The sequence below is a fragment of the Littorina saxatilis genome, linkage group LG3 (genome assembly GCF_037325665.1).
Source record: "Littorina saxatilis isolate snail1 linkage group LG3, US_GU_Lsax_2.0, whole genome shotgun sequence".
In the NCBI taxonomy this organism is placed as follows: domain Eukaryota; kingdom Metazoa; phylum Mollusca; class Gastropoda; order Littorinimorpha; family Littorinidae; genus Littorina; species Littorina saxatilis.
This window is the reverse complement of record NC_090247.1, coordinates 60195593-60267681: the sequence shown is the minus strand read 5'-3', so window position 1 is coordinate 60267681 and position 72089 is coordinate 60195593. Positions and strand designations below refer to the sequence as shown.

At 42.5% G+C, this 72089-nt stretch overlaps 1 long non-coding RNA gene across 1 annotated transcript; it reads right to left on the bottom strand.

The window, feature by feature from the left end:
• Positions 1 to 33575: 33575 nt before the first annotated feature.
• On the bottom strand, positions 33576 to 53185 carry LOC138960993 (uncharacterized). Its single transcript, XR_011454112.1, has 3 exons — positions 52534 to 53185; positions 50632 to 50738; positions 33576 to 33832 (listed from the first exon to the last, which is right to left on the bottom strand). It is a non-coding gene; the product is annotated as an uncharacterized lncRNA (long non-coding RNA).
• Between the last annotated feature and the right edge of the window lie 18904 nt (positions 53186 to 72089).

The following is a 72089-nucleotide window of genomic DNA, read 5'->3' as shown; positions in this document are numbered from 1 at the left end:
TACTGTAGTTAAAAAACAAATAGAAAATTGAATCGCAAACCACGTGAGACACTGAATGTGGGCTACTCCTCAGTTCAATATCTTATACAATGAATGAGAGGCAAAGGGGAAAAAGTACAGTGTAATTTGTGTTACTTTGTCTTTATTTTTTATATGGCGTTTGTGAGTTGAGAATCTTTTTTACACTCATGGTGTTTTGTGTGTGTGTGTGTGTGTGTGGTTTAAAAAAAATAGTTTGAGTTCAGTTTTAAAGCTAGTCTCTTGTGCAACTTGTAAAGGTGCTGTTAGTTTCATTTGTTCATTGATTTCCGTTATTAGTTTTTGAATCCTAATTTGTTCGTATTTATGTTTCATTTGCGCATGTATGGGTCTTCTTCTGCTTTATCATAATACCTTAATTTTTCAGCTTAGAAAAATAGTATTCTAATGTAAAAGATCGAGGCTTCGCTCGAGATATCTATATACATTGCTCGTCCCCAAACCTCAGAACATCCCTACTAAAATGTCGTTTAAAGGCATAAGTACGCGCTCCCGTTTTTACAAAGTGTAGTTTGCCCATAATCGATGTCAAACGCACCATAAGACCATTATAATGACGATATGTCACCATGCGCGGACCATAATACATGCATTACAGCTTGTTCTAGCCTCTGAAAAAGTGAGGATGTCAACAAAGCCGCGGTGTTAGCTCCCTTGCATCAACGTTACATGTGTTGCCAAATCTATAGATAGGACGATCCAGATCAAAATGAAAATTAACTTATCTCAACATTGAAGGGGTCCTAGACCACAATATTTTGCAGGGAACTTAATTTAGCATGTCTCCAGCTGTTGGTAAAGCAATTAGCGTGTATAGTCATCGAGTACATATGGCTTTAAAATTGATGATTTCAGCGGTTTTTCTATACCTGACTATACACGGTTTATAACGCACATAATGACGAAAATTCAGCATGGAACATGTTGGAATATAGTTTTCTTGTCTAAACCTATTTCGATCTCAGAACCTACTCTGTCATTATTTTCGCGACCAAATGGTATTTGTTTTTCTTAACGAACAGCAGTCACTTTTCAATGAATGAGTCGCCTGTCCAATATTCCCTCCCTGCCGATGATGATTTCGAATTAATTTTGACTGCATAATTATGTGTAGCATGTTGATGATTCTGTCAGATAAGTGAGTTTATCAAATCAGTGCATCTCCTACACGTTCTGATTCTGTATGACACCACCAACTTTTTGAGGTTTTTTTCTTAAGTTTTTGTTTGTTTGTTTTATGTCGGGTAGTTGATGGACACAAAAGCCTTGACCGTACAGGGCATGCAGTTTTGGGCCCGTCCAGTTAACTTCACAACGACACAGTTTTAAAACTGTTAAGTGTTCATTGCCTCTTTGAATCTGTACAGTTTGTTTGGATTTTTTTTTAATAGTTTTTACCCGTGGTATTGGTGGTGTTTTTTTTTCTTCTAATATGCTGGAGATGTGTACTTGTGTTGCTCGTAAACGCAGGAACATTTTTGGCAGACGAAATTGCCAATCGGCCAATAAGCAAGACCTTGTAAAAAGGCAAATATAAATAAGGTTTGGTGAAAAAATAGATCTTTTTTGTTTTACCGACACACCGCAAATGCAACACGTTATACCTCAGACAAGATGACGCTGTTACGACGAAACAAAGCTTAGTGCAGATGTAGGTTTTGGGGTAAAAGCTCAAAGAAAGTACGCAGCCTTAGACAACAACAAACATGGCCAGTCCTTTGCCTTCGTGGTGCGACATTGTTGTAATCTGCGAGGCTCATTAACACAAAGCAGAGGAAGACAATTTTTGAGCGAAACAATGCTTTATTTAGACGTGTCTTTGGCTACAAGCTCGACTAAGACACGCATCCGAAGACAACGAAAACAAAAACAATGCCAACCGTATCTTCCTACGACATTGTCTCATAAACACAGAGATCACAGAGAAATGCAATTTTAATGTGAAACAGTGTTTTATTTAGAGGTTTCTTGGCGCTGCAAGCGCCAAAATAGTACGCTGCCGAACACAACGAAAACAAAAACATGGCCAGCCATAAATATCCTCGTATGACATTGCTGTAATCCGCTGGCCGAGTCTATAATGACTGCACGACCTCCGGTTCAGTGACGTCCCGCCAATCAAAATCAGCCGAGGCGAGGCCTTCAGCCAATCAGAAGCGCCGTCGATCGCCGTTCCAGACAGTACTGCATCTTGGCACGTCTGCAAGCGTGGAGAGAGAGAGAAAGAAAGAAGGAAGGGGGAAACAAAAGACAGACAGGTGGGGGTTCGTGGTACCCATTCCATCTACTAGCAAGACATCCTGGCGTCCACCCGTACCCGTGTTGAGTGACGTCACCCATCGCATCACAATCAACATCATAATCGCGACGTGATGGAACTAGGTATCAGTACAGTGCTTTTCCTTTTTCCTCCCTGCGCTTGTTGTTGTCGTCGTCGTTGTCAGTCTTGTAACGGCGGCAGTCACATACTATGATGCAGGCTTGTTGCAAAATGGCGGCTTGGGGTTATGCAACAGCCTACTAGGATGTTTGTTGTTGTGATGCGTTTGTGTTGGCTTAGCAAGCTTAGACCAAAAAGCTACACACACAGACGTAGACACATGCTCGCGGACGGCCACACAGACACACTGACGGCACTCACTCACGTATACACACACATACGCAAACACACACGCATACACAAAATCTTAGACCAAAAGGGCCGCACAAACACACACACACACACACACACATTATCTATATCTATATACGGCTTGTGTGTGTCACTTCGCGATGCACGGCCAAAGTTCTCGATGGATCTGCTTCAAATTTGGTGGGCATATTCAGGTAGACCCCGGACACAATCTGGTCCATGGAAATTTTCAACACGTGCTCTCAGCGCGCAGCGCTGAACCGATTTGGGTTTTTCTGGTTTTTCTGTACATCCATTCCCAGTAACTCTTCCTTATCTTCTCCAGTGGTTTGCGCGTTTATCTCCCTTCCTTCGTGTGGCGTCAATCGCGTACGGATTCGGTATTCGGTATTCGGTATTCGGCTCTACTTCTTCCCGGCGAAGCCGGATATTCATCTAGTATATATAAATATATATATATATAAACACACACACACACACACTGTCGTACCACAACAATATACAACCTTGATGTGGAGTTGTTGGCAGCATTGTGAGGACCTGGACATGGGCCAACTCTGGGGTCATCGTGCAGTTCAGGCCGGAGCTTTACCTGTGTTTACCTCATTCCCTAACTTATGGGGGTCAGGGAGAGTGGAACAGTACACTTGTACTCACTTTAGGTTTACAACGAAGTGTATTCTAACGGGTCGTCCATACTATAAATACACTACTGCTACTATACGCAGTTAACTTATAAGTTGTGTAAATCAGCTGCATGGTTGGTAGTAGTAGTCTGTAGTAGTAAGGTGTTCGGATTTGATGCTTTTATTCGTTGGCTCACTTTTACAACCTCATGTACTATAGGGTCCTCTATACTATTACTACACTCAGTTAGAAGTTGTATAAATCAGCTGGTTGGTAGTAGAAGTAGTATAGTAGTAAGTAGTTCCGATTTGATGCTTTCACTCGTTGGCTCACTTATACAACCTGGTGTACTAAAGGGCCGTCCATACCATTACCGTACTAATGGCATACTACGCAGTTAGAAGTTGTATACAGTAGATGGTTAGTAGTAGTATAGTAGTAAGCTATTCCGTTATGATGCTTTGACTCGTTGACTCACTTTATGGTCCTCTGTACTATATTATATACTGCTACTACGCAGTAAGAAGTAAATCAGCTGATTGATAACAGTAGTAGTAAGATGTTCTGATTTGCGTTGTATTGATCAGTTCTGCAAGCGTCCAGCGATTTGGGTTCATTGGGAAAGAATCGTTGCTGAATCATGTTTTCAATGATTGTGTGCTTTTTAAAAATTTAATTATTTATTCTCTTGAGACATTTAAATCGCAAATACCGGTAGTTGCATCAACTTTAGGGTTTGAGTTTAACCACAACTTTTTTTAAGTGACAGATGGTATACATGTGTTTGTCATTTTGTTTTATAATTATTGATTTCCTTCCGTCAAATAGTGTTAATACTGGTTTCCACATTCTGTTTTGGGTCTGGCGATTTGGTTTCGTTGGGAAACATTTTGTTAGATTTGTGCAATAAACACATCTATGATTTGTTTTCTACAGTCAAACTACTCCAATGCATTTGTACCAATACCAATATGGCCGGGCTTGTTTTCAGAATATCTTTGGCGTCTAGGGATTTGGTTTCGTTTTTTTTATATTTTAATATTTCAATGGATGATCGTTAATAATGTGTTCCCAGATTGCCAAATTTCCACTGTACACAGAAAGCACCCAGAAAGTTTATTTTTGGTATGTGCAAAGGTCATGGTCAGATCTCAGATGGTATAAGTTAAAGCAGATCATTTTTGTTTATGCATATAAAAAATATAAATAAAATAGTTGTATTAAATTTAAGTAAACATAAAAAAACAACACAAACAATGAATAAGAAAAAGGATCCGTCTCGAGCCATGTTTCAGTCCTTTGATAATAAACTGTGGCTCGCACAAAGAGTTCCAGCTACAGGACACAATCATGTAGTGTGTCCATGCCAATTCCCCCTGTGGCCAGCCCTCGTGGAGTGGACAGCTGGTCCGGTTGCTCCAGCCAGCTTGGAACCCCCCTCCCCCCCCCCCCCCCCACCACCACCATTTTTATCCACCCTTCCGTTTCGTTTTCTCCTTCTACACCACCCTCCTCTCGCCTTACCCATCTTTTACCCTCACCCCTGCCCCCCCACCCCCCCCCAAAAAAAAACCCCAAAAAAAAACAAAACAAAAAAACACACACACAAAACAAGCAACAACTTGAATACTCACATTTTCCACATCCCCTTCCCTTCCATTTGTTTTGGGGTACACCCCGCCCCTCCCGCCTTCCTGCAACCCCCCCCCCCCTCCACCTCCTATCCTGGGATTCTCTTGTTTTTGCATCCCCGAAATCCCCATACCGTTCCCCCCCCCCCCCCACAAACTACCCCGCAAAATCTGCTCCGCCCAGTTACATTTTTTTTCTGACCAGCTTGTAGCACAGTGGAACCCTCCCGTTTAAGACCTCCACAATTTGGAGAAAACCAAGTTTAAAAAAAAAGGTGGTAATGTCAAAATGGCGATACATTTACAGAGGTTATAAACATAATTCTCAAGAAACGCGATCTTAAATTGGATGGATGAAGTCTTAAATGTGGGTGTTTTTTTTTTTTGGGGGGGGGGGGGGGGGGTAAAAGGTGTGGGTTCCACTCAACTCTTGTTTGAAGCAGGCCAAGCGCACATCAAGAGATAGAGCTAGAGATAGTGAACACGTATGCTTTTGTAGTAACTATAGACAAGTGCACGTGTATGTGCAGCACGCGACCGTATGCAGCTGGTGTGCACTCGGCACGCGCCTGGCTCGCGCGCTGTCAGGCTCTATTGTTATCGGACACATTTGGGCTGTGTCCCGGGATGTGTCCGTGCTCATCATTCTTTCAGACTCTTCACCTTTCCTTTATTCTCCGTCGAGACAGGTTTTCTCTGTGTCCGGTGAAGCTGGGGGTTGGCTCCTCTGTGTGTGTGTGTCTCCCTCTCTCTGTCTCTGTCTCTGTCTGTCTCTGTCTCTCTGTGTCTCTCTATGTCTCTGTCTCTGTCTCTGTCTCTCTGTCTGTCTGTCTGTCTGTCTGTCTCTCTCTCTCTCTCTGTCTGTCTGTCTGTCTGTCTGTCTCTCTCTCTCTCTCTCTCTCTCTCTCTCTCTCTCTCTCTCTCTCTCTCTCTCTGTGTTGCTGCCTGCCTCTTTCTATTCTTGTGACCACCAGATGTTGAAATGGATTTGAAAAACTTAAATGTGTGTCAGTCGACTTCTTCCTGGTTCCAAATAACATCTTTATTTGTCTTTTGCCGTCTCTCTTAGTCTCTCTCTCCGTCACCCACCTCATTTCAACAGTCAGTCTTCACTCTTGGAAGTCAAATATTTTCTAATTCTATTTCTTTCTTCTCGAAACCATTTATCTTAATACAAAAACCAAAAAAAATCAAATCGTACTCCCGGGCTAGAGGAAAATTGTTACCATATATGTCTGTCTTTGAAGTTCACTCTCTGTTCCCCCCTTCCCCCATCTTTTATAATTGCATACCCCGTCAACTTTCTGGTCTGCTCAAAAACAAAGCCACTCTCACTTCCACCCCCCGTCCTCCTTCTCCTCCCATTACCCCTACCCCCGCTTCTTCCCCTACCCCATCTTCTCCGGTTCTTCAATTGCTGCCATGGTCAAGGTCCCGGCATGGGCCAGACAAGGGGTCAGTCACAGCTAATCAGCATAATGAGCCGAGTGTCCAGAAATAGCCGTCATCGGCCTCAAGACTGCATGCGTGGCCATCAGCTGGCCGGGATTATAGATGACCGCTGGCCACGGAACCGGTCAATATTCGGACGGACGCTGACTCAGTCAAGATCCCCCCAGGTTGTTCTTGGCCCAGCTTTTTTGTTGTTGAGGTTCTGAGGCTAACGTCTTCTGGTGTGTTTTTCCCACCATGTCTTCAAATCCCCCCTTTTACCCTCTCTGTTTTTCTTTGAGGTTCTGATGCTAACGTCTTCTGTGCTTGCCCCCCCCCCCCCCTCATGTCTTCAAAATCTCTCCCCTCCCCCCCTCCGCTTTCTTTCTTGAAGACTCTGGGGCTAGCGTCTTCTCTGTGTGTTTTTTTATATTTGTTTTTACCATGTCTTCAAACCCACCCCCCCCCCCCCTTCTGTTTTCTTTGAGGTTCTGAGACAAGCGTCTTCTCTGGGTTTTTGTTTTAGCCGTGTCTTCAAAATGGATAAAACTCATTGATTTTGACGCTGGTAACAACGCACCTGATGGGGAAAATCGTTCGCTTTGTTTTTTGTGTGTGTGTGTATGACTTCAAGGCTGAGAAAAACAATCTTCTCATTATGGGGGCGAGGACGCCCCCATTCTATACGGATAGTTTCGAGGTTGACCATGGGCAGCGCCATTTTGTTGTGAAATACGTCATCAGTTTGTGTACACAGGAAGTTGTGACATCCGTCACCCTATGGGAGGGGTGACGTCAAAATTGTTCATCTGTAGAAAGTTGTGAAATCCGTCACCCTATGGGAGGGGTGACGTCAAAATTGGTCATCACAGAGTTTGTGTAACACAGGAAGTTGTGAAATACGTCACCCTATGGGAGGGGTGACGTCAAAATTGTTCAACAAAAACATGATATGTCGCATTGTGCAGGGTCAACTGCAACAAACTCAAACCGAGCCATTCATACCTAGCTGTATTTGAGTGACTTATATACCCGACATTTTTATTTCTTATTTTTAGCACAGGTGTAGGAAAAATCATGAACCAAAATGTTATTTATTTTCTAATTTAACATTTTTTTTACAAATATGACCATGGTCTTTTAAACATACAGTGACATTAAACATTGTTATGTTAAAAAAAAGAAAAAAGAAAAAAAGCTTTTGTGCACAAATCAGAAAATACATTGTACATTTTACCTACAGGCCAAACCGTGAGTGTCTGTGGCAAAGCCCGACCCAGGAAATTGCACTGATTTTATATTTAGATCAGAGAGAAATTGTCAAGAACAGGCGCTTGCATTTGGATGTGTCCAATGATAGTAGGTTTGGTTGTGATCAATCAGAATAATGTAGGAATAAAAATGTATGACAGTTTAGTATGATGACATGTAATTCACATATGCTGAAATATGATATTATACATCATGTAATATTATTATGGCTGTTGCCATGACCATGAAACCCAACAAAGGTTTAATGTAATGTAATTCAAAATACCAAAACCGAGCACCTATTAATCTCGTCTTTGCGCGTGAAGATTGAGGCCGTCTGCCAGTAGCGGTTAGGTCATACAGTGGAACCCCTCTCTAGCGACCTTTAAAATGTTGACAAAAATCGGTCCTTGTGGAGGGGGGTCCTTACAGAGGGAGGGGGGCGGAGTCAGGGGGCCACAAAGAAAGTCAGATTTAAAAAAAAAAAGAAAACAGAGAAGTTTGAGTTGCTGACGACCGTTCTCTCTGAAAGCAAACTGCTTCGATTTCATGTTTGTCCTTGGTGTCCACCAGTTCTGGTGCATGTACTACCCTGGCCAAGTTTCCTCTCAAGACATCAAAGAGACCGCCCCAGTATACTCTACAGCCTCTGGGCGAACCACCTCTCATAGCTAAAACTGGGTCAATGACCCCTGGGAAGAAGGTCAGTGTCTATAAAAATTTTACTCCTAGGCCTGCGGCCAGGGGGGGGGGGGGGGAGTATACCGGTACCATTTGAGAATCAGACCAAATGAGAATTGAACCATTTGAGAACATCCTTTTTTTTCAATCACTACATCGAAGGCCTGCGGCCCGGGGTTCACATGGGTTGGTTTGTTTGTTTGTTTCAAACCCACACCCATATACACACATTTCCCATTTAAACCATTTGTCGGCCCCCTGTCGATATTTATCGACTAAGTTCCTTGTTCATGTCTGAGTCGGGATTTGGAAATCCTCAGTTCTTATTCTCTCAGTCCAGTTTTCATTCTCTTTAGTAAAAGATGTGAGGCTCAGATTTTCTCTGCAGTTTTTGTTTCCCCTCTTTGTATTCATCTCATCATTATCTGCCACTTTCTCTTTCTTTTTCTGAACCTTTATTTCATCATCATGTGTAAAGGTCCGTAGGTTTACGTGTTTATTTCTCATTCTTTTTGCCTTTAAAATCTTCTCATGTAAATCTTCGGACTGTACGCTGAAATGAGACTTTTTGGAGCTCCGAAGATGCATTTTCTGAGCAATTTCTACTTGTTATTCCAAGAATGTATGTCTTGGATATTCTGAGCCATATACAAATAATTCTCAGACGTGTCTGCATGACATGTGTAATGTCTATGGACCAAACACACACACAAATAATCAAATGAATAAACAAAGAATCCTTTGTTTGCTTGTTTGCTTGTTTGTTTGTTTATTAGTTTATTGTTTTGAAACCAGATTAAACTTTACTGCGCTTTTGAGAATGTTTCGTTCATATGATTTTTGGAGCAATCTAGAAGTAAATGTGACGTGTTTTATTTTTCCACGTGTTGCTAATGTGCACGAGGTGCAAGCTGACTCATTTTTTTTTATAGTGTTTTTCTTCTTCTTCAGGTTATAGAGCTAAAAGAAAATCTTCTCATATCTTTGTGTGTTTTGTGACCATTTACAATTTGTTTGCTTGAGTCTCACGTGGCCGTTTCTTCATTTATGTAGAAGAATGAATTTAGAAAATGCAGGATTCTTTTGTTGGCATGGCCTCTATCTACTGTGACTCTGTAGGGCATTGAGGGATCCGAGTTTTTCTTGTTTTAATATTTTTTTTACATTTATGAATTCAACAGTTTAGAAGAATAATTGCACTGTTACGTTAATTATCAATTTAAAAACATATTGCGTGTTCCTTCACTCGAAAAATCGGCAATTATCCATTGGAAAACAATCGCGTATTCGTTCATCCGAAAAATCACGGAATGCCTGCAGTCAAAAAAATCAGAGCATAATTATTACCTGGCATTTGTAAAAAAAATTGTTTTATCCGAATGCCGTCTCTGTGGAGTCTACCCGGAAATGAATCTTTCTTTTGGCTTTTGGCATTTGATTTCAAGTGCATTTTATGTGAGGACGAACTGGAAAACAAAAAAACAAAACAAAAAAACCTCCAGAATAGAAGTCACTATTAATATTACAGAAGCTGAAGAAGATGAAATGTTAAAGAAATCAAGTTAATGCAGAAGACGAATATCAAAGCCATTTGTCACGGCGTTGTTTTCTGCACCAAATTGTACGATTAACTGACGCGTGACAAAAACAGCTGGACTACGGGGAAAATGTTTGAAGAGAGACGTTTATTAAAAAAAGGTCTTTGGAAACTAAGTTGAATCCATCAGGGAATGGCGCAACCAACTATGGAAGGGCATATCGCATACGAACAAAGAGGGACGTTTATAAAGAAAAAAACTGTCTTGGAAACTCAGTTGAATTCAGCAGGGAATAGGCTGAAAGTGGGTTACTACAGTCAAACGCACGTGCTCGCGCATCACCTTGTCTGTTACCTAGCAACGACCAATCTGGCTGCAGCCATAATCCTCTCATGCACTGTCATGGCTCAGTCTGCTGGTGTCAATGTCTGAACGCCAGTGCTGCGCTATTATCCTCATAGGTTTCACCGGACAGACTTCGATTTGTGTCTGTCTGTCGCGTTTGATCTAAAGGGCAGAATATACCTGCGCAGTTTCAGCGGCACAGACGACGCACTGCATATTTTTGATGCTGCGATAGGGATTATGACGAGTACTTGGCCTGTTTTCCTTTCACGCAACGTGCGTCGTCTGTCCTGCTGAAGTTATGGGCAGAATGTATACCTGCGCAGTTTCAGCGGCAGAGACGACGCACGGCATATTATTTATGCCGCAATAGGGATTATGACGAGTACTTGGCCCGTTATCCTTTCATGCAACGTGTAGCGGGTTGGGATAATCTGCAGTATTTTTTGGGTAAAGAAAACAGTCAGAATCTGTTGGTCATTACCACGAAATGTGAAACATCTTCCACGTTTGGACGTTAAATCTTCGTTTCTGTTGTCAAGGTACAATTTAAACCTATAGATTTTTCGTTAAAACTCTCCCTATATAGGGTCTTCGGCTTACTCATTCAGTGACTGACTCAAACAACCGTTGTTTCTTGGAAATGTCTTTTTCATGCGTAAACATTTTGTGCAATTCCTTACTGCTTAGAGAAGATTACACATAGTTTAAAATTAAAAGATAACAATCTTCTTCTTCTCGATCGCTAGATGACAATGAAAAGAAAAGCACAAGTAAAAAGAAAAAAACACACACCCGCTTCCAGAGGTGAAACAAGCCTATAACTTGTCAAACTTAGTTTTGAAATAGTTGGCACAGATGTATAGGATTTTTCTATGGCTGTTCGGTTTTTATTATTTTTTTATTTTTTTAATTTTATTATTTTTTACCTGAGGCATGCGTTGTCTTTATTGTGTCATGGGACGTTATGAAAAAACGACTTGTTAGCAACATTAATCTGCATTTATCTAAATCAGTGGGGTCGCGAGTCCGTTTCAGTCGATACAAAAACATAGTTCAAAGAAATGAGCATGGAAAAACTCATTTGCGATTGCATTCTTGCTTGGTCTCTTTGATCTCAAGATTTATTCTGAGGGAAAAATCAAAAAGCATTTTATATAAAAACAAATACAAAAAGCTTTATAAACTGTGCTTTTTCTTCAAGAGAACCCAAAATCTTACATTTTACGCAACGACTGCCCTTGAGCCCCAAGGGAGAGGATGCTAATTTCACATTCAATTTTAAAACGAAGGGCGATAATTCAATGTCGAAAACTTTCACAACCCGCCACCTCGCTTTGGTCATTACACCCCATCCGTTTGATTCCTGCCAGTAGATGGCAGACGGCAGACAAATGTATTGGTGCGCGCGCACGCATGCAAGCACACACACACACGCACACACAGAAACACACACACACACACGTGCGCACGCGTAGCGGCGGGGACTTGGGTTTTCCCAAACGTTAATCTGAATTGATTAAGACGGTAACGGCTTTTTGTATTCGTCACCGTTTGATCCGACTTAACTGGATATCCTCCCCTTTTATTATTTCTTGCCTTTTGAAGCTAAATGTGCACTCCGTCTGTCTATCAAGTAATCATCATTGTCGAGGTGCATAGAAGAGAAATTACGCCGCCTATATGAAGTGAGAGACAGAAAACTCACACGCACACACACACACACACACACACACACACACACACACACACACACACACACATTCCATTTTTATGTATGCCCCACTTTTGCTTTCGTGATTTGTAACCCGAGGGAGATTATTTTCCTTGGTGTAGGCGAGGGGGGTGGACAAGTAGGGGGGGGGGGGGGGAATGGTGACTAAGAGGGGCTAACGATCGAGCACGGGTGTATGGGTATGTGAGTATGTGTTTGCGCGCGCGCATGTGCATGATTAATGATCTTCTCAAGCGTGTCCACAATTAGGCGCTGAACTATTAATATTACGCAAAATTACGTAATGCCCACACATGCCATGAAAAGCGTTGTCTGTGTGCGCATATCGCTGTCATCATTATCTCAACTCGCTGTCAGCATGTGCTTGTTATAGCTGTTATCGGATATCGTTTACTGAATGATGCAAGACGCCCTGCAAGAGAAACTACATTACACCCACACAAAGGCCCGAATTACGTCGTAATAATATTCTCCGCAGCTCAGCTGGCAGCGTTGGAATTCCCAGCTGTGACTCACGTGCCCACTGACAGACGAACGGACAGCGGTGAGTAATTTCTCGCCGAGTCAGAAGCGATGGAACTTCACACAATGCACCGGCATCTTTGTCTGAAACTAGGTCAGGTTGGTCATTCCAGAGCAGTCTGACACGAGACCGTGAGAGAGAGAGAGAGAGAGAGAGAGAGAGAGAGAGAGAGAGAGAGAGAGAGAGAGAGAGAGAGAGAGAGCGTGTGTTTTGGGGGAGTGTTGATGTCAGTATTTGGAGAAACATTTTTGAAGAATACCTAGTGTTACTTAGTATTTTAGTTGTGGCGTTGAAAACAATGGAATTACGGGACATTTACTAGTAGTATGCCTACACCCATTGTTGAACGTTCGCACCAAATAAAAAGTTTGGAATAGAAACCTGATGATATTTTTATTATAGAGTTTTAACACCAAGGTTAATTCGAAGACTCTTTCCAATGGTGTTGATCTATGATATTTGATATTGTATGGTTTTTGTTTAATGCGAATATCCCCCCCAACGGTGTTGCAATTGGCATCCACTACGCTTTTCTTTACTGAATGTATTTTACATGGCGGATTAAAATCATTTTGAGATTCTTTTAGAATGCAAAACAAAAAACAAACAATGGCTTTTTTTTACGGAAAAATAGTGAAAAATTGTGCCCAGAGGTTAGTGTCTAAATCTCTGAAAATATGTAACCATTGTTACAATGTTAGTTTTTTTATCTTCACAAACGTATCCGCGAGTCTTACTTTTCAACCCTCTCGCTTTTTGGCCCTTTATTTGCTTGTTTCTGAGGCTTATTATCATTAATATAACGTTTCTCATTGTTTAAAGTTTGTGTGTGTGTGTGTGTGTGTGTGTGTGTGTGTGTGTGTGTGTGTGTTTAAATAAAGACCTATCGCACAATTTGTAAATCCTTGATCAGCGGTAAACCTAAAGTATCTAGTAAAACTTTGAGTTTCTGTAACAGTTTGTAATGCTTAAATGCTTTAAAAAAAAGAAAGAAAAGAATATAACTCTGCAGGCCACCTTAAAATAACTTTCGCAGATCCGTACAACTAATAAGTCTGGTCAGTCGCAACTTTGCTCTTTGAGAGAGAGAGAGAGAGAGAGAGAGAGAGAGAGAGAGAGAGAGAGAGAGAGAGAGAGAGAGAGAGAGAGAGAGAGAGAGAGAGAGAGAGAGAGAGAGAGAGAGAGAGAGAGAGAGAGAGAGAGAGAGCGAGCGTCAGAGAGAGAGAGAGAGAGAGAGAGAGCGCGTCAGTATCATCAACACTACAAACTACACACACGGTGGTGTTGCGCGAAAAAAAGTAGGGCGGTCGGCTATGGGCGGGGCTTAAAGTACTCCAGCGAAGCCCCGCCCTCTTAGCTCCGCCCCCTCAGTCTGACGTTGCACCGCGTCACTCACAACTTGTGTGGCGGCCTCCCTGCTAGCTGGCCGCCCCACACCGCGACATCGTGTGTGCTCCTCCGCCGCACTACACACACACAGGCCCAAGGTCCTTCCGCGCAGCGTTTGCGCGCGAAATGCTCCGCGCAACTTCCGTTCACAAACAACACGCAGAGCACACAGGTTTTGCATCTGCTGATTTCTCTCTCTCTCTCCTGTCCTTGTAGTTTTGTTTCGTTGCGATCGTGTTTGAGTTGTGTGTTTTTTATGTGTGACAGTTCTGAGTTTCTTGGTCAAAGTCAGTGTGTATGGAGTCCTCATAGCCTATTTCCGGTGTACACGAAATCTGTCGCCGCTGGTATTTCATTCAGTCGAACGCATGCCTTGGCGGGAGGAGATAATATGCGGGAACAGCCTCACAGCATGTTTACAACACCTTTTGCTCATTTCTGTTCCACTTGCTGTAGTCTTCACCATGTCTTGAGCAGAAACTATCGGATTTAAGTTCAGGTGTTTTGTTTGTTTTAATTATAACGAAGTGCTCAAGGCCTGTTTTTGTGAGAAATCAATCCTTTTGGTTAAAGTATGCGATGTCTTTTTGCACCCAGCGCCCTCAAAAAGTTGTTGAAATCGGCTGCGACAGGTTGATCCCTAAATCCTTCCGCTTTCATACAAAAAAAGAGCGTGTGTATTGTTTGACTCTGTGCGCGTTGTGTGCACACGCGTGTTGAGGGCACAGATTCTGGGCGAGGTGTGCTTGACACACTTTTCTCTCTCTCTCTCTCTCTCTCTCTCTCTCTCTCTCTCTCTCTCTCTCTCTCTCAAGTCCCTCTCTGGGCGAGGGCTGGTTGAAAAGAAGCTCGTTTATATTGCTTATGCCACAACCCTCGTAAAATAAAATTTGATTTGATTTGATTTGATTTGATCTCTCTCTCTCTCTCTCTCTCTCTCTCTCTCTCTCTCTCTCTCTCTCTCTCGTCTCTCTCTCTCTCTCTCTGATTCCACCTTCAAAGACGCTCCACCTCTCTAACGGTTTCCATCTTTGTCTTACCTCCTTCTTTATTACTTGTAGCTATTGGAGAACCGTCGACGACAGGCAGTCAGTCGGTGGTAAGAGTCAAGACTGGGCCAGTTGATGAATAAGATAGCCGATTGAATACAAGTGGTAGCCGCGGAGAGGGGGCCCGGGTAGCTCAGGTGGTAGATCACTGGACTTGTGATCGAAAGGTCGCCTGTTCGAATCCGGGACGGGACGAACACGGGTCAACTTTATGTGCAGACCCAGAGACAGTATCCATCTCTCACCCCCCCGTGTCACCACAATGGCACGTTACAGATCTTGGTCATTCTACCATAAGTGCAGATGGCTGATACCACCTAAACACGCATACATCAAAAGCCGTGAGAGCGTAAAAACTCGAATCGTATAAACCAATTCATGTCCAATAATGGCATTTAAGACCTGGCGGACAATAAGCCCCTTAAAATGTACTTACTTTTAAGTGATCTTTTAAGTGACTTGTGATCGAAAGGTCGCTGGTTTGAATCCGGGCCGGGACGGACACGGGTCAACTTTATGTGCAGACCCACAGACGGCATCCATCTCCCACCCCGTGTCACCACAGTGTCACACTAAAGACCTAGGTCATTCTGCCATAAGTGCAGATGGCTGATACCACCTAAACACGCATACACTTGTGTATCTCATCTAATGGCTTTGCCGTGAGGGCGTAAAACTTGAATTTCTCAAGTCTGATATATACACTTGAGCTTGACAACGATTTCGGCACGTATATAATATGTTTAGAAACGTAGCAAGCGGCGCAGGTGGTCAAAGTAGCATGGGTGAAGGAAACACCAAGGAATTGAAAATAACATAAAATAAGAAGTTTCTAACGGTTTTTAATGTTTAGCTCCAAGGTAAAATTCGAGGCTTGAAATGGTACTAGATGAGAAAGACGAATAACTGGGTGTGTGGACTATCGAAATGGCAAGGCGAAACAGAGAGACTTGTTGGTTGAATGTATTTCGCAAATGACACTGTCACTTTGCTGAATCAATTCAGCCCCTCCCCCTCCCCCCGAAAAAATCCATTCTGCACAGAACACAGCCAGTCTTTTAATTTTTGTTTTTATATATTTATTTAATATGTAAAAAGATGCTCTTGTTGCACGTGAAAGGCGGACATGATCGCCTGCAACAAAAGTATTGTAAACACCTCCAAGCAACCAGGATCTATCGTCTCTTGATATGTTTTGTTTTGGTTACTTTAACAGAAGGTCAAAAAAGCTAGATGTTATTCTTCTTCCTTCTTCTTCTTCAGTCATGGGCTGAAACTCCGACACACACTCGTGTCAAATTTAATGTTCACGGCTGCCAAGAGATCTATTCGAACCCGTGACCACCTTCTTAACGAATTGGCTGTCGGGCGCTCTACCGATTGAGCTAACCTGAGACGAGTTGCCCAGAGCGGTTCGCCACGGGTCGCCCGCTGTGCGAGTAACAGAAAGCCGTTTCTTAGGCGGGCAGTGCAGGAAAGCGCTCGCGAAGCACTCGGCGAGCGGCTTTGGTATTATTATGCTCGCCCACCGCGCGCTGCGTAATCCAAGATGGCGGCGGTGTTTACACTGCGATGCCGTGTAGCGTGTTGCGATCTTCTCGGCGTGGTTTTCGACGTAACCGAGGGATCCACCGCTTTTCAAGGTTCAGGGACTACCCCAGCTAAATTTCCCATTATAACCACGTTCTCTGTGACGATTTCACTGACCGAATCGTCTACTAGTTTAAGAAGTACAACTTTTTTTTATATCTCGTCAGCAATCGTGCTTTCTTCGTCGCCTTCGTGAAGCGATTTGCCTCGTTGTGAGCCCGTTGCATAGACCAATCCAGAGCGACTTCTCTGAGCGGGCTATTGTGATTCTGAGCAATGCATGGCTGGCTCACTGCTAGATGTCAGCCCTGCAAGTCCAACACATGGTTTACTCGCCTTTGGCTAGTGATTCTGAAAATGTACTAGCCAGAGAGCAAAACTTTACTAGCCAAACCAACACTGAATTTGTTTCAGCAACTTTACTCGTATTTGGCGAGTAGTACTCGCCACTGAGTTACATGTTTCTACTCGCCATGGCGAGTAAAATACTCGCCACTTTCAGGCCTGGTCATGTTCTACACAGGAAGGAAGTTTTTTTTAAGAATGCAACATCTCGGACTTGTTATTTCTTGTTCTATATATAATATGCGTTGGGTGTTACAATCCCACCATTCGACCATCCTGCGATTAGCCAGATAGATGTTTGGCAACACGACTACTGTTGGGTATGGTTTGTGTATTCTCAAAAAAGTCAGACCGATTCTGCTTCCCCTACCGTTTACCTTGGCACATGTATAGTATTTCAAGGCGGAAATGCCAACCTATAGAGAACAAGACGGGTGTTAAAAAGTGCCTCCTTCACATATCTTCTACTGCTTCTGCTACGATTGCGTCTTCTTATTGTGTGCCCCAGCCCAGATTCGCCCAGGCATTTACATATGATTCATGTATGTGTGTAGAGAACTTTGTAAATGTTGAAATAGTTTACTTCGATAAAGCTATTTGGTTTGGCATTGTGTGCAGAATTATTTTGTTGGGGTATGTTTTCTGAGGCGCTTTGAGCTACCATCATAAGATAAAAGCATCCTCCCAGGAGGATACCATCGACAAAGTCTTTTCAGCCTCGCGGCTTTCTGTGCAGAATAGGATTTTGTAATGAATTAGTTTTATAACTGACACATCTGCCAATAGATTTCCAATTATTTAATTCGATCAGCGGAGAACAACATCTTTGATATCAAGGGAATTAAAATGAGTTGACCGCATTCCGCTGGTCGCCCACAAGTGAAGTTTATACACAACAGTCAAGATACAGTGAATACAGTCAGCGTTCGCTGGCTCCTCGATGGCTCACTGGGTGCTGGCTGACGACCCTGACCCACAACTGGCCCTTCACTTCCCTTCTAGGTCGACTCCTGCCCTCGTGCAAACCTCCCCACAGTTACTGGCCCTTCGGCTGCTTCATACCAAGGCGTGAAGTTGAACCTTAAACAAACTATGTTCGGCAAATACTGAACTTGAAAGTCCAGAAGTTTCCGTGAAAAGGGTTAGGGTTAGGTTAACCCTAACAAACTGATAGTTTTGAATGACATTGTGCTCCAGTTTGTGATCTGTGGATGTTCGGTTTACGGATGACTTGTGTGTTCAAGTTCACGTCTGTCGTTGAAAGCTTCAGCTTTTTGCACTCTGACGGCGCTTCTCCCGAGTCGTTTTCCCTTATTTCTGGGTTAGTTTCCATTGCTCAAGTGGCGCGAGAATATACAGGGTGACACAAAAAAAACAGATCTATCCCACCAAAAGTTTAATATTTTCTGAAATAATCAGCCGATTCTTTTATTTTTTCAGGTGAGCCAAGCTGAAATGATGTTCTAACAGCCCACCAAGTTTGAGCTTCAAGATGTCATGGACAACGGAGCATAAGACATTTATAGTCGAGGCCTATTTTCGGTCGAATTCTATCCAGACTGGTCAGCCGCAGATGTGACCCAGAGTGGTCCCCCTATTCACCGGACTTGAACCCCCCAGATTTTTATCTGTGGGGGTACCTCAAGGACAGGGTATATGGCAACAACCCCCAGACCATCCCTGATCTTAAGGCAGCAATAACAGCAGCTGTAAGAGCGATCCCACATCTGCGGCTGACCAGTCTGGATAGAATTCGACCGAAAATAGGCCTCGACTATAAATGTCTTATGCTCCGTTGTCCATGACATCTTGAAGCTCAAACTTGGTGGGCTGTTAGAACATCATTTCAGCTTGGCTCACCTGAAAAAATAAAAGAATCGGCTGATTATTTCAGAAAATATTAAACTTTTGGTGGGCTCTGTTTTTTTTGTGTCACCCTGTAGCATTTTCTATATTTCGAACGGAAAAGTGGCAATGCGTGACATGGTCTCTTCAGATATTTGAAAGTTGGTCTTTTAACCTGTTACTTCAGTACACTTGTCGCTGCAGTTTTCCCAGTTTTGTCTCTTTTATGCAAACACAAGAACACGCTGAGTTTGTTTGGCCCAGGCATGCGAATCTTTCTCCTTAGGGAAAAAGTCCTCCTTTCAGTTGATGCTGCGTTTCTTATTGTTCATTTTGTATTTCAATTATAATTTTGACCATAGACAAATGTTGATTTTCAAGCTGTAAGCAATTTTTTTTATTTAAATTTTAATCGTTTCTACTTTCAACTAATGGTTGAGGGTAATCAGGCAAAGCTGCTCCTCTGTCTTATTTGAGGCTTGAAAATTACTTCCTTTTGTGGTGTGACCATTTCCTCATTCTCTTTGAGTTGTGTTAAGCCAGTCTCATGGTGCCGGATACAATAATAATGATGCTCGTTATTATGGGGGCGAGGACGCCCCCATTCTATACGGATAGTTTCGAGGTTGACCATGGGCAGCGCCATTTTGTTGTGAAATACGTCATCAGTTTGTGTACACAGGAAGTTGTGACATCCGTCACCCTATGGGAGGGGTGACGTCAAAATTGTTCATCTGTAGAAAGTTGTGAAATCCGTCACCCTATGGGAGGGGTGACGTCAAAATTGGTCATCACAGAGTTTGTGTAACACAGGAAGTTGTGAAATACGTCACCCTATGGGAGGGGTGACGTCAAAATTGTTCAACAAAAACATGATATGTCGCTTTGTGCAGGGTCAACTGCAACAAACTCAAACCGAGCCATTCATACCTAGCTGTATTTGAGTGACTTATATACCCGACATTTTTATTTCTTATTTTTAGCACAGGTGTAGGAAAAATCATGAACCAAAATGTTATTTATTTTCTAATTTAACATTTTTTTTTACAAATATGACCATGGTCTTTTAAACATACAGTGACATTAAACATTGTTATGTTAAAAAAAAGAAAAAAGAAAAAAAGCTTTTGTGCACAAATCAGAAAATACATTGTACATTTTACCTACAGGCCAAACCGTTAGTGTCTGTGGCAAAGCCCGACCCAGGAAATTGCACTGATCTAAATTGTCAAGAACAGGCGCTTGCATTTGGATGTGTCCAATGATAGTAGGTTTGGTTGTGATCAATCAGAATAATGTAGGAATAAAAATGTATGACAGTTTAGTATGATGACATGTAATTCACATATGCTGAAATATGATATTATACATCATGTAATATTATTATGGCTGTTGCCATGACCATGAAACCCAACAAAGGTTTAATGTAATGTAATTCAAAATACCAAAACCGAGCACCTATTAATCTCGTCTTTGCGCGTGAAGATTGAGGCCGTCTGCCAGTAGCGGTTAGGTCATACAGTGGAACCCCTCTCTAGCGACCTTTAAAATGTTGACAAAAATCGGTCCTTGTGGAGGGGGGTCCTTACAGAGGGAGGGGGGCGGAGTCAGGGGGCCACAAAGAAAGTCAGATTTAAAAAAAAAAGAAAACAGAGAAGTTTGAGTTGCTGACGACCGTTCCCTCTGAAAGCAAACTGCTTCGATTTCATGTTTGTCCTTGGTGTCCACCAGTTCTGGTGCATGTACTACCCTGGCCAAGTTTCCTCTCAAGACATCAAAGAGACCGCCCCAGTATACTCTACAGCCTCTGGGCGAACCACCTCTCATAGCTAAAACTGGGTCAATGACCCCTGGGAAGAAGGTCAGTGTCTATAAAATTTTACTCCTAGGCCTGCGGCCAGGGGGGGGGGGGGGGGGAGTATACCGGTACCATTTGAGAATCAGACCAAATGAGAATTGAACCATTTGAGAACATCCTTTTTTTTCAATCACTACATCGAAGGCCTGCGGCCCGGGGTTCACATGGGTTGGTTTGTTTGTTTGTTTCAAACCCACACCCATATACACACATTTCCCATTTAAACCATTTGTCGGCCCCCTGTCGATATTTATCGACTAAGTTCCTTGTTGGTGTGTTGCGAATTATTATTACGCGGACAAACTTTCAGGATGCTTCGCTCAAGCATTGGAAAATATCAGAAGGTTTTAGTTCAGCTCCGTGGACAGGTGGATGCAACTCTAACTCGTGTGCAGTTGTGTTTTTAAACGGCCACCTTTGGTGTTACATGTGTTAAAAAGTAGTCATAGAAAAACATATTTCTGTCATGCACCTCTGAAGTTCGGATCTTTGAATTTCCGTTTAGCAGTTGTGTGTGTGACCTCCTCTTGATAACTCAGTGAAGCTGACCTTAGGCTTGGAAATAAAATCTTGCATACAAATAGTTCTTTGATATGCCAACTATAATCAATACTTAACAAAATATGGCCTGTCCAGTCATTTGTCCGGTCTTAGATTATGCGCCCAAGCAAACTGATACTGCACTTTTGCCCTTTTGCGGTTGTCATTCGTGATATAAAATACATTTGAACAAAGATAGCTACATACACGAGCTTGAGTGCGTGTCCTATGTGTATGTTTTGAATTCAGTTGTTTCATGCAAAAAATTCTGAATAAAATTTTGTTTGAACCACATACACGCGTTTTCTTGTGCCACCTGTTGTTGATCAGACGTGTCACGGAATGACCTATATGGCCGCCGCACGCGTGAGAACGAAGTTATAAAATGATGTCATTAATTTTGTAGGCCAGTATAGGCAGGGAGTCAGAGGACCACCAACTTGCTTACCTGCATAGCCGCTGAAGTGTGTGACCTTCCTCCCTGGAATTCATACGCAGTGGGTGTCACGTGGGTTGATATCCTCCGCCCACCCCTTCAGTGTGACTATACGGGGGGTCCTGTACGGTTCCTGCCTCCCAATGCAGCGCGCGAGAACTGTGCCCACCTCCGTATCATGTGGTGTAGTGTGTGTTACTGTGTGTGATTGTGTGTGTGTGTACAACTTTTGTAAAACAATATCTAATTGCTGCTGATTTGTGGGTCCTTGTCAAAAGTTTGTATTGTTGTTGTGTTGTTACTGTTACTAATATCCTTCATGCCTCAAAAGGAAACTACTTTTGCAATAAAACTTGAACTGTGTGTGTGTGTGTCAGTGTGTGTGTGTGTGTGTGTGTGTTCGTCCGTCCGTCCGTATGTGTACTACGGCATTGCAAAGATAGACGTCCTTGCGCTTTAGTCTACCAGCGGCATGGCAAAGATATATGTTTTCAAACGGAAAAGAAAATACAAATACAAGACTTTTTACGGAGAAGTTGGCTTTGCATGCGAGAGCGCACACACACGCACCATACAAATCTACACGTACACACACACACACACGTGCTCTACACACAATCACATACACCGTGTGCGCCGGTTTGAGGCTCATTCTCTTTTTCGCGCTGAACCTCCGTGGCGTGGCGAAGCGAGAGAGAGAGAGGTAGAGAGAGTAGGAGAGAAGGGGGGTGGGCCGGTCGGAACGGGGAGTGGCATGCATATGACATGCAGAGGCGTGCTGTGATTGGTCAGAAAAGGAGCGCAGCGATTCTAATTACTACAAAACCCCCAGTAATTTTGGGTCACGTGCCCCGAAAGCCTCGTACAGTCCATGTGGAGTTGTGTGTGTACGCGTGTGTGTTTATTGGTCCTTGTGGATCTGTGTCGTGGTGGTGCTCGTCGTCGCTACTGTCGTCGTCGTCGTTGTTGTTGTCGTCACCGCTGACGCCGTGGATTGTAGCAGTGAGCGAAGGACGAAGGGGATTGCATGGTGTGTCTTCCTCCCTATTCGGCTAAGGCCTGAACCGGAGCATGGCCTCAGGTTGGTTTGGGAGAACCCTCCTACTCTTCTTGTCTTTCTGTGTGTGTGTAAAACCGTGTTGGTTTTTCTGCTCAACTATACTACTACAGCTGACCTCATTTCGTTGTGCACTCCCCTAGTTTCGGCTGCCACCTACACTCGCTCCCACCTCCAGTGAGAAAGAATTGTGTTAGTGAGATGGCACTGTGGCACGGTTTTGTTGTATTGTAAAGCTATACTGAGGGGAAGAGGCGGTTTAGACTAAACACGACACTGACTTGACTTGAAGAGTGGAGCTTTCGTTTGGTGTGAGTGTGTGTGTAAGTGTGTTCGAATTGTCTGTCTCCCACTTCCTAGGCAGCCTACTTTCTCTTCTCAGTGTGTGTGTGTGTGTGTGTAAACATGTGTGTGCGTTGTATTCTCTTCTCTTCCTTACATTTCTGCCTGACCCGTATTTCTTCACCTCGTGCTCCTGTTCTTCTGTCTTTCTCCCTCTTTTCTCTTCCTGTTTCTCAGTCATCTGTGTCTGGCAGTGAGCACGTGGTATAGCAGCAACGGCAGCCAGGAGCAATCAGCTGGCTTTGCGATAGATGGTGGAATAGTGCCTGCAGAGAGAGAGAGAGAGAGAGACTGAGAGAGTATGTGTGTGTGTGTGTGCTTTTTGTACGTTGTAAAAGGATGCATGGGCATGCTTTGAACCCTTTCCGTGTACACGTCACCTCCACGAACTTAACTTGCACTTTCTGTTCTTCTTCTCTTTCTCAGCCTTCGACTCCCCCCCCCCCCCCCCCCTTCTCTCTGTACAGAACTTTATCTACAACACGCTTTCGAGCACGTGTGTTTTTGTTCTCTCATCCTCACCCCTCTGCCTCCCCTCCCCATCTCAATCCGTTCTCCATCCACCCTCCACCTTTTTCATATATACATTGCTTTTTATGTTTTCTGTGTTATGGATTTTGACCGACATGAGGTATTGGAGTAAAGAAGCCTGAGGAAGAATGTAGCGCGGAACTCAAGGGGACGGGGCAGTGAAGAGTGTGTTTTTCAGCGTAGCCTCAATTCTCTCAACCTCGCCGCCTCTCCCCCGTAGCGTGGAGGAATTTCATTCACAGTCATAGGAATGCTTCGAGCTTGGGCCGCGCCGCTACAAGAGGAAATCGGACCTCCCATTGCGATCGGGGGAGGACACACACACTCACCAACGAAAGAAACGTCTACATTTGCAACACGGACCGACACGTATACATGCATACACACACAGACAGACACGCACACACATGCACAAGAACGCCTTTAAACACAGAGACATTGGGTCAACATGTGAATCAAAATACAATGTGTACGATCTATAGCGAGACCTCCCATTGAGATCGAGGAGCACACACAAACACACACACACACACACACGGCACACACACTCTCTCTCTCCCTCTCTCTCAGTCACTCAATGTAGCGTTAACGCCTACTTTCTCTCTCTCTCTCTCTCTCTCTCTCTCTCTCTCTCTCTCTCTCTCACACACACACACAAACCAACGCCTACAGTTTTGCACACACAAAAATTATCCCAACCTGTTAATCGAGAGCTACACACAATCACACATACAATCCAAATCCCAAAATGATAAAACACCCAACAAGTCGGTAAACTTTGTGCCTTGTGTAGGTGGAATATGGAATCAATTCATTCATCTGAAAGCAGTGGAAACCTCTGTGTGTGTTCTGTTTGCCTTCAGATGTATAACCTAGTACGGTGGACCATACGGGGTCACAGACCTTTGATCAAGCACGCAGCTAGCCCGATTTCTCACCACACTACTGCGCAGTTTGCTGGCCAGATATCGTATAAAGTAACTGCAAGTTTGTTTATGTGTGTTGGGGAGGATGTTGTATTTGTTGCATATTTGTGGGAGTCGGAGATTGCCCGGAGGTAATGTTCATGAAAGGGTTTGAGTGTGGAACAAGGTAGATTGTAACATTTGTGTGTAGCATATGTGCGTGTGTTTGTGGATCTGTGTGTGTGTGTGGATGTGTGTGTGTGTGTGTGTATTGGTTTTGGTAATTCATGTTTGCTTGTGTGGTTTAGACTTTGGTTGCATACTTCCCGGTGTGTGTGTGTGTGTGTGTGTGTGTACCAGCATGTATGTAGAAATAATACCGCACAAGTCATCATAGAAGTGCACACATGTCACTGTGTGAATATTCACACAGCTCTTCCCGCACGCACAACACATCCGTTTATCACATTATTATGTGTACCGCGTAGTGTGCGTGCGTGTTATAGAACGTGTGTAACAAATGTGTGTACATGACACAGAAACCAGAAGATAGGAAGCAAAAGAAGAGAGAGAGAGAGAGAGAGAGAGAGAGAGAGAGAGAGAGAGAGAGAGAGAGAGAGAGAGAGAGAGAGAGAGAGAGAGAGAGAGAGAGCAACAAGCATACCTGGCCCGTGAATCAGAACCACCCACACCTCCGCTCGTTTTGCCTCCCTTATAGACAAGAACTCCTTACAGGCTCCAATTAGGTCAAGCCAGAGGTGTGAAATGGGGCGGAATTAGGTCAACATCTTCATAACGCATGTGTATTTAGTCCAGTAACGGTTGTAGGCTAGATACACACACAAATACACATTTATCGTAACGTACATTCCGTGCATTCCGCTTTTCTCGCGTCCGTGAATTTTGATGAATGTAACACAGTATAAATTATGTACACAGAGGAGCATTTTGGGTCTTGACTCCTACCCACTCACTACCCCGTACAGATTGTTTGTTTGTTCGTTCATGGGCTGAAACTCCCACGGCTTTTACGTGTATGACCGTTTTTACCCCGCCATTTAGGCAGCCATACGCCGCTTTCGGAGGAAGCATGCTGGGTATTTTTGTGTTTCTATAACCCACCGAACTCTGACATGGATTACAAGATCTTTTTCGTGCGCACTTGGTCTTGTGCTTGCGTGTACACACACGGGGGGTGTTCGGACACCGAGGAGAGTCTGCACACAAAGTTGACTCTGAGAAATAAATCTCTCGCCGAACGTGGGCACGAACTCACGCTGACAGCGGCCAACTAGCTACAAATCCAGCGAGCTACCGACTGAGCTACATCCCCGTCCACCCCGTACAGTAGAACCCCCCTGTTAAGACCTCCAGAAATATGAGAAAACAAGGTCTTAAAAGTGAGGGAGTCTTAAACTGGGGGGGGGGGGTCTTAAAATGGGGGTTCCACTGTACTACTGGGCCTATCCAGCTGACCGATTTTTTTTTTTTTTGTTTTGAGGGGGAGGGGGGAGGGTTGTGCCAGTGTTGTTAATGCGTGTGATCTTTTGCTTCGACAAGTGTGTGCGGAAACGGTTGCTATCAGTTACAGATGTCATTCTTGCTTCTTGTACAATTTCTGTAGATCCGTGCTAATGTTGTCCTCCATTGAAAGGTTTACACTGTCTGTTAGAGGATGGACTTGGTGCAAGCAAATCGTACTGTGTTACATGAGCAGAGAATTGGGGGTGCAATGGAGGAATATTATACTGCCATTAGAGTAGACAATATTGTCCGATTAAAGTATGCTCCTTGTCACATTTTTGGTTGGCCGTATGAGTCCGAGGTGTGATCTGTGAATATCTGTCATTATTATTCTTTGTGATTTTGTCAAAATATTGAGCAGGCAGTAGTAAAGAACGATTTTGAACGACTCTCAGCGCCTGTCAGATCAGGCTTTATTCATTATCATATAATTTGTACACTTCTTCTGTAATTAAAATTACATGGGAACAATCCTGCTCGTTAGATACATTAATTATTAAAAACAAGAAATAACAACAAAACAACAACCTTGGGGAACTTAAATTAGATTTCTGCTAATGTTGCATCTCTGCTTTAGATGTCAGTATATATTATGTGTGAATCTTTTTTACCATAGAGTTTCACAGAGTTGATTTTGAATCTTTCGTGATTTATTTAAGTGTCAAATCACAGAGAGAGGATACCATTTATGTTCATGATAAAGAGAAATAAGGTATGAATGCAACAATGTTTAAATTGAAATGCTTTTAGGGAGGGTAATGAATAATTTATTACCGGGATGAAATAGCCAATTGCTTTGATGCGGCACATATTTTTGCACTAACAAGTACTTATAAATTAAAACATTTCTCTAAATGCGTCAAAGACAATATTTTTTAAATTTTAATTTACTCATTGTAAAAAAAAAACCCACAAAAAAACGAAAAAACAAAGAGATCTTCAATTACCAAGACAAAGACAACGCCATTGTGGTGTCAACGTTTTTCCCATGGAGGCTTCTTCAGGCAAACATTTTTTGTTTTCAGATTAATTTACTAATTTTAATGGTCAATAAATATGTTTTTGGTACTGCATAAAGATCACGTGAAATGGTTATAGAATAATAATAATAGATAGCTTTCAGATATGTTTCCTTTAGAAAAAAAATCTTGTGTACAAAAAATATGTTGGGATACCATGAAGGTGAGAAGTGATAGATGATGACCATGTGATGGGAATGGGGACAAATTTGTCATAGACTTGAACAGAAATCTTGGAATTGAACTCTCTCTCTCTCTCTCTCTCTCTCTCTCTCTCTCTCTCTCTCTCTCTCTCTCTCTCTCTCTCTCTCTCTGAGTATTTATTATTGTACGATTTTTATTTTTCTTTCCTTTGCACTTGTTCAGTGCAATGATATTCATAATTCAATGTTAACTTTTTTGTTCAACCCCTTCATAAGGGCAATGGCCTATGAATAAACTATCTGCGTCTCTCTCTCTCTCTCTCTCTCTCTCTCTCTCTCTCTCTCTCTCTCTCTCTTGTTTTGAGAGATACAAAATATTGTGTTTTTTCTCTCTCACGTTTGTTTGCAATATTATTGAATATTAATTTAAATCGCGGATATTCTTGTCTCCACTGAGCTGTACTTGTAATTTGGACAAGGATATGTACAGATAGTTCTCCCTTTCTCTTCATGCCTTCCTTGCCTCTTTCTATATCTCTTTCCTTTCCGACCGTTCGTACGCGACATGTGTAGTACACGAACATGCTGTGTATGTGCTCAGCATTCATGTCCCTGTTAGCAAAAGTCGGTCGAGAACTACAGGGCATGCTCACCGCTTTATCGGAATGTAGAGCATACATTTGCATAAATTATTTACCAGAGACTGCAATAGAAATCTACTGTAATTGAAACCCGGCTGTTTCAACTTGTGCACAAACACAGTGAACAGTTTAAATGACACGAACGTATTTTTGTTGTTGTTTGCAATATAAATATTACATTTACTTTAAAGATTCAGTATATAATTATATAGTCCATAGCACAAACACGGTTAAATGACCAGAATGCGTTTCTTGTTGTTTGCAATCTTCTTTATTAAATTGACTTTTAACGATTCAGTATAGAGATAGTCCATATTATATGAGCACAGAACGCTTCCATCTGCCCATGGGAAAAAATCCAACAGTTGATATAAACAGATTTTATTATTTGGAGGATTGCTCGTTAAAGTACTGGCTCCACCTGACCAGTCAGGATATGGGTCAATTATTACTTTAATAGCATGGATACCTTTTTTTATTTTGTATTATTGACATAACAAAAAATCAGTTAATATGTGGACTGCACGGAAAACTGATTGCCTGTTCAAAATCTGTAGTTTATTATACGTTAAAATTTATTTGAGAAAAAGTATATTCAAACACAAGAAGTACTTCTGTCGGAAAAAATGCAAGATTTTAAATTCTTATAAAATAAAACAAATCAAAATCCTTTTTTTGCAACAAAATTATTATTTTGTCTCAGTACCTAATTTTTCACCCCGCGTCTTAACAGAAAGGGCTAAATTCTGTGATCCCCAAACAGATTATCCTGCTTGCTTCTTCTGAGCGAACTTCTGGACAATATGTCAGATTGATTTATTTTATGTATTTTTGAGGGTTTGTCTGTCTGTGTTCCCTTAAAAGACCGCTGGGTCGAAGATCAGTGAACGCAACGTTTTGTTTTAAATATAACGTTCCAATAACATCATTTTCTTGTCTTGTTTGTTTTTGGACTAAATTCTATGAACTGTGACAGAAAAACAGTAAAAAATACCAGTTTAAATTTTTTTTTATTCCATCTGGATCATCTGACGATAACTCTCGAAAAGAGAAGGCACACCTTCCTATCTAGCAAAGGCACGTGCAGAGCGAATAGAAGGAGAGTGAGTGTACAGTGTTCACCAAATACCTTCAACCTGTAACCCGCCTGCCTGCCAGCCTGCTAGAGACGGGAACTCACCACTCCCTTGGAACCTGTTATTGACGACCATTGCCTTGGGCCGGGTTGCAGGAGTCGAGTTTGGATATTTTAAGGGACTTTTCCGAAATTATCGTCGTATGACCCAGATGGAATATTAAACAAACAAAAACAGAAAACCAAACAAAAACACACACACACAAATAATAATAAAAAAAAAAATAAAAAAAACTCACCGCATGTTGGCTGTTTTATACGACAGCACAACAAATTAAAGGTACTGAACTTGTCAAATCCAGGTGCACGGAGCCCCTGGGGCTTTTAGTCATACCTCAGGCAGCTATCCGTTAGAAGAACTACCAAGTTTCATTGACTTGCACCCAAAGAGTCAAGAACTGCGATTTTTTTACGAATTAATTTCGTACTCGGACCCGGCTGGTCTTGACCTATTTTTGGATCTAAATTTAGATCAGGTAGATCACCACATCATGCACAAAAAGACACGTCACTTGCAAACTATGTCAGACATCATCATGAGTTTGTGTAAAACAAAATGGAGGCCGGAATCACTCAGTTGAATCGAACTCCGACCAAACACCACGTAATAACTAGGTTAATTTATGCACTCGCGTGAACAAGAAACTGTCGAGCTTCACAGATGTCGTCGTTGGGTAGTTTTGGGTTTGTTTTACTACCATAGGAGGATTTTTGAACTGTAAATGCACTCAGCTGCAACAAAAACGCAAAACGAAGGCTGTGAGCTGCACTGTGCCTTTAAGTCATTAATGTTCGGTCGGGGTAGAAAATGTGGTAACTCTAATCTAAATGTACATAAGCCCCAATGTAAAAATTATGACATATCTGTAAACTGCAGAAATTTGACTTTTCGTGGACTGAGCCGAATGTGGCCACGGCTACACTACATGCTTTACCTAAATCAAAATAAAAAGTATTATCTTTATTTGGAAAAAAACACACCCACACACAACCTTTTCGAAAGTAAAACTGATTATGTATCATGATAACATATCTATAATATTTCTTGTTCGCTCACTTTAAAAACCATTCAATCAAAGCCCGAGTGAACGTTTTGTGTTGTCTGTTGATAAACATCTCACAAACTAACCTAGCTTGGTTTATCTTAATAAAAAAACTTTAAAAAAACTGTATAGCTTGTTGATAATATTTTTATATTTTGTATAACAAAGGCAATATGATTTTATATGCTGATTTATTAACTTGGTTCTGCCAGCTGCATATTTGTTCTTCTCAATCTCTTGTACTTGTGTGTATCATGATGATCTTGGGCGGGGATGTAGCTCAGTCGGTAGCGCGCTGGATTTGTATCCAGTTGGCCGCTGTCAGCGTGAGTTCGTCCCCACGTTCGGCGAGAGATTTATTTCTCAGAGTCAACTTTGTATGCAGACTCTCCTCGGTGTCCGAACACCCCCGTGTGTACACGCAAGCACAGGACCAAGTGCGCACGAAAAAGATCCTGTAATCCATGTCAGAGTTCGGTGGGTTATAGAAACACGAAAATATCCAGCATGCTTCCTCCGAAAGCGGCGTATGGCTGCCTAAATGGTGGGGTAAAAACGGTCATACACATAAAAGCCGTGGGAGTTTCAGCCCATGAACGAACAAACAAACACGATGAACTTTAATTATTAAAAAACCAAACACGCACTATCAATAACCAACAACAAAACAACAAAGAATACAGCTAAGGCCTAAAAAAAAAAAATAGGTGTGGTTACGGTAACCCGACCTACCCTATTTTTTGGGGCCGACCCTATAACTTTTTATTACATTTGTCAAAAAAATACCCAAAACAACAAGTAAACGAGTGCAGAAAACGCAATGAAAGCGAAAGCGCCCGAGTCGCACACTTATTTCCCTGTCAAGTAGGTTTAATTTGTACACATTAGAAAAAAAAAGTAAAAAAAAAAAAAAGTGATTGCCTACCTTCCTACCCTATTTTTTTTGGCTATGTTACCGTAACCACACCTATTATTTTTTTTGGCCTAAGCAAAGAAGCATGTCTATAGTTGAGGTATAGATTTTTGTTTGTTTGTTTCTGTTTTAACTTTTTAATTTTAAAGGAGCGTCTGTTGTCATCCTGAACTCATTTAATCTTACTAAACCTGCATGGGTAAGACACTTTTGCTTTAATTCCGTGTCCATTTTAAAAAATTTTTTAAATAGGTAAATGATATCAGCTAGGCACTAAAGAATTTAAACACATTTTTGTTTTCAAATTTGGAAAAAAATTGGGTATTAAAAACGGAACAATTTTTATTTTGTTAATCTATATCCAGGCTTGTACACGACATAAAACAAAATATACAGCCAGACAAATGTGTGTGCAATGTGAGGATTTTTACTCAAAATAAATCACCAGCCAAACTGATATCAATGTGCAAAAAAATGCCGCCCTGTAAAGGGGAAACTGCCAGACAGTAGATTTTATGGGGGATTTTTTTTTCAAGTTAAAAGGATGAACTCATTCAAAGTAAAATTTGGGAAGGGTCGATTCATCTCGTGTAATAGCCTGAGCAGATATGTTACGGTGTTTTGCGTTATTTGTCTATGTGGAAGGATGGACTTATTCTATGTAAAATCTGGGGAAAATAGAATTATCCCATATATATGCAAGTAACAAGCCTGGACAGATGTGTGAAGGTTTGTTTGTTCGTTCATGGGCTGAAACTCACGCGGCTTTTACGTGTATGACCGTTTTTACCCCGCCATTTAGGCAGCCATATGCCGCTTTTGGAGGAAGCATGCTGGGTATTTTCGTGTTTCTATAACCCACCGAACTCTGACATGGATTACAGGATCTTTTTCGTGCGCACTGGGTCTTGTGCTTGCGTGTACACACGGGGGTGTTCGGACACCGAGGAGAGTCTGCACACAAAGTTGACTCTGAGAAATAAATCTCTCGCCGAACGTGGGGACGAACTCACGCTGACAGCGGCCAACTGGCTACAAATCCAGCGCGCTACCGACTGAGCTACATCCCCGCCCCGATGTGTGAAGGTGAACATGGAGATTAAAATAACTAAGGAAACGTTCTGCCTGGTCGCTGCCGCAGGTCCCCAATACTGTGGAACAAACCAAGGAGACAGCTGCTAGAGCGACTTTAGGAGGGTGCCCTTTGCTTTTCGTCCAAGAATGGACGTATCCCATGTAAAATGTGGGAAGGATAGATTTGTCCCGTGTAAAAACTTGGATAGATCTGTTACGGCGAACCCAGAGAGGTCGTTACAGCAGGTGTGTTTGTTTGTTTGCTTAACGCCCAGCCGACCACGAAGGGCCATATCAGGGCGGTGCTGCTTTGACATATAACGTGCGCCACACACAAGACAGAAGTCGCAGCACAGGCTTCATGTCTCACCCAGTCACATTATTCTGACACCGGACCAACCAGTCCTAGCACTAACCCCATAATGCCAGACGCCAGGCGGAGCAGCCACTAGATTGCCAATTTTATAGTCTTAGGTATGACCCGGCCGGGGTTCGAACCCACGACCTCCCGATCACGGGGCAGACGCCTTACCACTAGGCCAACCGTGCCGGTAGGTCCCATTTTGAAAGAAAGTTAGGGGTATGAGGATGCTGCTTTTGCGACCTTTGAGTTCCTTTTGCTTTTCGTCCAAGTGGTAGAATGGACGTACGTATCCCATGTAAAATGTGGGAAGAATAGAGTTATCCCGTGTAAAAATAAATAAGTAGATAGATAATTATGTTCCGGTGAGCCCAGCCCGGTCGATACAGCGGGTCCCACTTTGGAAGAAAGTTAGGAGTATGAGGATGCTGCTTTTGTGACTTTCCGAGTTCCCTTTGCTTTTTTGTCTATGTGGGAGAAAGGACGTATTCCATGTAAAATGTGGGAAGGATAGAGTTATCCCGTGTAAAAATAAATAAGTAGATAGATATGTTCCGGTGAGCCCAGCCTGGTCGATACAGCGGGTCCCACTGTAGAGCAGACCTGGGAGTGGCAGGATGCTGCTACAGCGACTCTCTGAGTGCCCTTTGCTTTTTGACCGGAAGTGAATGTTTTTGCAGTGGGTTTCTTTTCCCTCGTTCCTCTCTCCGATACACCTTGCACTCCCCATCCCTTTTTCACCGCTTTTTCTTTCTTTTCTTTTTTGTGTGTTCTCCTTCACTCCATGTCCCTTCCCCTTTTTTCAGAATATATTTTTCTGCTCTGCCCGGTCTCGCGTGACTGACGGTAGCTGACCTTGCTGCCGAGAGGTGAACGTGTTTCTCTCTCTCTATCTTTTTCTTTCTCTCCCCTCCCTCTCTCTCATGCCCTGTTCCTCTCCCTTTCATGTCTTGTTTTCACCCCCCCCCCCACTTTGCTCTCTCTCTCGCGTGCCTAGTTATACTCTCTCATGTCTTGTTTCTCTCTCTCTCTCTCATGCTCCCCCACCCCCCCCTCTCTCTCTCTCGATCGTTGCGTCTATTTCACTCATGCCGTCTCTCTCTCTCTCTCTCTCTCTCTCTCTCTCTCTCTCTCTCTCTCTCTCTCTCGCCCATATGGACCATATGGACCTAATGCTATCATCCCTCGGTAATAAAGTTTTCGAGTTCGAGTTCACCCCCCCCCTCTCTCTCTCTCTCTCTCTCTCTCTCTCTCTCTCTCTCTCTCTCGCCCCCCTCTCTCTCTCGTGCCCCCCTCTCTCTCTCCCCTCTCTCTCTCTCTCTCTCTCTCTCTCTCTCTCTCTCTCTCGTGCCTTCTTCCTCTCTCTCTCTCTTTTCACCTCCCCCGCTTTTTTTTTTCTCGGTCGAATTTTTGTTGCAGGGGTGAAGGGGTAAAAGTTAGCACATCATGGTTCATGTGGACGTTGAGCCCCAAAAGTACATTCGCCCTGCTCCGCTCGGGTCACTGAACGCTGGCTTCTTGGCAAGGGGGGGGGGGGGGGGGGGGGGGGTCCAGGGTTCGAGTCTTCCGTGTGTGTGACTTTTCTCCGCCTGTGTGTCCATGGGTTCGGGGTTTGTTCGCTCGTTCCTTGGCCCTGGCTGTGTGTGTCGGGCGAGATCTCTGAAAACATACAACAGAAGAAAAAAAAGATGTGTTTAGCGTCGGTGGGGGTCGTTGCAGCGGTGGACTTGGCTTTGCTTGGCTGAGCGGTCAACAGTGGACGCTCGAATGGGAGGGAGAAAGAATGACCTGTGTTGGAATGGTCAGTAAAGGTCAAAAAGGAAGGAGTTGAATTCTTTCGCATGAAAATAACAAAGGTCGCTGATCCATCCCCCCATCCCCTCCGCCAAATAACCCACCAGCAACAACCACACAACAACAACAACAACAACAAACAAACAACAACAACAACAGAGAATGTACAGAGACCCGACTGATTGTGTACAGTGTTCTTTTTTTTGTGAGCTTTGAAATTTGAAAATGGTATTGTTGGTTCTGCAAAACTTGACAGCAAGTGTATCTAAAAACAACTCTCCAGTGTCAAGCAATTTGATTGGTTACTGGAGGATTAACCTGATTGTGCTTTACATCCTTGGTCCAGCTTGGTTTTCCGCTGTCGAATTCCATTTTCTTTTTAAACCGAAAAAGTCAAGTTGTATCATTTTTTGAATGACGGGACATAGTTTGAAAGTCCACTCCGTCTCGTGAACACACTTTGTCTCGCCGTCTCAGATCTAGTCAAGCTTTCACAACGGGATAAGACCGTCGGCGTCCCTCCACTTGGTCAGATACCAAAAATGAACAGTCTGGGTGCTCTCTGTGCAGTTTTATTGTTTCAAAGAATTCATTTTGAATTTTTTTCCCTTCTAAATGGTAGTCCAAGTACAAAACAGAAAATACTTGTAACCGAGTGCCGAAACACTACGATCATCTCGGGAGGCGAAGTGCAATCAAACAGGATTGAAAATGTTAGGGCTAATTTCTTAGCCCTATAAAAACTGTTATGCAAACCCGAAGGTTTCCATGAACATACAGACAATCGGAAACCACCAGACCCCATCACAAACAGAATTCCCCAACCACCGGTGTTGACTTAAAGGCCAACAACTCGGGTGCAGAGTCTGCTGTGAAAGGAGCGGTAGCCTCCCCTGTCACATACTATAAACAATGGATCAGTATTGCATGACTCCTTTGGCTCAAGAGACAAAAAACAACAATAAGAACAAAATAAACACAAATAAAAACAACAATATGACAACTATAAGAAACAGAAAGGAACAAAAAACAAAATAAACACAAATAAGCAACACGTAAAAAAATAACACAATAAGAAAAAATAAACAACAATAACAAAGATTAATCAAACCTGGACAGACCCGTGATGACGTACATAACGGTCAGCACCGGCAGGACTGTGTCTATACATATCTAAAGATTGTTTTCTATGACAGTAAACCCTCCCCGAAACGAGTATAGTGTGAGAAAAAAAATCGATTTGAACCACGCGTGGTTACTGTTGCTCCCGCAGCAGAAAGACTCGCTTTTGAGTACACACTACAGCTAGCACAGTAGCAGTATTGGAGCATTCAACAAAATGGTTGAGCAAAGACCAGATTTGTTATTCAACTCAAAAGCCGTGGTAAGCAAGCTGCACAAAATTCGCTCTATTTGTGACGCATCTTGGAAGACTAGAATGTTTATAAATCTCCCACCCACCCCCCAAAAAAGAAGGAAAAAAAAAAAAGAAAAAAAGAAGAGAGTAATCGTAGAGTGAATGCAACGAGTGTTAGTTCATATTATTTCGCGTACTGTGCTGTTAGTTTATATGATTACGCGATCTGTATTCTTGACATTTTCTGGTGAAACTTTCTCTCTGTGCATGTTTGTACTGTACAGATTGATTAATTGATTGATTTTACAGACACACAGTCAAGCTTGTAATTTCTCTTTTAGAGATGAATAAAGATTATTGTATTGTATTGTATCTGAAGCCCCGGTGGGATAGTCAATACTCTCCCAAAAAAATCCGTGCAGGATAAACAGGACGTCAAACACAGTTGTTGGTTGACTCCCCCCCTCTCTCTCTCCACACACACACACGCATACACACACTCTCCGCTTCTGAGGTTACGCACAATACTCCCAAAACCCACACTAGCCTGTTGCACTCTCGACCTCCCTCTCACACACACAAAAATCGTTCATACTCGCAACCCATTTTTAGACACTTCTACTACCCTACCCCCCCCCCCCCCCCCCCCCCCCGTCCGTCAGTGTATACATATGTGTGACAAACGGTATACAAACGTAAGTGTTGCAACAATCTGCGCACACAACATCACCCCCAATCTCATCAGCAGGGAATTTAGGTCACTGACCCGGTTTACGTGGATTGCTAAAAATAGCTCCCTGCGATGCCGTTTTCGGCACTTTCTTGGGCCCTGCTTTCGGCTCTCTCGTGTACACACTCTTCACACTCACTCACACTGGGAGCGAAACTCGGGCTTCTGAGTGAAGTGGGATCTTTTCTTGCTTTTTTGTGCAGCGCGGAGGTTTTCTGTGTCAGAGAGAGAGAGAGAGAGAGAGAGAGAGAGAGAGAGAGGGTTCTACTACCTCGATCCGTCCGCCCCAAACCCGAAATAAACCCTAGTATTAATTTTTACTTGTTAGTTACGTGAGTGGAAAATTCTCTCTCTCGCTCGCTCTCCCTCTCTCTCTGAGACACACACACATATCGTCATTTCATTTTTCTTTCATTTCATTTTCATTACTTTATTGTCCCATCGCTGGGAAATTCGGGTCGCTTCCTCCCAGTGGAAAGCTCGCAGCAACGGGGTCGCGCTACCCAGGAGTCTGCGTGTTTAGGTGTATTCAGCCACCTGCACTTATGGCAGAATGACCAAGGTCTTTTACGTGCCATTGTGATGACACGGGGGTGGGACATGGCTTCTGTCTCTGGGTCTGCACATAAAGTTGACCCGTGTCCGTCCCGGCCCGAATTCGAACCTGCGACCTTTCGATCACAAGTCCAGTGCTCTACCAACTGAATGTACTATAGAGCCTCTATGTATGCTCTCTCCTTCTCTCTCAATCGCTCTCTATCTCTCTGACAAACACATGCGCTCACCTTCTCTCTCTCTCTCTCTCTCTCTCTAACACACACACACACACACACACACACACACCCACACACACCCACTCTCATGCACACACACACACCCACACCCCCACACACACACACAGCCGCTCTTCCGTCCCGAACCTAAAACTGGGTCAGCAGTGGAATATGTTGACCTAATTCTGTCAGCCCCGGCCGACTGGCCCGCGTACGGCCCGCGCTACTATAGCTACACGCAAGGATCGATTATTAATTAACAGGCTCATGCCCGGATCATAGAATCGAAGTGAAAGCTTTTTGCTGATTCTGTGGAATACACAATGAGGATTGTACATGCACACGTGTGTGTTCTACGGGCTAGTAAAGACTAAAGCGGTTTATAGCTACGGCGTGCGTTTTGATTTTGGACAAGCATCTTCAGCAAGAGACTGTTGTGCAGCTGTGCATAGAACAATTGCTTGTTGACTGAATGTAACTCAGTTATACAAGGTGGCTGTGAGTCGTTTGACTTAGAAAAATACAAATTAAAATGGTCTTAAAGGGTATGGATATCACGTATAGGAGTAAGCAATGTTTACAACTACACAAGAAATAGTCTCCTATTTCATCGTGCTCTGTACATTCTATGGAGCAAGCCTGCATTTTGGGAAAATAAACCAGAACGACATACATCCAAAACAAACATCCAAACCTAAGGTACGTATATTGGGAAAACATGTGTTAGGTTAATAAGAAAACTACAACAAAGTATAATATAAACCCATTTTCAGGTTGCATTGGTGACTGAAACGGATTTCATCAACTTTAGCCTACTATATATTTATGAAATGTCCTTTTATTCTATTAGAACCTCTTTCTCGTGCAAACGATCATGTAAACCAACACAGATCTTTCCATGTTTGTAGTTGTACATTTGATAAAAGCATTCGTCTATTTAAAATAGTATGCCATACCAAAATCTAAATAGCGTGTCCCTGATATATATTCAGAGTGGAAATTATTGTTTCCGAAATAAATAAAAGACACTGCCGACATACGAATGATGGTTCTACTACAACTGCTAATACTGATCATTTTAAACCATTATCACGCATATCCATAGCGCATACAACACGTAATAGATACTAATTTACCGAAAACTCAGTTCGTATGTTTGGGTCAACACAAATTCCTGGCGACTTTCTTGGGAAATGATAAATTCTCCTTACCTCTCCTCAAACGTTGTTCCCTGTAATTTCCTTTCTCTATCTTGTGAACCCAGAATCTGGTCTGGCGTAAAATCCTCATCGCTAATGTGTGGGCGAAAACTACTGTCGAACCTGTCTAAAGACACCACCCAAGGGACTGAGCAAAAGTGGCCTCTTTAGACAGGTGGTCTCTTTAGACAGGTGGTCTTTATGGAAAGGGTCGCCATTTGGCAAACACCCCACTTTCCAGAAACACAACTTTTCGCATGCCAACTAATATTGAGGTGTGATAAGCGCTCTGTGCCCTCCTGTGTACAACGCACAGATCACACCTCAATATTAGTTGGTATGCGAAAAGTTGAGGTAAAAGAAAAGATACTATTGAGGTGTGATCTGCGTGTTGTACACAGGAGTGCACACTACAGAGCGCTTCTTTCTCACTTCTTCGTTCTCCCCTGGCCTCGGAGCGCGCACCATTGGGCGGCCTTGTGACAATGTTGACCCGCATTTGCGTGCGATGCCAGGCATGTGGACACACACGACCCCTGTGCTGCCCTTACAGCGCCATCATAACGCCGCATGTGTTTGCAGAAATGCACAACTCTCAACTATCCCTTGCCAAATTAGGAAAATCTCAGTCCTGAATGCCGCTTTTGTTTGCAGAAATGTACAGCTCTCAACTATCGCTTGCCAAATTAGGAAAATCTCAGTCCTGAACGCCGCTTTTGTTTGCAGAAATGCAATGCTCTCAACACTTGCTGGCTACATTAGAGAAATATCGGTCCAGAACGCTGTCTGAGTTTGCAAAAATGTACAGCTCTCAACTCTCCTTGCCAAATCAAGAAAATCTCGGTCCAGAACGCCGCCTGTGTTTGCAAAAATATAGTATTACAACGCTCAACTCTTGCTCGCAAAATTATAGAAATCTCGGTCCAGAACGCCGCTTTTGTTTGCAGAAATGCACAGCTCTCATCACTTGCTGGCTACATTAGAGAAATATCGGTCCAGAACGCCGCCTGAGTTTGCAGAATCTGAAATGTACAACGCTCAACTCTCGCTCGCCAAATTATGGAAATCTCAGTCCAGAACGCCGCTTTTGTTTGCAGAAATGTACAGCTCTCAACACTTGCTGGCTACATTAGAGAAATATCGGTCCAGAACGCCTTGGTTTTTGCAGAAATGTACAGCTCTCGCTTGACAAATCAGATAAATCTCAGTCCAGAACGCCGCTTTTGTTTGCAGAAATGTACAGCTCTCAACACTTGCTGGCTACATTAGAGAAATATCGGTCCAGAACGCCTTGGTTTTTGCAGAAATGTACAGCTCTCGCTTGACAAATCAGATAAATCTCGGTCCAGAACGCCGCCTGTGTTTGCTGAAATGTACAACGCTCAACTCTCGCTCGCCAAATTATGGAAATCTCAGTCCAGAACGCCGATTGTGTTTGCAGAAATGTACAGCTCTCAACTCACAAGTTGAGCTGTCTACATTAGAGAAATATCGATCCAAAACGCCGCCTGTGTTTGCTAAAGTGTACAACTTTCAACTCTCGCTAGCCAAATTAGTAAAAACTCAGTTCATTTATTCTCAAACGTTCAACGTATTTTTGAACAGTTCACACATGACCCGCCGGCGCAGTCTATGTTTGCAGAAATATACAACGCTCAACTGATTGGCCAAATTAAATGAATCTTTGTGTAGTTCCAGTCAAACGTTCAACCGTATTGTGAACAGTTCACACAGCTCACTTCTCTAAACCTTTATCCTTGTAGAATAAAGTTCGTTCGTTCGTTCTATAGCACAGGGATGACGTGAGAGAATAATGCAACTGATTTTTTTCAAATCAGGGACTGGGATGCAAAGCGGCTAACAACTGTTACTCCATTTGTGGCCACTTCTGCAAAAACAGTCACTGTGGTCAAAATGATTGTAATACATCCCCAGACTGTTTTCCATTTCTTTCATCCGTTTTACAATGTGCTATCACTGATCCTTTTACAAATAAGGCTTGCAGTGGGAGTCAGTGACCACAATTATTTTTTGTTTAGATTTTGGTCTAACTTTTACCTCGCATTTCTCCAATCATAGGCGTAACTCAAAGATGCCCAAAGTCTCAAAAATGGCCAAATATGAAAAAAAATACAAAAGGAAACGTGTTCCACTTTTAAATCATTGATCAAGTCATGATGGATCTTGTTTTCAAAGCTTGATGAAACAAGTGAATCCTTGAAAAGGGGAGGTGACTCAGGCAATGGTACTTGGCCTCAGGGCATTGCTGTTCCTGGGTTCAGTTGCCGGTCATGGCAGAAATCGAGATACTCAGATGGTTGGAATTCGCCAAGTAATAATCTGAACCGTGTGTTCACGTTGTGGACATCACCTTTGTAGCGCGCGTTGTTCAAAATACTTCTTTTCATTAAACCGTTGACAATGTTAGGAGAGCCCATGTTGCCAGTGCCATGAACAAAAAATGACATGCAAACATTCTCCAGAAAACAGGCGAACTTATATATTTTGCTTTCAATGAGCTGTGCACGTGCATTTGTCCAAGAGCAATGCATTTTTGGCTCACGAAGTGTAGCCTATGCGATCGTAACTTTGTCTGTCTGTGCGTTTGTGCGTTTGTGCGTGTGTGTGTGTGTTTGTGCGTGTGTATGTCTGTGGTAGAAACTTTAACATTTCCGAGTCTATGTGTGAGTGGTTATCCAAGACTATGGATAAAGCTCGCATAAGATTACGTCACGTCAGTTATGTGCAACATTAGGATCGGTAGGTCTACAGATGAGTACATTGTTGCGGTTGTCAATGGAGTTGTGATCTGGCTCTGTCCAGATCTGTAATTAGAAAATAGTCTGCAAAGGACAGAGGAAGCTCTCTCCTCCCCCTCCAACCCCCCCCCCCCCCCCCCCCCTCTGAACGTGACATTGAAAAATCATCAACGACGGACTTGAGACTGGGCAGCTGGTGTCCTCACTGTGACCATTAAAACTCACAGGCCACACGCACCCATAGCCCCCCCCCCCCCCACCAGGGTCATTGTCTCTTTATCCGCCATGCTCGTCCCCCCCTCCCCCTCCCCTCCCTTGTCTTTGCTACAACTACAAGCCAGCCAAAACACTGACCCCACTTCCTCCCAATTTAGTGGGTTATTTCTATACGCCACTCTTTGTTTTCGGGAGGGACGGTGGACGTGCCTATTCAATGAACCCTTTCTCTCTAGCATATTGGTGTGACAAGCTGGATGACAGGGGTCTGACTCAGGTCTTAGAGCGAGTGTGGGTGGGAGGAAGGGGTTGAGGGGAGGGGTAATATAGGGCTTTTGTTCTTGGTTCCAAGAGGTTGGCGCCAGAGGTACTCTACAATGTGAGGCTACTCTGATGAGAGGACATCTCCCAAAAAAGAGGACACCCTAAAGAAAGGACACCTTATGTTGTCCCTGTCACGTTTGTCTATAATCTTGACCAAAATAGTTTCTATGATGATGGTTTACCTCAATACCTGCGTTGCAGGGACACTTTTGTTCCCAAAGGTGTCTTTTCATCGCAGATACCACTCTCTAGTATATATATATGGGGTGGTATGTAATCAGAGGGAGTAGGTCTGTGAGAGGAAGAGCAACATGCATGGATGAAACTTCCCATCAGAAATTCAGGAATTCCTGATTCGACCACTTATTTTCTGATATATTTTCTTGAATTTTCAAAATACCCAAGAATGTGAAATAGGAGGAAATACACAAAAAAAGAACATGTTTTGAACATCTGAAAAACCAACCCAAATTTCTGTCTGATTTTAAAGATGCTCTAGTTTCATCCCTGAAAATAGTACATCCCCATGAGATTCCCTGGAAGTGTAAGGGGTGGTGGCGTTTTTATAAGCCTTGTTTCCCTCCCCTGACAACACGTCTGTCCATCGTCGTGGAGTGCTGTCCTCCCCATGCAATCCTGGAATTAATTCAATTAACATTTACACTGGGACTGAGACCTTGACGGTACCAGGGCCAGGGGCTAGTTCGGGGGTCAGGCCTGATGATGACAAAGGGGGGCGGGGGCAGGAGGAGTTAGGATGGACTCGGGGTGGGGTGGGGGGGGGGGGGGGTAGATGATGAAAATGAATGATGATAATGGCTTTGGCACGCTTGTGTTTATGGCCTATGGTGGATGACTTGGGGGGGGGGGGGGTAGATGATGAAAACAATTGATGATGGCATTGCCACTTTTAACATGCTTGTGTCCATGTGTGTGGTGTTAGTTTTTTTTTTTGTTTTTTTTTGGGGGGGGGATTGTTTAATGACTGGCGTGGACAGGGGATATGACTAATGACAAGGGGCGAGGAGGGGGGGGGGATTACAAGGGGGAGTTAGGATGGATTAGGGAGGGTTTTTTAGTGAGGCAGGGAGATGATGAACATAGATGCTGAAAATGAACCTGATCATTTTAGCATGTCCATGGCCCTTGGTAGTGGACCAGGGCTGGAGGTGGTCAGGGAGGGGGTGCAGGGGTGGACGTTTGAGCACTGGTCAGATGATGAAAAATTAATGAGGACAATGGCATTGACCGTTTCAGCACGCTTGCATTCAGTGACTGTGGTGGATGAAGGGGGAAGTGTAGGGGGGTGAGGGGGAGGCTGAAGGGGTGTTTGTGGACTTTTGAGTACTGATCAGATAATGACAATGGGTGAGGGTTTCATATACTACTACCAAAGGACGTGCACAGCGTGATTCCTGACTTCGCTAGCGAGTTCATTGGTATTGTTTAATACTGTACTGATAAAAATGAGTAACAATACCCGAAGAGCGAGGAGCATTCTAAACACGAGAGTCAGACTACATTATTATGATTATATACCACATGTGAATAATATTCATAATAATATACATACCCGTTTAGACGAATGTTCGAACATGTATTGGGATCAGGAGTCTATGTCTTACCTTCTAACTCCATCTCAATTATTGTGGATAATTATTTATAACATAATAAAAGGTGACAGTAACCATGAGATTAACGGCATCACAAGCAGGTCACAACAAAGAAAAAATAATAACATTCTATTTTATCACTGTGCTTGATCCCCTGGTACAGGTTTCTTTGCTGGATCACCTGCACGACTGTTAAACACTCTTTTAACTGATGATACTGCGTTTCATGATATAATAATAATAATAATAATAGTAATAATAATAGGGATTGTAAAAATCTCTGCATGAACACATATTAACTCAGAGTAATATAAAACAAAAGCTAACTGGATTAATTTACTGTCCTGACAAACTTTTTCCTCCTTCCAACCTGTATCAATCAAATTGAAACTGTTGTCATTTGAGCTCCCTTGACAATACAATCAGATTAAAGTAAAATTCAATCATGAATAGAATAAATCCAGAAAAGAATGAAATGAAAATAAAATACCCTACAGCAGGCTAGCCACACAAAAAAGGAGTAAATGTGTCAACATTACAATCTGCTCAGGAGTGTTGTTTAAAACAAAATTTCTTCAGTTTTATGTGCCCTGCATGAACACAATATGATATATATTATATCTCCATTTTAAACCCTGTTGGCCACATCAGTCCACGTATGTGTCAATTATGTCTGAGTTCGCCAATCTCATTTTGTTTTGACATTGATGTGTTTGCATGGTGTTTTTTTCATCCCTCAATTTCAAGCAGCATGGAAGTTTTTGTGTGTTCGCAACTTTGCAGTGTGCCAGAATGACTGCCCCTTTTCAGGGTTTTGTCGGTTTGTTGTTGTTGTTGTTGTTGTGTGTTTTGTCTCGATGACCTATGGGGTCTTGCGATGCCGATTCGGCATTGATCTTATTCTACAAAGGCTAGAGTAATAATCGTGTCATACTGTGTGATTCACTCACTCAAAACATTTGACATTTTAAGCGGGTACTGCTATTTAACTTCTACACCTCCGATTAACAAGACTCTGAATCTTCCTTCTACTATTCCAGTTTGCCGGGATTCTCGCTGAATTGACACAAAGAAAAACAAACGACATTTGAGCGAAGGGCAGTCGCCACTGACATACAAGTACAATTTGTCAGAAACTGATCAATAGTACAGAAGAAAAACATCAGATACCTTATTTTACGACAACACGTATCCAAATGCACGCCGGGTTCCTCCAGAACAAGGGAAATTCAAAATCCACACACGCACAGAGAAGGCACAGGCAGCAGCGGTAGCACTACTAGTGCTACTACTGCAGGCGTTTTGGACTCAAACTTCAAGGTCGTTGCTAGTACAGTGGAACCCCCCCTTTTAAGACCCCCCAATTTAAGACTTCCTCCCTTTTAAGACCTTGTTTTTGCAGTCTTTCTGTTCATAACCTCTGTAATTGTACCCCTATTTTAAGACTCTCTCCTTTGTTAAGACCTGATTTTCTCAGATTTTTCAAGGTCTTAATAAGGGGGGTTCCACTGTACAGAGCTGTAGCCGCGGGGAAGGACAACTACAATGGAAACATGGAGGAAGACAAGGAAGCCAGTAAAAAAAGGGAAGGAGGGGCGGGGTTGATGTGTTGGGGGGTGGGGGGTTGGGGGAGTAGTGGGGCTTGTACAATAGAAACCCGATTTGTAGACATCCACAAATCTGAGAAAACAAGGTCTTAAAATGGAGGTAAATTGACAGGGGTTATGAACACAAAATTGGAAGAAAAAACAAGGTTTTAAAAGGGAGGAAGTCTTTAATTGGGGGGGGGTGGGGGTCATCAAAGGGGGGTTCCACTGTACAGAAAACTGTGATGGCGAGGGGAGCAGGACAGTGCAGACCAGCCGACAATGCAGAAGAACATGTTCCTCCTGTCTTGTCCCGCGCGCAGTTCGACCCACCTGCCTGCAACCCTAACCTTCGCCCGACCTCTGACCTGACCTTTGAACCCAGCTAGGGTCCAAGCTTCTCCCCCTACTAACTACACGCACAGTCTTCCGCGTGCACTCGGAAGTACAGGCGCCTGAATGATAGTCGTCACTGAAAAGAGAGAAAAAAATCGGTCGGTGAAACTTCAAGTCAAGGACCATCGATTTTTTCCCTCACAGCGTTCGTCCTGGCAAGACCAACTCCGTGCAGAGAATTCAGGCACCAGTACTGCTCTCTTGCTGTCCACTTTAGCAAAGAAAGCACGCTAAGACACTCACTTTCAGTGAGGTTTTGTGTTATAACTTCCAGTATGCTGTAATGTAGGTCGTTGCAATGATCCCAGCAATATGTCATGTGTGTGCAGTTCTTTAAAATTACGACCACGGGTGCTGATTAGAATCTGTCAAATTCGGTCAGAACACGGGCACAATTTTGTTTGTTTGTTTGCTTAACGCCCAGCCGACCACGAAGGGCCATATCAGGGCGGTGCTGCTTTGACATTTAACGTGCGCCACACACAAGACAGAAGTTGCAGCACAGGCTTCATGTCTCACCCAGTCACATTATTCTGACACCGAACCAACCAGTCCTAGCACTAACCCCATAATGCCAGACGCCAGGCGGAGCAGCCACTGGATTGCCAATTTTAAAGTCTTAGGTATGACCCGGCCGGGGTTCGAACCCACGACCTCCCGATCACGGGGCGGACGCCTTATCACAAGGCCAACCGTGCCGGTCACGGGCACAATTAGTAAGCGGTGTTTGCAGTATGGTGTCAGCGCAAAACTGTCACATATGAACCATCTAAACATTACAAAATGTTAGCCTAGGAAACTGCGACATAGTTCTCGTTTAGGCAATCTGCATCCAACTGTCCTTCAATACAGCAGATAGTTGCTTTAAAAAAAAAAGGGTCACTTGTAAGTGCCTGTACAATAGTATAGGCGCACGAAATATAGGAAGCTGCAATGGTGTGTGTGTGTGTGTGTGTGTGTGTGTGTGTGTGTGTGTGTGTGTCTGTGTGTGTGTATGTATGTGTGTGTGTTTGTGTGTGTGTGTGTGCGTGTGTGTGTTTGTGTGTGTGTGTGTGTGTGTGTGTGTGTGTAGGGGGGGGGGTGGGAGGGGGGTTACCAATATTAATTGAAAAGTCGAATTCAGTATTATTAAAGAGCCGCACAGACTGTCTTCTATTTCATAAGGTCATCCTTTCAGTCGAATTCAGTATTATTAAAGAGCCGCACAGACTGTCTTCTATTTCATAAGGTCATCCTTTCACTTTGGCACGAGTGTATCAAACATCTGCAGCCTGGTTGCAGTTCTGAGTGGAATTTATTCGGAAAATAAATGTCGTAACACTAATGGACACCCGCGTCATTCTGCGTAATACAGTGAGCGAAAAACACCCACACTGCACGCGGAAGCTGTAGATTTATGACGTGTGGAAGATGCTGTTATCTTATGTAAAAGCAAGCACAGATCTGTGAAGGATGGTACGATCTTTTACACGAGAAAAAATTTACGTTTTAGCATCATAAAAAACTGAAACATTGGCATAGTGTACACATAATTTTCGAAATTAATTGCGTCACTTTTTCCTCACGATGTATATATATACGCTGTACAAAGCGCACTCGAACTCCACAGTTTTATTACTGGAGGATAGTAGCGTTCTTACTGGCAGTGGTAGACCTTGCTAATTTAATAAACATACATTGAACGAAAGATGAGTATACAAAAGCTATAAACAAAAGAAGCTGAACAGACAATACTTATAATCATACGAAATATAACTTTTTTTGAATTCACTGTTTAGTCCTTAAGTCCCCTCCAGAGAGAGAGAGAGAGAGAGAGAGAGAGAGAGAGAGAGAGAGAGAGAGAGAGAGAGAGAGAGAGAGGGAGGGAGAGAGAGAGAGAGAGAGAGAGAGAGAGAGAGAGAGAGAGAGAGAGAGAGAGAGAGAGAGAGAGAGAGATGTGATCTGAAATTCCCAAGGACAGAGTACCACATAACAGCAAAGTGGACGACTCACCCAGCGGTGGCGTGGGAACTTTTACTGCTTGCAGGAAGGGGAAAAAAATCGATACTGGATTTGGGCAGAACTATACTGTTGCACTGTGAGCGATAAAGAAGCGAGAGCAAAAAGGGCTCTTTTGAGCCTGTACGCAAAAAAAATAATCAAAACAATCTCACTACCGCTTGGTACAAATATCTCCTGCAAAAATTGTCCAACATCGAGAGCCTATGCTCATCGTCAGATCTTGCTTGATCCTCTTTTGTCGCAACCGGCTTTTCCACCTGCGAGTTTCCGGGTAGAAAGGCGCAAGAAAAGCCGGGTGGATGAGAGGATCACAAAAAGCGAGTCTCACGACAATGGGGAGGAGGAGTTAACAAGCGTGATTGTTTAAAATCGCTTGTACACAAGACAACGCTTTTTGTCCGCCAGGATTGGACAGGGTGGCAAGTACATGTACTGGTGGTGCTGTGTAGTAAAGCTGTGTTAGTGGTGATGCTCTCAGTGATGAAGTGTGCTGAAGAGAGACTGTGCGGGACTGGCTGTGACTAACGGAACACGTGAAGCTCGGCAGCACTGTGCGTTTTTCAAGGTCATCGCTGTTTCTTGAGAGCCGGCATTGAATGTGTGAGCTCTTTTATACCTCGTTTTTATATATCTTTTGGGGCTGCATTGACAACATATTAACGCGTGTGAACGTCAAAACATAATTCTTTAACAGTTTAAATTTTGTTGTTCTTCTCATGTTTTGTTTTCAAAATTTGCAACTGCAAAAGCGCAGTTTTGGGAAGTTATGTTTGGGTTGTAATATTCCAAAAGGTCATTTCAATGGTTGCATGCGAGTTTTTGAGTCACACTGTGTATACTCACACGTTGAATACAGGTTCTAATTCTCCTTTGTAATCACCTTTCCCCATCCATGCTTTATGGATGCGCTTTTCTTAAGGTTAATAATGCACACATTACACACATTTGGCATTTAACAATAGCTAAACACAGTACGGTCAATTTTATTAACAAAATAAGTAATGGTAAAACTGTAAAAGTAATTCTAAACTGTCATCAGAACACGCTTCATGACTATTCATCTGCCTATTCTTGCAAGTGTTTCAAGTTAATAGTACAATAAGTAAGGTACATCTGATGACACGCTTCATGACTATTCATCTGCCTATTCTTGCAAGTGTTTCAAGTTAATAGTACAATAAGTAAGGTACATCTGATGACACGCTTCATGACTATTCATCTGCCTATTCTTGCAAGTGTTTCAAGTTAATAGTACAATAAGTAAGGTACATCTGATGACACGCTTCATGACTATTCATCTGCCTATTCTTGCAAGTGTTTCAAGTTAATAGTACAATAAGTAAGGTACAATTTATTTTATGGATGTGTATTTAAAATGTGAATGTTAAACCTCAGAAATATGAGTAATGTTTATGTTCATTATTCTTCATAAAAAGAATTCTGTTCTTGTGCATATATTTAAAAACTTCAGCTCCCAATACTGCTAACAAGCTTCTTAGCTTTTAATAATGCCTTGTTCTCGTAGTAATCTTACAATAGAATAAATAAGAGGGGTTTTATTCAAAAATGAAATCAGAAAAACATCTAACAATTGAAGTAGTCGTGCAGACCAATCATACATTTCTAATTTTGGGATTAACTGTTACTTGTTTTGGTTTTAAAATTATTAAGGATTTGTGATTTTAGTTATTGTCGTCATAACTGATGTCTGATACATATATAATTCTTACTGATACTTCTATACTGTTTATTTTACGCATATGTACAATTGATGGTTAAACACGTTTTGTTAAGGAGGAGCATGCTTGTGCGTGTGTGCTGTTGTGGGTTTTGCGTGGGGAATGTATGCGGGCGTGCGTGAGCGTGTGTGTGACTGAGATTGCAAGCGATGTTTGGAAGGGCGTGTATGGATTGATTGATTGTACTCTGGCCAAAACATGTCCCTAGTGTACTGCACATGGTTGAAATAAAGTCTTATGTCTTAGGGTTTACTGCTACATTCCGACAAGACAACGAGTTGTTTAAACCTTTCCAGTGTGTGGTATTTGTGTCTTCTCTCCAGTGAGTGACACATAATTTGACCTAATAATATTTGGACCGGCACGGTTGGCCTAGTGGTAAGGCGTCCGCCCCGTGATCGGGAGGTCGTGGGTTCGAACCCCGGCCGGGTCATACCTAAGACTTTAAAATTGGCAATCTAGTGGCTGCTCCGCCTGGCGTCTGGCATTATGGGGTTAGTGCTAGGACTGGTTGGTCCGGTGTCAGAATAATGTGACTGGGTGAGACATGAAGCCTGTGCTGCGACTTCTGTCTTGTGTGTGGCGCACGTTAAATGTCAAAGCAGCACCGCCCTGATATGGCCCTTCGTGGTCGGCTGGGCGTTAAGCAAACAAACAAACAAACAAAAAACAAACCTAATAATATTTCCTGTCAAGAGCAGTAGCGCGTAAAAAACATGTCATTTTTCCAGAAGTGTATGTGGCTGATTACACCGAAATGCGCACACAACTGGGTAGCGCGACTCTTGTTGTTGCTAGCTTTCCACTGGGAGGAAGCGACCCGAATGTCCCAACAATGGGATGATAAAGTACAGAAAATGAAATGAAAAAAAAAGTATTCTACACCACATCAACGCCGATTTTCAAAGCAAACCCTTACGTGTATTGAATCAAACATGTGAAGCAAATTTGCAATGAAAAGTATTCTTCACCACATCAACGCCGATTTTCAAAGCAAACCCTGGCTTACGTGTATTGAGTCAAACATGTGAAGCAAATTTGCAATGAAAAGTATTCTTCACCACATCAACGCCGATTTTCAAAGCAAACCCTGGCTTACGTGTATTGAGTCAAACATGTGAAGCAAATTTGCAATGAAAAGTATTCTACGCCACATCAACGCAGATTTTCAAAGCAAACCCTTACGTGTATTGAGTCAAACATGTGAAGCAAATTTGCAATGAAAAGTATTCTACACCACATGAACGCCGATTTTCAAAGCAAACCCTTACGTGTATTGAGTCAAACATGTGAAGCAAATTTGCAATGAAAAGATTGCGGTGTTCAGTTATGAGCCCCTTAACTTCTGTGCCTTTGATGATTGAAGAAATCTTTACTAAAATCTTTTGTTTGCTGAACTGACGCAGAATAAGATTGAAGTCAAGAGAATGTTTTGAAGTACTCAAGATTAAAATTGTACAAAAGTGATGTGCACTGGTCTAGAAATTGAGATACAGAAAACATTAAAAGTGTGCCATTTTCTGTTGGCCCTCAAAGTCAAAGCACATGCGTGCTATACATTGATTAAGTACATACTCATAAACTTGTTAATCTGTAAATAAATTTGAAGATTTTCTCTCACCAACACACCCCAGAGCTTAGAATCTCGATTCGGGAGTGGAGAGAGAATGGCCATAGAGATACCTGTTCGTCTTTGTTCTGCAAAGCGAAAGTATTCATGCTGTGGGATTCACATTTTCCCCTCCAAAACAGAATGTCAGATTCGAAGATTTTCAAGGCCGTTACCTCGTTAATATCTCTTTCAAATTTAGTAATTTCACTCCCCCGAAAGCGGCGTATGGCTGCCTAAATGGCAGGGTAAAAACAGTCATACACGTAAACGCCGTGGGAGTTTCGGCCCATGAACGAAACAACAGTAGTTTCATGAAATGAATGATGTTTGAAATAGAGTACATTTACGCTGGTGCTTACCTGCGTCAACACGCCAAGTGGTCTCTTCTCCCTTGTCCTGTCAACACGCCAAGTGGTCTCTTCTCCCTTGTCCTGTCAACACGCCAAGTGGTCTCTGCTCCCTTGTCCTGTCAACAAAAGGACAGACAAAAAGATGCATCATATTGAAACACTAAAGACCTCCAGCAGTAAAATGACATTACTTTCTGAAGTGCAGAACGCTCTTGTATCGGCGCATACAAACACTCACATGGCGGAAAATATCTTCGGTTCATTCTTGTCATAAAAACACGACTAAAGCACGATTTTTCTGTGCGTTTTCCGCAGCAAAATTGGACTCTGTGAGCACTATTAGCGCTGAAATATACGAAAGCTGTGAGCTGCCATTTCTGTTTGTAGAGCAATGAATAAATTGCGTGTAAATAGATCGTTCGAAAATGCTAAGGTCAGGAACGGCGTCTGGATGAAAATCGCAGTCGATAGAAATCATGATTCAGACCAAAGAAAGTGTGCATTTTCTAAGCTGAAGTTCACACACAATATATTTAAAACCACAGCTGCCAATGTAAACGATACCTACCAAAACAGTTCATGTGGATCGGATCAGCACAGCAGTACAGTTAGGTTACAACGAGAGAGAAAAACTGACAAATCTGGGAAGGCGTGAGTCCGCCAGACGCTCAACAGGAAGTGACGTGATTCTCTCAAATTACCTTTCTGATCTACATAATATGTTCAAGTCTACATCCCCCACCTACGAATATAATTCACAAAAGCATCTTTTAAATGTAGTTATTACACTTCCAGTATATTCTGTGCGTACTTCGACTAAAACGTGCATTCTTGCCGTTCAGCAAAAGTTTCAAGAAGGAACTGACCTTTCTACTGAAGAGGTTGTTCACTTGTATACATCGGTAAGAAAATAGGTCACTACAAAAAAACTCTTTCTATATATAGTCAAAGCGGTTAGTGACAGAGATTGCAGACGGCGTGCCTATACGAAGTCTTGGTACCGTACATGCTTTTAAGAAAATCCTTTTTTGTGCAGAAAGCGTAGGTGAATAAACTGCTACCTAATCTATTTTTAGACCTGCGGAATGCAATTTAATTGTACAAACTTAAGATATTTTGCAAAGACGGTTTGCATTATAAATGCACTCATTGAGATAATTCCTATAATGTTATTTATCTAGGTCAGATATTTAAGTATTTGAACAAGGATTTAAAACAAGAGAAGAAGGCGATCTTGATTAATGGTGCATGAGTTGGTATTTACAAGGGCAGAAACAAAACCTTGAAAACCGCGGCGCATACTGGTATAAGACTTAGCTTCTTGAAAGGATTTCACATTTTTCTTACTGTTAAAATTTACAGTTTGTATGAAAAACTTCAAAAATACGCGTCCGCAACACAGCAGCATTCGCATGTTCTAGCGTTTTCGACCGTGTTTTCTTGTCTTCGCGGCCAGCAATGTTTCTTTATTTTCTCAACGTTTATATTTATTTGTTTGTAAAGCTTGGACCTCGTTGAGGCCTTGAAGTTGAAGACGAGCGGCAAAAAGCGAAAGTGTGGCCTCAGACAGACAGCGCGACAGTGGGCAGCGACGCGCACAGGCACCGCGTTCGAGTATCGCACTAATAACGCGTCTGGCTGGCGATACTAGACCCAGGACCGATCGATAGCTGGAACCCGTCAGTGTAAAGCAACGAGCACAGTCAGCACTTGTGTGTGTGTGTGTGTGTGTGTGTGTGTGTGCGTCTGTGTCTTTTGCTCTCGCTCTCTGTTGCTCTCTCTGTCTCTCTAGTCTCTCTCTCTCTCCCCCTCTCTCTCTCTCTCTCTTGGTCTCTCTTGGTCTCTCTCTCTCTCTCTCTCTCTCTCTCTTTCTATCCCTTCTCTCTTCCAACTCTTCCCAGTCCCACTCACAATCATGGCCTTGCTCGCTTCTCCTCTCCTCTCCTCTCCTCTGTCCTCCGGCCTCCTCAGTCCCAACGTTCGATCCCCCGCACGCCGGTGCCGTGATGTGTGTCACAGGAGATCAGCTGTTTTGTCTGGCGTTTCTTGGCTGCACGTGTTGAGCACTGCACTGCACTCTTGCTGCACAGCCAAATCAGGGCGGGTGCATGCAGCGGGGAGTGGAGAGATGCTACAGTGTGGGCGCACTTGGGTTGGGAGGGACACCCGTCCGCAGGTGGCTTGACCTATTTCCTCCACCTCCTCCTCCTCCTCACTCCTTCTTTGCAAGGCTGGTACTCGCAGGGAACCACGACACTACACATAGAGAGTGAAGGCAGCTAAGGTCGGGCTTGGAGGGAGGACGGAGAGAAGGTCGGGGAAGGAGGGGAAGTGGGCTGTGGAAGCGACGGGAGAAAAAGGAGAAGGGGAAGTCTTGGAGGACTATCTTTGCAGACCCGTGGTGCCGACCGGCGGAACGTATCGATCGCTTTTTCACTTTCACACGAAGGACTGGTACCAGCAGCCACCACCACCACCGGCAGCGCGCCGCAGTACCCAAAAACCCTGGCCATGACCCAGATTGTTGTCATCTTGGTCGCCGTTCTTCTATCTCTCTTCTGTCTTCTCTCTCTCTCTCTCTCTCTCTCTCTCTCTCTCTCTCTCTCTCTCTCTCTCTCTCTCTCTCTCTCTCTCTCTCTCTCTCTCTCTCTCTCTCTCTCTCTCTCTCTCTCTTTGTGTCTTGTCCTTCTCTTTCTCTCTCCCTCCCTCCCTCCCTCTCTCGTTTTTCTCCATCGCTTATGTCTTTTCTTGTCCCTTCCCTGGACCTGTTGAAGACAGGTCGACCACAGTGATGAAATTCCACAGTCCTAAGCTCACACAGTGTGTGGTGGTATTTCTGTACAAGCGTGGTCGTCATCTCTCTTTTCTGTCTCTCTCCTTGTCTTTTGTCCTTCTCGCTCTGTTCCCTGTCTCTCTTCTTGTCCTTTGCTAGACCTGTTGAAGACAGGTCACAGTGTAGAAAGTTCGCAGTCTTAGGCTAACCCTCAGTGTGGTGGTATTTCTATAAAAGGCTAATGCTACAGTGAAGGTATAGTCAAGGCTTAGTCAAGGGTCTGCGGCCGCAGTATTTCCATTCAAGACTGATTGATAATACAGTGAAGGCATAGTCAAGGCTTGGTCAAGGCTTTGCGGCCGTGGTATTTCTTTTCAAAACTGATTGATAATACAGTGAAGGCATAGTCAAGGCTTGGTCAAGGCTTTGCGGCCGTGGTATTTCTTTTCAAAACTGATTGATAATACAGTGAAGGCAAAGTCAAGGCATTGATATTTTTTTTAAGACTGATTGATGATACTGTGAAGGCATAGTCAAGGCATAAATTGTCAAGGCTCTACAGTGGTGTTATTTCTATACAAGACAATACTGATGATACAGTCAAGGCATAGTCAAGGCATGGTCAAGGCTCTGCGACTGCTGCGGCGGCGACGGCGGTGGTGGTGGCCGCCGCTCGAGCATTGAGCGAAGCAGGGAGGGTGGTGATGAAATTCCTGCGGCGGCTGAAGACTGAAGAAGAGAGGAATAGAAAGGGAGGGGGGAGGAAGAATAAGAAGAGGCGCACAGTGGACGGGGAAGGAGGGGGGGGGGGGGGTAGAAAGCACGTGCTGCTCGCCGTACAGTCAGTGTGGGGCCACGTTGCTTCACAGTGATGCAATAGTCACTGTCAGCGTCCGCTGGTCGTCGCATGACTCCTTCCTCCCTCCTTCCCTCCCTTCCTCCCTCCCTCCTTCCGTCCTCCGGGCACTGAGTCAGGCACCATTCTTCACCACGACGAAGGCCACCATTTTTACTACACACACCAGTCATCACCACTACTGACGGGCTAGCTACGCAGCAGCTCTCTATCTCTCTTGGAATTCCCCTTCATTTTCGTTGTGTCGACGACTCACCAGCTGCAACACGGCAAACAATCATGTGAAATTTGTTGCGCACAAGTATAGAGATGAAGAAATTCCAGCGCAACAATCAGTAGTGGCGGTCGTAGTAGAAGTAGTAGTAGCAGCAGAACAGCGATAGAATGCAGAAGATGAGAACGAAGGAGAGAGCTTGCTCACTGTGAGTTCTATCGTTGACCTTGGACGGTCGGTCCGGCGTGTACCACAGAACTTGTGGCGTGTACCGGCTTTTTGCTCAGGGTCTTTTTGTCTTCCTCCCAGTCTTTACTACAGCACCGCATTTGCCTTCACTTGACTACTGTGATTTCTCTGGTATTCCACGTACCTTCACAACGAAGAACCGTCAGTGCCTTGGCTGTGTGGTGGTGGTAGTTGCAGCTGCAGCAGCGGCGGCGTCGACGGTGGAAAGAAAGTTGTTGTGTGATAAGAACTCAGCGGCCGTTGTGTGTGGCGCAGGATGCCAGCTGGCAGCAAGAAATGAGTGACCAGCGGAAGAGAAAAAGGCGTGCGGTACACAGATAGATGGTGGTGGTTGTCGTCTGCGCCGCTGCTGGTGGTGGCTACTACTGTGGGGTGACTGGTGGTGTGTGTGCACACGACGCAGGGTAGTGTGCAGTGGCGACGTGCTGCAGTCATGTACAGTGCAGTGCAGTGCCGTGCCTCGCGCTGAGGGGCGGACGTAGACTTGTGGTAAGGAAGGAGGTAAGGAAGGAGGGCGGGTAGGGAGACTGAGGTGTGTGAAGGGGGGGTCGAAGAGGAGAAAGGCGAGTGTCTGTGGCTTGTAGGGCGGTGGTAGGCACGACACTGAGACAGACAGACAGTGCATGCACGGAGGATGTAATGCAATGTCATGTAAGGTCTACGTTGCCTCACCCCTCTCTCTTCTGTCTCACTGTGGGGCTCAATGACAATGGACACCTTGCCGCGCCGGAGCCACCACGTCTAGCCTCCTGCCCCTTCCGGCCTCCACCACCACTGCCTCTACTACTACTACCTCCATCCCCTCCTACTCCTCTCTATCCTCTTTTATCTACGACAGTGCAACATCTCACGGAAAACGTGACGTGCTTTTGGCAAACAACCGCCCAATAACCACCCACCCTTACCCCGAAATCTCCCACTTCCTTCTTCCTTCCATCCTTACCTTCATCCATCCGTCGTCGGTCCTCCATGCGGCCTTCCTCATCCTGGTCTCCCCCTCCCTCTCCATCCGCCCTCGTTCATTCCTCGATCGTCGTACTGGGTGCTAGTTGGCCTTGCTTCACTTGACGTCGTCCGGCGTCGTCTGTCTCGGCAGCAGTGCTAGCAGCAGCAGCAGCAAGTGTCGTGCCGTACCGTTTGTGCCGTACGACGCTCGGTCAGCTGTCGTCGTCTTCTTCTTCTTCTTCATCGTCGTCGTCGTCGTCGTCGACGGTGCTGTGTTCATCCTCACACTTTCGTCGCGCCGGCTTCCAGTGTCGCGGCCACATCCACCCGCCGCTCGCGCAGACTGCTACCCGTACCCCCGGGCTGAGTGAGACGGGAAGGAGGGTAAGGAGGTGGGGTATCGTCTGCCGGCGCCCCTCCCTCTCTCTCCCTCTCTCGCTCTACGGTGTTCAGCCCCCACTGCTGACACTTGGGCATCAAACCTTCGACTTCAAGGGGAGAGCAGCAGGTTGCGACAGTGGCTCTTTCGTGCGGGGAGGTAGCAAAAACCTGGCACTGTTTCTCCCGTCTGCTGCGCTTATGTCAAAGGTGGCCACTTGTTATAGTCGGCGGCAGCAAGCGACGAATGAATGATTCGTGTGAAATGATTTCCCGTGGTGTCGATCGGGAGGGTAGGTAAGGGAGGCGAGAGGAAGAGGAACATTTTCTCTCTCTCGATTTTCTCTCCCCCCATCCCGACTCACGTGAAGTTCGGCTCAAGCCAAGAGACCATGGCCGCGGGTGCTGCAGGTACATGTACCACTGCGCTCATCGCGAAGCAGACGACATAAAAAAGAAAAGCATGTCTGGTCGTCTGCCGTGCGTGTTTGTAGACAGTGCGTTTGTTTTATGGAGAAAGTCTTATTGTCTCGGTGGTGTGTCACTTTCCTTAGCGCCGCCTTCCTTCATTCATTCTGCATGTTTTTTTTCGTGTTGTCGGTGCTTTCGCTTCTTCTGTTGGATGTCGAGTCACGCGGGTTCTTTGGCGTGCACTATTTTTGGTTTGGTCTCTCTCACTCTCTTGTTTTCTGTCTGTGTTTGCAGGCTCACATCTCATTTCCTTTGCTGCTGTGTTTTCTGTTTTCCTTCTTTCCCCGTGGCTTTGTTTCATTCTCTGCCGCCATTGCTGCACGGATAATTTGTGTTTGAACTTGTTTGTCTGTGGGCAAGTTGATTACATTTGGTGTGTGAAGTGCGCATTCATTGCCGAAAAAAAAGTTTATTTTAATATGACAAATGCGGGAAAACAATATATTCAATAGATTATGAACATTTGTTATTATAATTTATATACATGAAAAGAAAAAGAAAAAAGTGTAATCAATTAGGGAGATGCATAGGATAATTGTTATATGAACAATGTGTTTGCCATTGGTATGTAGGCTTGTGCATTTCTTTAATTGTATTCAGAATAAATGTGTGATGGTACATAAAAGGCAGAAAAGTACCCTCTGTGATGTAATAGCCTTCAGAAGCTGATCAATCACAATGCAACAAACAGGATTATTTGATTGATTTCAACTTAATGATGCATTAATTGAATCACAGATTCTAATCACCGCTGGTTCTGAAACATGGCAAAATATAGGACTACTTAAAACAAGTAAAATTGATCATTTTCCACACAGGGAAATTATTTGTTTTAAAGAAAATAGACTGAGGACAACTAGTTAATTGGTACCCTAAACCTGACTCTTTTTGTTACCATGACATAAAGCTTTCAGCTACTCCTTCTCAGACTCTTCCAACTCCAAAAATATAATGTTGATGATTTGATTTTTGAACTGTGTGCACCCTCCATATAGCCATCTTGTGTCATTAACCTCTCTCAATGCTAGTCTGTTGATGCACCAGTGAATAGTTTGGAAAGACACACGGATATTAAATTGTATTTTGCTCTTTCAATGCTACTTATTGATTCTAGAGTGTCCTATTACAAATTCATTGTAGCAGCATCAAAGCAAACGTTGAAACAATCTTGAAGTTATGATTAGATTGCAAAAACTTATCTATCTTCTTAATACCCTTGACATTTCAGGAATATGACCAACAATTTGTCAGGGTAGTCTGACCTTTGATAAATTCTAAAGGAAATTATAAAAACAAAAACAAAGAATGAAATTAGCAAAGCTAAATATTCGATTTAGAGTTTTTACCACTTCAAATGTCATTTACATTAATAATATCTTATGACAATGAAAGATACTTCATAAAAAAAAAATACACACATTGACAAGAGACTCTTCAGGTATAATCAGACACCAATATTGCTGCTGTTCATCAAATGCTTAAGCTGAACCTGGTCAATTTAACCCACAGATAATGGAAGACAATACATTTAAAAATCAAAATAGAGACCGATTTTTAACAAAGCAAGAGGCAATAGAGACAGTGACAAAAGGTCAGGTGTCATGTCTACTGTCCCGAATGACACACGATTGCTGACATTTCACCATTGCCAAAAGAATAAACAAATAAGAAATAGGTAGAAAATGAATGTGAACACTGACTTTGATTGTTGATCAGTATTTTCTATGCCACTAACAAATAATCTACTTACACATAGCTGTTTGGCAAATGTATGTTGCATGGGACACACTGACATGAAAGTGGAAGATGTTTTTCCCTCTAGAGAAACTACATATCAAGTTACACTTTTTGTGCTCTTCCATTCCAGTTGGCAATCAATTGTTAACGCATGTTATTAGAAAATATAGAACGAAAACAGATTAGATAGAATGAAAAATGTACTGGTGATGTCATTTGGGACATACTGACATGAAAACGTCACCTTTTGTCATTGTCTCAATATAGAAGTAAAGAGGACAAAAGGCAAGCAAGAAAAGGTAATTTGGTGTAGTAGCAAGAGGTACTAATAGAAAGACAAAAATACAATTTTAAATAAAAGTTCAATTCTTACCAAAGTTATGACCTGAATGACATTCGTCACACATTGAGAGAGAGAGAGAGAGAGAGAGAGAGAGAGAGAGAGAGAGAGAGAGAGAGAGAGAGAGAGAGAGAGAGAGAGAGAGAGAGAGAGAGAGAGAGAGAGAGAGAGAGAGAGAGAGAGAGAGAGAGAGAGAGAGAGAGAGGATCATTTACAGGGCGCTGTTAATTGTAATTTGTGTTGTTGTTATTGTTTATTTTGTTGTTGTTCACGTTCTGATTGTCTTTGACTGAAGAGACCAGTCTTCCCTATATAAAATTCAACCCCGAGGCTAAAGAATAAAGCAGAAGACACTACGAGCATACACATTAATCAATGAGTATAACATTTCTTAAATGCAATGCAGTATAATCAGAACGCGCACGGCATTCAGTTCCATGTAAATCACATTTTCACACTCTTTGGCATTCTCGTAAATTAAAAAGAAAAAAAGGCCGTCATAAATTACATAATTTCAAAATTCAAAAAAAGTAATACCGGTAATTCTTGCAGCTCTGATTCTCAAAGGGTCATTTCTATCCTGGTTCGCTAGCGAGGATGTAGGGTCATTTTAGTATTCTGAAAGTCGGTAGATTCTTGCAGTGACTGGGTTCAAAGTCAGCAATTTCTGTCAGCCGTTGTTCGTGAAGGGAAACCTTTGTTTCAATATTTGTTGTGGGGTGGGGCCATTCCTTCAGACTAAATTGAGTAATTTTTCAGCAGAAATAGTCAGAAATCAGCTTTTCGGTTTTGGTTATTTTTAGCGTTTTCAATTAAACTATATTATATTGCTCTAAGAAGATAAGTGTAATTGTTATCACAGATTGTGTTGTCCGCCTACCAAGATGGAAGCATACATAATATACTTGCCATCCATAATGTTATTTCCAGCATAGCTTGTTACAGCTTCGTTGGTTCTTTGCGTTCATGGTCTCACTGCTTTGGTCTGCGCATCGGCTTGTCCGTTCGTGTCGAGGAAGAGTCTCGTGAACTTTAATGAAATGCTGGGGGGAATACACACACACACGCACGCACGCACGCACGAACGCACGAACGCACGCACGCACGCACGTACGCACACACACACACACACACACACATACACACACACACACACACGCACACACACGCACGCACGCACGCACACACACACACACACACACACATAAACATAAACACACACCCATACACATACACACACACAACACACACACACACACACAAACACAAACACACACACCACACGAGACACAAATCGGTCTCGTCTGTCCAAAATAGGAACAATTACATCATGCGTTTTCTTGTTTCATGCGGATCTTGGGAACTTCATTGGTATTTCGTTTCACTCGATGTGTATGTAGCCGTCACAGATGTGTCAGTGTGTGTGCAGATCATTTGGTGGATGATGCTTGCTATAGGAAAGCGCTGACTTTTACAGGCCGCACTTTCTTCTTTCTGTCTTTCTTTCCTTTCAATTCATTGAAGGGACGTTAAAACAAAAAGTCAATCTTTCAATTTGAACCATAGAAAACATGACGATAACACCTGAAAGAAGTAACACTTACCTTGCCCCTGTAACCCCACTCTGTCGCACGCACGGACGCACGCACGCACGCATGGACGCACGCACGCACACACACACACACACACACTTACACACACACACACACACACACACACACACACACACACACTCACACACACACACACACACACACACACCCACGAAGAAAAACGCCAAAGCCAGACCGAACAAATACTCTTGAGCCGATTGTAGTCATAAACTGGCGGTTTCCCAATAAAATGGAATCCTTAGAGTGGAAATTGATGTTGAATTAGTCATTAGGTGGATTTTATTGATGTGCCTCCATCCATTCTGCTCCTTAACAAGCGACTCAGTATAAGCTCACTTCCATTCTTCATCGGGCAAAACTCAGGCGCAAGAGCCGTTCTTTTAAGCTCCCGAAGCACCTCAGAAGCGTCAAATAGCATTAATAAGCACGTAAATTACAATGTTTTGTTGTGAGCGGACATGTTTTGCTGTTATTTTTGAAAGTACTCGCCTAGCAACGTGTTACAGAGAAGTTGAGTGTCATGCACATGCTAGGATTGCGTTTCATATTCAATCTTCCCGCCATATGGACAATCATACTCCGTCTTTAAAGGAATTGTGGTTTTTGTGCGTGTTTTGCATTAAAGGTACATAGGAGTTTCCTGGCTTTCAGAAACTTCATAGAGCAAGCATGGTTGTTTGTGACAACGTTTTGTATTTGTGCGTGTTTGTCATTGCAATTCATTTTGCCCAGCATTGAAATTCACCTGATAGGAGCATGGTTGTGGCATTGTTTTGTATTTGTGCGTGTTTGTCATTGCAATTCATTTTGCCCAGCATTGAAATTCACCTGATAGGAGCATGGTTGTGGCATTGTTTTGTATTTGTGCGTGTTTGTCATTGAAATTCATTTTGCCCGGCATTGAAATTCACCTGATAGGAGCATGGTTGTGGCATTGTTTTGTATTTGTGCGTGTTTGTCATTGCAATTCATTTTGACCGGCATTGAAATTCACCTGATAGGAGCATGGTTGTGGCATTGTTTTGTATTTGTGCGTGTTTGTCATTGAAATTCATTTTGCCCGGCATTGAAATTCACCTGATAGGAGCATGGTTGTGGCATTGTTTTGTATTTGTGCGTGTTTGTCATTGCAATTCATTTTGCCCAGCATTGAAATTCACCTGATAGGAGCATGGTTGTGGCATTGTTTTGTATTTGTGCGTGTTTGTCATTGAAATTCATTTTGCCCGGCATTGAAATTCACCTGATAGGAGCATGGTTGTTTGTGGCAATGTTTTGTATTTGTGCGTGTTTGTCATTGAAATCGAATTACAGGCATCAAAATAGTAGCACCAGGTAGGATTTAGAGTACTAAGCAGTAGGAAGCATGGCTGTGACAAGGTTTTGTATCAGTGGTTTTTGTCACTGAAATAGACTTTCCACGGCCGCGGCATTTTGAAGCACCAGATGAAAACATACATGCGTGTGAGCATGTTTTGTATTTATGTGTGTTTGTCATTGATGTATATCCATTCTTTTCCGGGCAACAAAGTAGTTCAAAAGGTATCCAGTTTATTAAACATTTCAGAGCCAGAGGCATGTGTTTTCTATGTGTGCATGTTTGTCCTTGAAATAACATTTTCCCGACATCAGAGTGGTTCAAAGTGCTCCAATAGTTATCATGTTCTTTTTCGAGTCTAACTAATATCATCACCCAGTAGAACGAATTCACCTGATCTATGGAGATTAGTAATATTAGTTGTGTGGCTATTTCGCAGATTACGCCTATGTTAATGTGCTAAATGAATTTAGAAAGATTAGTTTTGGTAAATCCCACTCTGCTCAGAAAGGAGCCAAGATGTTGTTTTTATGTATGGTGTGTGTCATATTAAAACAAGTTACATTCAAAACAAAAATTAGTTGTGCATGTTAAAGCCTGGTGGTTAACATAGTTATGTACGCGGGAAGCACAGCGTCTTTGAGGCACAGCGAGTAAGGCTTTAAAGGGACACAACTAGGGTTCTAAAGGGACTTGCATGAGGTCGCTGAATCTTTACACAAAATGGAAAAATAGCGCCTGTCGTGAGTTATGACATGGAGCCACTAGAAGGGAAAGCGTGTCTCGATCCATTCATAATCTCTTCAAATTTACTGCCGACGGTCAAGTCAGATTTGGCGTCTTCCTCTATTTCTGAGAACCCTGGAAGTTATGGAAAACTGTGCGTAGGAGGATGCTCAGAAGTGGCGATTGCAGAGCGGTATATCTGTTATACAAAATCGTATCACTCGAGTTACTGAAAAGTGTTGCTTTTCCGCCTTCTTGACAGTTTGTGCTTGTTTGCCATTTCTTAGTACTACACTCTGGAGGCAGTTTGGCGCTGGTAGTCGGCAAAACGCCACGATTTATTATTTTAATTGAAATCCCCGAAAACTTCGCCGTCATTTAGACAGAAATACCGAATCTTTTCGGGCGGAAGCTGACGCCAAGGACTTCCAAAAACGTTCGCAAATCGACAACAATTTTATCGCCATTTTAATTAAGGCGTGTTTGACGAAGACAAAACTTTCTAGCTACATCCGTGCTAGAACCTTGTTTCAACGAATGTGTACTATTTGAAGAGGATATCAGCCTACACCATCATGGTGTGTCCAATGAAAATCGAGAAAGACGAAAGACCTCTTAGTCGAGAGCCATCGCGTGCTGAGTTTTCACAGAAAGCTTGGGTTCCGTTTCCGGTTTATTATTATTATCGGATCTTGGTCTTCATTTTGCCCATTCCGTTTTCCGGTTTTATTGAACAGCTGAGATGATAAAGGTACGATAAGAAAACTTTAGAACATTGGCTGAAAGCGCCACATCGCATCACTCAACCCACAATCAATGTAATCACTATACCTATTTATTATGTGTTTGTTCTCTGGGTTTGTTCTATGGTTGGTGCCATGCGGGGACTTGTTTTGATTAGTGGTTAACATGTTTACTTCCTTGTTTGTTTATTTGTTTCCAGAGCGAGTAAAAATAGCGACATGATTTATACTTTTCCAGTAGGAAGCTTGTGTATGGAATCACAGTAATCTTTGTTTCTTTTGGCTTTGTTTCCTTTGGCTTTGTTTCCTTTGAATCGTTTGCACGGGGAGAACTGTACCTTTGAAATATTACGCTACCGGGCTCATGTTATTGTTGCCAAGAGAAACGTGTGAATTCATATCACACTTTATCAAAATACTCATTTTATTGTGCTTGCTTGATCAAAACAACGACCTTTTTCGCTGTAGTGTTAACGCAAATCGAAGGTATACTGATGCTTGGTTAGCATTGAAGGCCCAATCCGCTTCATGAAAACGTGTCTCACTCTCAGATCGGGCCAGGCTTTATAACATGGGATAAAACCATCCTTCCACTTGGTCACATACCAAAAATCAACACCCTGACTGCTTGCTGTGGTAAGTTTGAATGTTTTGATGAATTGATTTCCGAATAAGAGAGAGCACCCAGGCCGTTCATTTTGTGTAAGTGACCAAGTGTCGGGGTGGTTTAATCCCATGTAAAAGCCTGACCAGGTCGGAGACACTGAGACTAACTGTTTACATGAGGCGGAGTGGGCCTTTAACTAACAGAACACGGTTCAGGGCCAATCTGATGGACGTACTGTACTCTCTTCAAGGCATTGAACGTTTGTTGCATTGATCAAAGTAAGGAAACTTATGGAATTGCTTTTTTTTTTTTTAAGTTGCGTTATTTTCTGAGACTTACGAAACTGCGTATTTGTAAGTATTTTTTATTTTGTTTTGTTATGCTATGTTCGGAAACTTACGGATGTGCGTATTTGTCAACTATGCTACTATTAGAATCTTATGGACCTTTGCAATGGTTATTATTCACACATGACGACGTTCATATTTGTGCAAGAAATCGGTTTTTTTTCAGTGTGCTCCAGGGGTACTATTTCCGATCAGTTGTATGATTCATGCCCAGAATTTCGGTATTAATACATATATTTGAAAGACCTTGGCAGCAAGTCAAGTTTATCAGCCTCCCAGTCACATGCAAACGTTTTCATTTGTCGTGGAATTTTCCTTTTACGACGCTTGGCAATCTTTTCCGTCGGACTCGGATCTATTTTAGTTCATGATTCTTTTATATAATTTCACAATTCCAAGCAATCTTTTCCGTCGGACTCGGAGCTATTTTAGTTCATGATTCTTTTATAGCTATTCTGATGAACACGTGGGGGAATTCGGGGGCTGTGATTGGATGGTCTCTTCCGATCATCAAAGCATAATGCTACGGAAGTCGGCCATTTTTCTCAATATCCAAAAGCATATTGTCAATAACAAAGACGCATGGTTCCGGTTTCTTCCACGTGTATAAAGTACACGCATACCTCGCCAGGTTTGTTTCTGTGACTAGTCGACAGACGATGCCATTTGCTTTGTGTGTGTTTTTGTTGTTGCTTACTGTACATGACATACATTACGTGTAAAATCCAGTTCTTTAACAGGCAACAAACCTTGCAAATTTCCAGAAGCTGCAATCTGAAGCGACATATCTCTGATTCTAGCAGACGATCTGATCATCTCTCCAATGTTTAACACAAAATCAGCAAACTCTCCTGTCACATAGAACGTCCATTGTATAGTGCAATGTTGAAATGAAGTTACCGGTCTGAAACATTTAGTCGTTTCTTCTGAGACAATCCTTGTTCTCTTATCATCTACAGATTTACCGCAGTCTTCACCACGCGAATTCCCAACAGAAGTCAGACTTTCGAACATACAATCTACGTAGGCAAGCATGATACGTCATGACGTCATATGATTCCTAGCATAATGACGTAATGCTAAACATCTGGTTATCTCGAGTTTTCTCCGTAATACATGTTCGTGGGTTTTTCAATGTTCGGTTATTTCCGTGGCTTCATGCGGAAAGGGAACTGTCGTCTGCAATCAACGACATGGACCATTCTGGTACTTGTTGCTGACAAAAACATGATTTTAACACAGAATTTAATGTCAGAATAGCTATATAAACGCTATTGTGTTTTCATCGTAGCAATAGGGTCCGATATTTAGACTCGAACAAGTATAATGCGACTCGTCTTCGACTCGTCGGCATTATACTTGTCTCGTCTAAATATCGGGCCCTATTGCTACGCTGAAAACACAATAGCTGTTAATATAGTTTTACAATTCAAAGCAATCTTTTTCGTCGGACTCGGACCTATTTTAGTTCATGATTCGATTATATAATGTCACAAAATTTTCCAAGCAATCCTTTCCGTCAATCTTTTTCGTCGGACTCCGACCTATTTTAGTTCATGGTCCCATCATTGCCCATTAACTAGACATCTTTTTTGCCGGACGCTGCCCATTGTAGCCCATGGTCCCGCTGGGATTGTGCAATTTACGATGACATAAAACGTCCATTTAAAAAAAAAGTAGGTTAACCTTTTGCATTAATAGCTTCCCTCATTTCCTTACTTGAAAAGACATGGTATCGGAAATGACCCTTCCCGCTGAGAAAGTAGAATTAATTTTAAAGGAGCGTATTTTATTTTAACTACAAGGCATGTCGTAGCAACGAAAAAAGTCATTTTGTATTACGTAGTCATACTTATTGTTTTCTTATGTTGTTTATTACAAAGGCTTCATGGTATTTAAAAGTTCTGATCCTATTTTTAAATCGGGAATATTTGGCGTATACGACAGCAAACCAAAAGATCAAACAATTTGTTTGTAGAAAGAAAAATCACGGTCGTAATGCGTTCAGAGAATTTCAGCTTACATGTTGTCTTTGTTAATACCTTGTACTTAATTCCAAGTCGACTTCAAAGGAATAGCTGTCTGATGTACTTTTAGCTTTCTAATCGATTTATGGATGAATGTGTAAGTAGACGTGTGTCTGCTTTTTGTACCTGTCACTTTTAAGAAGGGGTATACTGTCAGGTTTATAGATGGTCGATTAAGATTGTGTGTGATTGTGCGTGTGTGTGGGTGTGGGTGTGTGTGAGTGTGAGAGAGAGAGAGAGAGAGAGAGAGAGAGAGAGAGAGAGAGAGAGAGAGAGAGGAGAGGGGGGGGGGGGGGGTAGGTCGGTCGGTCTTATCTGTCCGCATACGGGCGCGTGTATGTGTTTGCCTTCTAGGTTGAAAAAAAAAATCACACCCCTCTTGAAGTTATTTTCAACGCGAAAACGTTTTGGCTGGAACCGTTTTCGTTTCGAACATTGTGCAAAATATAATGCCACACTCATCGTTGTAGGTGGTATTGTTTTTTGTAGAATATAATAAACAATTTAACTTGTTATGACAATGGAACACATCAAGCTAAATGTATAAGCGTGCTCTTACATGATGTAATCGAATAATCGTGTGTCGCTAATTTGTCTTTCCCGTTTTGGATCATTTATGTTCAGTTGCACCGTTTTTCTCCCTCTTTTCATTGCTTTTATTTGCAAGTTATATGGAGAGCTAAAAGACTGTGCCAAGTAATGGACATTGCGCCCGTTTCATGACCCTACATAACATATCTGGGAGAAGGAAGAAACAATGTCAACATTATTTAAGCTTTCAGTAACAAAGCAGATACGAGAGAGGAGACTTTCCATTGGACATACTTTTAACTGACGGAGAAAAATATTTTAAAAAGTCGGCCGAATTGCATTCATTTAGTTTTATGTAACTTAACATAAATGTACATGTTATGATGTATAAATGATCGTTAGAACGGGAAGGATACTATTTATAAAGCAATGTTTGACAAGAACGGCTATTATGGTCTGGTTTTCAAAACAGCTTTTAGCGCTAATTATTTTGTTTAATTTATTGTTGTTTTTAAAATCTAGCAAATGTGTTTCAACAGACAGTTTTATGATTTGTACGCTGTGAATAATGTTCTAAGATAGCGTCATGGATAAAGATTTAAATTCATCTAATTGTAGCCAATTGTGTTTGCTGTTTATTTGATCAGGTTCATTTTGTTTTAATTATTCATATTTTTGTATTTATTTTCTTGTTGTTGTTTTAATTAATGTGATGGTTTTTGTTTGTTTGTTTGTTTGTTTTGGTTTAAACATAAGTTTATTTTAACAAAGGTTACAATCATGACATGTATACAAAGTTCACAGAAACAGCAACAATCTAGAAGCTTATAGTGGTGTTTGTTTGTTTTGTGATTTTTGTTTTGTGTTTGTTTGTTTGTTTGTTTGTTCGTAACCTACGCCAGTTTTAACATGCAACATCAGTTCAGCAACATGTTATAACTCTCACAGAACCCAGGCATTAGGTTTACATGATCGTTTACATGAACCAAGGTATCTTTAAAACAAACAAACATTTAAAGGGACCACATTGTGGTCTGAATTTAGACATTTGCTTCACAGACTTTTGGGGTGTGTGGAGGGGGGGGGGGTGGGGTATTTTTAGTGTTTTGTATGTTTTACGTATGCCAACATAGTGAATTGCAATAAATAGTCAGATACAAAAGGCGTAGCGACAATTCAGTATTCCGTCTAAGCCTTAAGACGACAGAAAACGACTCATAAAACTGACATAAATTCTGTTTAACCCCTTTGACTGCCGGAAGAATTTGGTTATTAAAATCAACAACAAATATAACATACAAAATACGACAAGTATACCAACACTGAGCAAAATACGACAATTACGTATAATTTTATCAAAACCGAGTAAATAGTCTCCAGGGGAGATAATTATCTTGTTGCAAATTGAAAAGTAATAAAGGAGCAGAAATGCAAAGTCGGCAGTCGAGATGCTTTGCAGGCAATTTTCAAGACGCTCCACATTCCCTTATACAGGCAGTGGTACAGACCAACTCGGGGGGAAAAAAAGAGAAAAGTCTCATACATTTTGCATGCCGGCGGTACCAAGACTTTTACTTATCGATTTTTTAGTCCTTCTGTCTGGTCCCCCGTAGAGACTGTATAGTGTTAGTACTTTATCGATTTTGGTCCTTTTCTTTTTTTCTGCTCCAGCAGTGGAAAAGTGACTGGGGAGGGATGGAGGGCATTATGAAAGCCACGACTCTTCCGCCGTATATTTCGCAAAATTGATAGCAAGGCTGGGAAAGTGATGGAGGAACCCGTCTAAGAATAGCACTCTAGTCCTGTCTCCCCGGCCCTCGGGCGATTTAGTGTGGTTCTTATTCGTTGGTACCGCGACTGGTGATTTTTGGTAGTAGTGATGGTACTTTTGATGTCTGTGAGTTGCCTCCTTTTGCTAAGATTCTGTGTGTGTGTGTGTGTGTGTGTGTGTGTGTGTGTGTGCGTGCATTTGTGTGCATGTGTGTTTGTGTGTTTGTGTGTATGTGTGTTTGTGTGTATGTGTGTTTGTGTGTATGTGTGTATGTGTGTTTGTGTGTATGTGTGTGCGTGCGTGTGTGTGTCTCTCTTTTGCTAACATTGTGTGTGTGTGTGTGTGTGTGTGCGTGTGTGCGTGCGTGTGTGTGTGTGTGTGTGTGTGCGTGCGTGCGTTCGTGCGTGTGTGAGTGTGTGTCTGTGTGTGTGTGTCCGTGCGTGCGTGCGTGTCTCTTTTGCTAACATTATGTGAGTGTGTGTGTGTGAGTGTGTGTGTCTGTCTGTCTTTGCATGTGTTGTGTCACGCTTCTGACGTCACAACTTGTCGCGCTTCCGACATCATTGTTGGATTTAGGTGGACACGTACAACTGTCTGTTGTGTTGCTTTTCCAGCCCAAAACAAAAGGAAGGCCATTCCTTTGCCAAATTAGCATTAATATAAAGAAGAAGCACCGGAAAAGTCTTTTAGTAAATATAAAGCGACAAGCACATTTCTGTTAGTATTCAGAACGAAAATACGTGGGGGAAAATTACTTTGCGATCTGTCGACTTTTTGTGAGACTTAAAAACGAGGAAAATGTTTTGTATAAGTTAGTTATCAAATTATTACTAGCAGAAATGTTGATTGGTAAGAACTGCTAAAATAGAAGAGTATATATATACTGCATTTTCTTTCACCGGAGCATTTGCACTTTTGTGGTTTTCTTAAGGCTGGTTTCCGTGTGTTTGAACCTTTTCCATAGAAATAATTAATACATTTTGTATGACCAGATGCGCTGTGTATTTACACCCCCGGTATAGGGGTGTGTATAGGTTTCGGTCGATGTGTTTGTTTGTTTGTTTGTTTGTTTGTGTGTTTGTGTTCGCATATAGATCTCAAGAATGAACGGACCGATCGACACCAAACTTGGTGAACAGGTTCTATACATTCCTGAGACGGTCCTTACAAAAATTGGGACCAGTCAAACACACGGTTAGGGAGTTAGTGCTGGATTAAGATTCTACAAGGACTTATAGAGGGACATATTAATGGTCAAAGGGAAATAACCTTCTCAGTTGGTGGCAGTGAGAATGGTTATTTCCCTTTGACCAACGGGGGTGTTTTTCCTACCTCGGAGGAATTTCTTGTTTAGTTAGTTTCATTATTTACAGATTTTGAAATGGAACAGGGGTCGAAAAAGCCATACTTGTCTCAGAAAACCCCGAGACGCAGACGAATATGAGGAACATTAAAACTGTTCTACCAGAATGCAACTGAGATATACATTGTTGACAGTTCAGGCAGACAAAGGCTTTTACAAATGAATAATGAGATATAGAAATCACAATCATGTAGCCTACATATCTTATGATTTCATTTTCATTTGTTTGTCTCCTATTTCCCATATTTCGAATTTCAGATAACAATATATTTGTTTAAATCATAAAACTAGAGACTTCCAGTTGGCATAACGACGATGTGAAAACACGCACAATGCTATAACAACAACAAAGTTTACAAACGCCTCGTTTCAACTGCCAAAGTAAGAGTTTTAAACTTTCAAAATATCTCAGAGGTAAAGATGTATGTTGTGATAACCCTTGACATTATTAACATAGAAGGCTGAGCATCATAGTTCAAAGACAACACCTTGAGAAATAATGCATTTTTGATAAAAGTAATACTTTTTTAAATTAGAGTTTTGCCGCTTTAACACAACAAGAAACAAGTCGCGAAAGGCGAAAATACAACATTTAGTCAAGCTCAGTCGAACTCACAGAATGAAACTGAACGCATTGCATTTTTTCTGCAAGACCGTACATTCGTAGCATCGTCTGTCCACAGCTGGTGGCAAAGGCAGTGAAATTAACAATCCAGAAAAGCGCGGTAGCGGTAGCGCTGAGGAGGATAGCACACTTTTCTATATCTCTATTCTTTTTAACTCTCTGAACGTGTTTTTGGAATCAGGAACGGACAAGGAATAAGATGAAATTGGTTTTAAATCGATTTCGGAAATTTAATTTTGATCATAATTTTAATTTTTTTAATTTTCAGGGCTTGTTTTTAATCCGAATATAACATATTTATATGTTTTTTGAATCAGAAAATGATGAAGAATACGATAAACGTAATTTTGGATCGTTTTATCAAAAAAATAATTTTAATTGCAATTTTGAGATTTTTAATGACCGAAGTCATTAATTAAATTTTAAGCCTCCAAGCTGAAATACAATACCAAAGTCCGGCCTTCGTCGAAAATTGCTTTGCCAAAATTTCAATCAATTTATATGAAAAATGAGGGTGTGACAGTGCCGCCTCAACTTTTACAAAAAGCCGGATATGACGTCATCAAACACATTTATCGAAAAAATGAAAAAAACGTCTAGGGATATCATACCCAGAAACTCTCATGTCAAATTTCATAAAGATCGGTCTAGTAGTTTACTCTCAATCGTTCTACACACACACACACTCACATACACACACACACACACACACACACACACACACACACACACACACACACACACACACACACACAAACACACACCCATACAACACGACCCTCGTCTCGATTCCCCCCTCAATGTTAAAACATTTAGTCAAAACTTGACTAAATGTAAAAACAAGTCGCGTAAGGCGAAATTACTACATTTAGTCAAGCTGTGGAACTCACAGAATGAAACTGAACGCACTGCATTTTTTCACAATGACCGTAGTCCGCCGCTTGTGCAAAACGGAGTGAAACTGACGAGCCTGTTCAGCGCGGTAGTGGTTTCGCTGTGCTGCATAGCACGCTTTTCTGTACCTCTCTTCGTTTTAACTTTCTGAGCGTGTTTTTAATCCAAACATATCATATCTATATGTTTTTGGAATCAGGAACTGACAAGGAATAAGATGAAATTGTTTTTAAATCGATTTCGGAAATTTAATTTTGATCATAATTTTTATATTTTTAATTTTCAGAGATTGTTTTTAATCCAAATATAACATATTTATATGTTTTTGGAATCAGGAAATGATGTAGAATAAGATGAACGTAAATTTGGATCGTTTTATATAAAAAAAATTTTTATAAATTATTACAATTTTCAGATTTTTAATGACCAAAGTCATTATTTAATTTTTAAGCCACCAAGCTGAAATGCAATACCGAAGTCCGGCCTTCGTCGAAGATTGCTTTACAAAAATGTCAATCAATTTGATTGAAAAATGAGGGTGTGACAGTGCCGCGCCGCCTCAACTTTTACAAAAAGCCGGATATGACGTCATCAAAGACATTTATCGAAAAAATGAAAAGAACGTCTGGGGATATCATAGCCAGGAATTCTCATGTAAAATTTCATAAAGATCGGTCCAGTAGTTTACTCTGAATCACTACACACACACACACACACACACACACACACACACACGTGACACACACACGTGACACACACACGTGACACACACACACACACACACACACACACACACACACACACACACACACACACACGCGCACACACACACACACACACACACACACACACAGACACACACACACCACGACCCTCGTCTCGATTCCTCCTCTATGTCAAAACTTGACTAAATGTAAAAACCAGAAAGAAATATAAACT